The sequence below is a fragment of the Oncorhynchus masou genome, chromosome 13, assembly GCF_036934945.1.
Source record: "Oncorhynchus masou masou isolate Uvic2021 chromosome 13, UVic_Omas_1.1, whole genome shotgun sequence".
Taxonomy (NCBI): Eukaryota; Metazoa; Chordata; class Actinopteri; order Salmoniformes; family Salmonidae; genus Oncorhynchus; species Oncorhynchus masou.
In genome coordinates, this window is record NC_088224.1 from 88,579,593 (window position 1) to 88,647,513 (window position 67,921).

Sequence of the window (67,921 nt, forward strand, 5' to 3'; positions counted from 1 at the left end):
CTTTCCTTTGCCCGGTCTCCCTACGGCTCTGCAAACTGCGGAGGCTCTGTTCACCCACGTATTCTGGCACTACGGGGTGCCTGAGAATATAGTTTCTGATCGGGGTCCCAAATTCACGTCTAGAGTCTGGAGGGCGTTTATGGAATGCCTGGGGGTCTCGGTCAACCTTACCTCAGGTTTCCACCCCGAGAGTAACGGGCAGGTGGAAAGAGTCAACCAGGATGTGGGTAGGATTCTGCGGTCCTATTTCCAGGACCGGCCGGGGGAGTGGGCGGTTTACATTCCCTGGGCGGAGATGACTCAAAACTCCCTCCGCCACTCCTCTACCAACCTCCCTCCGTCACTCCTCCACTAACCTGTCACCGTTTCAGTGTGTGCTGGGTTATCAGCCGGTCCTGGCACCATGGCATCAGAGCCAGATCGAGGCACCTGCGGTGGATGAATGGTTTCGGCACTCGGAGGAGACATGGAACGCTGCCCATGTGCGGCTACAACGAGCCGTCAGGAGGCAAAAGGCGAGTGCCGACCGCCACCGCAGTGAGGCCCCGGTGTATACACCGGGGGATTGGGTCTGGCTCTCGACCCGAAATCTGCCCCTTCTCCTGCCCTGCCGGAAGCTGGGTCCGCGGTTCGTGGGGCCATTTAATGTCCTGAGGAGACTGAACGAGGTTTGTTATAGGTTACGACTCTCCCCTGATTATCGTATTAACCCCTCGTTCCATGTGTCTCTCCTCAGGCCGGTGGGGGCTGGTCCGCTCCAACAGTCTGAGGTGCGGGAGGTTCCTCCGCCGCCTCTGGACATCGAGGGTGTCCCTGCGTATACCGTACGAGCCATCATGGACTCAAGGAGTCGGGCGAGGGGCCTTCAGTACCTCGTGGAGAGGGGTACGGCCCGGAGGAGAGAGATTCTGGGTACCGGTGGAGGTCGGCCCCTCTGCTTGTTCGGGTGGTGTTCATCGGTCGACGTCACTAGCTTTCTAGTCACCACCGATCCGTTTCAGTTTAGTTTTGTTTTGTCTGTATTAATCACACCTGGTTTCAATTCCCATATCATGTTCCTTATTTAACCCTCTGGCATACATTTTTGTTCTGTCCTTGATTGTTGGTGTCTTAGTGGTTGTTGTAGGTGTTCGTGTGTATGTATTTTCCTATGTGATATCTTGCTTGACTTTTGTGAGTAAACTCCTTTGTGTTGCTCAAAGCTGTGCCCTGCGCCTGACTCCACTACATCTCTGCACCCAATCGCTGACATATACTATCAAATAAACCATGAGCCCAGATGTCAGCCTTTATCCCACCCATTGTAATACAAAGGTACCTACTGGATAACTGGGTTTGGACAGGTGTCTATAAAGCCCATGGTGGTGCCTCATCCTAAACTGGTTGCTGATAAAGCTCTTCTAAAAGGATAGTTGATCTTAAATACTGAAAGCCTCAACAACCCCAGCTGGTGAAAAAGAGGGATCTAGTTATGGGTACACATTTATATTCTCAATGAGTCCAGTTTCATGTTTTGCAACAGTTCGACAAGTGCGGTCAATAGTTCGGTACCAAGGTCAATAGTTTGGTACCAAGGTCAATAGTTCGGTACCAAGGTCAATAGTTCAGTAGTAAGGTCAATAGTTTGGTTATAAGGTCACTAGTTCAGTAGTAAGGTCAATAGTTCAGTAGTAAGGTCAATAGTTCAGTAGTAAGGTCAATAGTTTGGTTGTAAGGTCACTAGTTCTGTATTAAAGTCAATAGTTCTGTAGTAAGGTCAATAGTTTGGTAGGTAAGGTCAATAGTTCTGTAGTAAGGTCAATAGTTCGGAAACAAGGTCAATAGTTCAGTAGTAAGGTCAATAGTATGGTTGTAAGCTCACTAGTTCTGTTTTAAGGTCAATAGTTCTGTAGTAAGGTCAATAGTTCGGTACCATGGTCAATAGTTTGGTAATAAGGTCAATGGTTCTGTAGTAAGGTCAATAGTTTGGTCGTAAGGTCAAGAGTTTGGATGTAAGGTCACTAGTTCTATAGTAAGGTGAAGAGTTCTGCAGTAAGGTCAATAGTTTGATAGGTAAGGTCAATAGTTCAGTAGTAAGGTCAATAGTTTAGTTCTAAGGTCACTAGTTTTGTTTTAAGGTCAATAGTTCTGTAGTAAGGTCAGAAGTTTGGTACCAAGGTCAATAGTTCAGTAGTAAGGTCAATCATCTGGTTGTAAGGTCACTAGTTCTGTAGTAAGGTCAATAGTTCGGTACCAAGGTCAATAGTTCAGTAGTAAGGTCAATAGTTTGGTTGTAAGGTCACTAGTTCTGTTGTAAGGTCAATAGTTCTGTAGTAAGGTCAATAGTTCTGTAATAAGGTCAATAGTACTGTAGCAAGATCAATAGTTCTGTAGTAAGGTCAATAGTTCTGTAGTAAGGTCAATAGTTCTGTAGTAAGATCAATCGTTCGGTACCAAGGTCAATTGTTCGGTACCACGGTCAATAGTTTGGTAATAAGGTCAATAGTTCTGTAATAAGGTCAATAGTTTGGATGTAAGGTCACTAGTTCTGTAGTAAGGTCAGTAGTTTGGCAGGTAAGGTCAATAGTTCTGTAATAAGGTCAATAGTTCGGTACCAAGGTCAATAGTTCGGTAGTAAGGTCAATAGTTTGGTTGTAAGGTCACTAGTTCTGTTGTTGTCACGCCCTGGTCTGAGTTTTTTGTGTTTTGTTTATCTATTTGGTCAGGCCAGGGTGTGACATGAATTTTTATATACGGTTTATTTTATCTGCAGGTTTTTTCATAGGTATTGGGTTTGTAGCTTAGTGGGGTGTTCTAGCTTAGTCTACGTCTGTCTGAAGTGGTTCTCAATCAGAGGCAGGTGTTTATCGTCTCTGATTGGGAACCATATTTAGGCAGCCATATTCTTTGAGTGTTTCGTGGGTGATTGTCCTTACTGTCCTTGTGTCCTTATTCCTGTTCTGTGTTAGTTTACACCAGTATTAGGCTGTTTCGGTTTTCGTATTATGTTTATTGTTTTTGTATTTGATTCGTGTTTCCATTCATTTTCATTAAACATGGATCGCAATAGCCACACCGCATTTTGGTCCGACTCTCCTTCACCTATAGAAAACCGTGACAGTTGTAAGGTCAATAGTTCTGTAGTAAAATCAATAGTTCGGTACCAAGGTCAATAGTTCTGTAATAAGGTCAATAGTAACTGTAATAAGATCAAAAGTTCCGTAGTAAGGTCAATAGTTCTGTAGTAAGGTCAATAATTTGGTAGGTAAGATCAATAGTTCCGTAGTAAGGTCAATAGTTCAGTACCAAGGTCAATAGTTTGGTAGGTAAGGTCAATAGTTCTGTAGTAAGGTCAATAGTTCAGTACCAAGGTCAATAGTTTGGTAGGTAAGGTCAATAGTTCCGTAGTAAGGTCAATAGTTCAGTACCAAGGTCAATAGTTTGGTAGGTAAGGTCAATAGTTCTGTAATAAGATCAAAAGTTCTGTAGTAAGGTCAATAGTTCTGTAGTAAGGTCAATAATTTGGTAGGTAAGATCAATAGTTCCGTAGTAAGGTCAATAGTTCAGTACCAAAGTCAATAGTTTGGTAGGTAAGATCAATAGTTCCGTAGTAAGGTCAATAGTTCAGTACCAAGGTCAATAGTTTGGTAGGTAAGGTCAATAGTTCAGTACCAAGGTCAATAGTTTGGTAGGTAAGGTCAATAGTTCTGTAGTAAGGTCAATAGTTCGGTAATAAGGTCAATAGTTCTGTAATAAGGTCAATAGTTTGGTAGTAAGGTCAATAGTTCGGTACCAAGGTCAATAGTTCAGTACCATGGTCAATAGTTCTGTAATAAGGTCAATAGTTTGGTAGTAAGGTCAATAGTTCGGTACCAAGGTCAATAGTTCAGTACCATGGTCAATAGTTTGGTAGTAAGGTCAATAGTTCGGTAGCAAGGTCAATAGTTTGGTAGTAAGGTCAATAGTTTGGATGTAAGGTCACTAGTTCCGTAGTAAGGTCAATAGTTTGATAGGTAAGGTCAATAGTTCTGTAGAAAGGTCAATAGTTCGGTACCAAGGTCAATAGTTCAGTTGTAAGGTCAATAGTTCAGTTGTAAGGTCAATAGTTTGGTTGTAAGGTCACTAGTTCTGTAGTAAGGTCAATAGTTACGTGGTAAGGTCAATAGTTTTGTAGGTAAGGTCAATAGTTCTGTAATAAGGTCAATAGTTATGTAGTAAGGTCAGTAGTTTGGTAGTAAGATCAATAGTTTGGTAATATGGTAAATAGTTCTGTAGTAAGGTCAATAGTTCGGTAAAAAGGTCAATAGTTCTGTAATAAGGTCAATAGTTTGGTAGTAAGGTCAAAAGTTTGGTAGTAAGGTCAATAGTTTGGTTGTAAAGTCACTAGTTCTGTTGTAAGGTCAATAGTTCTGTAGTAAGGTCAATAGTTTGGTAGGTAAGGTCAATAATTATGTTGTAAGGTCAATAGTTTGGTACCAAGGTCAATAGTTCAGTTGTAAGGTCAATTGTTTGGTTGTAAGGTCACTCGTTCTTTAGTAAGGTCAATTGTTCTGTAGTAAATTCAATAGTTCTGTAATAAGTTCAATAGTTCTGTAGTTAGGTCAATAGTTATGTTGTAAGGTCACTCGTTCTGTAGTAAGGTCAATTGTTCTGTAATAAGGTCAATAGTTCTATAATAAGGTCAATAGTTATGGAGTAAGGTCTATAGTTAAACAGCTGATATATTTCTGTACACGTAGCCGCCACAGAGTTTAAGCAGTCAAAGAGCAGCCACGTGCCCTGATACAGTACATAATGTGCCACATGTTGAAAATGTTACATTACACTGTGAACAGCAGGGCACTACCTGCAGTACAGTAGTTATAGACCTACAGGTTAAATCATGCTTGGCGCATGCGTCCTCACTGTGAGGACTTGGGTTGCCTGCACCAGGCGGGCTCTCGTATGCTCTCTTAAGACCCCTACGTCATCCTCTCGATACCTCAGAGACCTGTCACACCTCCTACATCCCAGGTTGAAGGGGGTGTGGGCAGGATGTGGACGGGGACAGGAGCAGGGACTGGAGCACCGACAGACAGGGCCTCTGTTTTAAGGCTCTGAGACAGACACAGGGTTCTGAGACTATAAAGAGAGGAGCTGTGAGGGGCCACAGAGCCACAGAGCCAGCCCTAGCTCTAGACTGCACTACAGAGCCAGCCCTAGCTCTAGACTGCACTACAGAGCCAGACCTAGCTCTAGACTGCACTATGGAGCCAGGAGCCATGCCCCTGCTGGAGCTTGTCCTGTTGGTGCTGCTGTTGGTGATAGGGGAGGGAGAACCTGTGTGCAGGCTGCAGGGCAGGGCAGTGCTGCCAGAGCTGGCCAAGGACGGGGACCTTGTCATCGGAGGCATCTTCACCTTCCAGACGGAGTACGACGGCAGGGTACCCAACTTCCAGAGTTTACCAGACCCACCAAGGTGTAAGAAGTGAGTATCCTCTCTCAGTTTTTTCAAATATGGGACTTTCACTGTTTTCAATGTTATGAGTTATTTTTTAATCTACTGTCCATCTGAGGTTTATCTCTTAGGGTTTTAAACTACTGTCCATCTGAGGTTTATCTCATAGTGTTTTAATCTACTGTCCATCTACAGGTCATATCCTAGGCTTTTAATCTAATGTCCATCTGAGGTTCACCTCGTAGGGGTTTGGGTTGTGTGTAATACTGGTGAGATATATTTTGCCTTCTTTAATGGCAGGTCTTTTATATATATATTTGTTTATCTCTCTTCAGTATGAATTTCAGAGAATTCCAATTTGCACAAACACTTATATTTGCAATTGAAGAAATCAATCGGAATCCGTCAATTCTCCCAAACCATACTCTGGGCTACGATATCTACAATGCCTGTGGATACGACAACATCCTGAAGTCTGGTTTGGCTTTAGCCAGTGGTCAGGAGAAATTTATTGATGAAGGGAACTGCACCAAGACAGACATGGCCCAGGCTCTCATAGGCCACTCTGCCTCGACACCAACAATTGGATTGGCCCGAATCATCGGAAGGTTTCGTATACCAGTAGTAAGATGTTCTATTCACTTTTCTATGCACTCATACAATATAATATATACTTTTATACTGCCACTATACAAAATGTCTTAATTTTGTGGATCAATGTCTTAAGACAACAAAACTTAGCTCATGGTGTCAAAACTACTGTACAGTATGTCATGTTAAGTTTCCAATAAAATGCTGTTATTTCACACACAGATCAGCCACTTTGCCACCTGTGCTTGTCTGAGTAACAGGAAGGATTTCCCCTCCTTCTTCAGAACCATCCCCAGTGACTTCTACCAGAGTAGAGCCCTGGCAAAGCTGGTCAAACACTTTGGCTGGACCTGGGTGGGGGCTATAAGCAGTGATAATGACTATGGGAATAGAGGCATAGCCACCTTTATGATATCTGCACAGGAGGAGGGAGTGTGTATAGAATACTCCGAGGCATTTGAGCAGACAGGTCCCCGCCATGAGCTTCTCAGGATAGTGGAGATTATTAAACAGTCCAGTTCAAAGGTCATCATGGCCTTCATGACCCACAGGGAGATCAAGGTTCTGGCGAGTGAGCTCTACAGGCACAATATCACAGGACTACAGTGGCTCGGCAGTGATGCCTGGATCACAGACCCTTCTCTCACTGCCATCGAGGGTCACAGCGCCCTTGTGGGTGCCATAGGCTTCACAGTGGCCAGGGCTCACATCCCTGGGCTTGGAAAGCATCTGAGGGATGTCCACCCCTCTCACTTCCCCAACAGCATGTTTCTCAGGGATTTCTGGGAGATTGTGTTTGACTGCTCTCTCAATGTGACTACAGCACCTAAGAGGAAGCCATGCAACGGCTCGGAGAGTTTAAGAGGTGTGCAGAACACATTCACAGATGTGTCCAAGCTGACATTCACTAATAACGTGTATAAGTCTGTGTATGCTGTAGCTCACGCCCTCCACAACCTGTTGACATGTGAGGAGAGTCAGGGCCCCTTCTCTAATGGGAGCTGTGCTCAACCTACACGCATCCAGCCATGGCAGGTGAGCAAGAATACACCTCTGAAAAAGTGACCTTTGCCTATTTCAGATCAGTTAAAGTAAAATAAATGATTTCACTGTAGATTTCACTGATTTCACTGATAATAACAGAATGATGATGCAAAGCTACATAGAAAACACATTTTCTTTTCTTGACCATTTCTCCTCTCTAGCTGTTGCACTATCTACAGTCTGTCAATTTCACAACGGGAGAGGACGAGAGAGTATTTTTTGACAGCAATGGAGATTCCCCAGCCAGATATGAACTTGTTAATTTACAAAGTGCCACATCGGGAACCATGGAAGTGGCCACAGTCGGTTTCTATGGCTCGTCTGTGACTGGAGACCACCAGTTCACTATGAACAACGTTAGCATTGTATGGGGAGGAAATAGTGAGACGGTACATTTACATATTGTCTTGTTCTCATATCTCTGGCTGGGAAGTCAGTATGCTATCCTGCATGGTATTCTTTAACACAACAATTACACTTAACCTCAGCCACTCAGCCCCTGTTGGTAGGTACAGTATTGAGACAAGGCAAATCACACACTCTACAGTGCACAAACATTGGTGATTTATAATTAACAGCATAGATATGTCAAATACATGAGTGAACATGAATACTCAAACTCTCCTTGGTCCCCTATGTGAGTCTGTTTGTGTGAGTTCCAGGTACCTGTGTCAGTGTGCAGTGAGAGCTGTCCCCCAGGCACTCGTAAGGCTGTACAGAAAGGAAAACCTGTATGCTGTTATGACTGTGTCCCATGTTCAGGCGGCGAGATCAGCAACACTACAGGTAAATTACACTCGGCCATCAAAAATACAGTTGGTGAGGTGAATACATGCTGGATTGAATACTGGACATCAAGTTCTATTCTAACGTGTGCTGGCCTTCACATATCCCTTAAACCTCTTAACTGAAAATGCGTAGAACCAACACAGCATATACTATGTCAAATGTACTGCATGCTTTCCTGAATCATTAACATTGTGGGGTTTTTTTCTGGGGGGGGTTTCTTTCTCTAAACAGATTCAGCCAAGTGCATGAAGTGCCCGGTCCAATACTGGTCCAATGGGAGAGGGGATAGATGTGTCATAAAAGAGATTGAATTCCTGTCCTACACTGAGCTCATGGGGGTCATTTTACTTCTGTTTTGTTTGATTGGCGTTTGTTTAACTATTATTATAGCAACTATTTTCTTCCAATTTCGAGACACCCCCATTGTCAGGGCCAACAACTCTGAGCTGAGCTTCCTGCTGCTCTTCTCCTTGACTCTGTGTTTTCTGTGTTCTCTTACTTTCATTGGCCGGCCCTCTGAGTGGTCCTGTATGCTGCGCCACACAGCGTTTGGGATCACTTTTGTCCTCTGCATCTCTTGTGTTCTGGGGAAAACAATAGTGGTGTTGATGGCCTTCAGGGCTACACTTCCAGCCAGTAATGTCATGAAATGGTTTGGTCCTCTACAGCAGAGACTCAGTGTTCTGGCTTTCACTCTCATACAGGTCCTGATCTGTGTTCTTTGGTTAACAGTCTCCCCTCCTTTCCCCTACAAGAACATGAAGACCTATAAGGAAAAGGTCATTCTGGAGTGTGATGTGGGTTCAGCTATTGGTTTCTGGGCTGTGTTGGGGTATATAGGACTCCTAGCTCTCTTGTGCTTTGTGCTGGCTTTTCTGGCTCGAAAGCTGCCTGATAATTTCAATGAGGCCAAATTCATCACCTTCAGCATGCTCATATTCTGTGTGGTCTGGATCACCTTTATCCCAGCTTATGTCAGCTCTCCTGGGAAGTTCACAGTAGCTGTGGAGATATTTGCTATTCTGGCCTCTAGTTATGGAATGCTATTTTGTATCTTTCTTCCTAAATGTTTCATTTTATTGCTGAGACCAAAGGAAAACACCAAAAAACATATGATGGGGAAGACCAATGATATACGTTACTAACTTAAATACAAAAACAATTACATGTAAAATGTCAATGTGTTATTTATTGACATGTTGATTTAAAACTGGAAATTGTCACTCAATCTTATTAAATAAAGTTAGTTAAAAACTATTCTGTGTGTTCTCTACATTTGAAGTTTTATTAGGATTCATTCAACTGTACCCATCTGCCTCATATACTGTCAAGTAAATATCCAACTGTGTAATCGCATCTTTGCATATCTAATAGTGTATTTTTTCTTCTTCAGAAAACAAAAATAGTAACAGCTCAGCTCACCGAAGACAATGTACCTTACACCGACAATCATGAAGAGTTGACAAAGAAAACAATCCACCCTCTAGTGGATATAAACTAAAGTACAACCTCTTCTCATGTATGGACATCTACACAGTCTACAGACAAGCCTTGGCTGAATTAGATGTTTCTCTCTGTGTCCAGATCTGATGCATTCGTCTGATGCAGATCTCACATATTCATCAAATGTCAAAGAGACGTATCCAAAGACATTCAGTCAAAAATATAGATTTTAAAAAGCATATATAAAAAAACATATTCTAATTCACAATAAAACATACTACATGTCCTTGAAATAGAATAAAACTAGAATCGTTAGTTGCTACATCCCTTTGGACTTAAAATTCAAAATGATAAAATCATATACAGTACCCATTGATTCTTCGAAAATATGACTTATAAATTAATGATATATACCCATTGATTCTTGGAAAGTCTTGCTTATAAATGAAGGATATATTAAACCCATTGATTCTAGAATATTATAACTTATGAATGCTTCATGAGCATAGTTCAACTGGCGTACCCCATCAGAACCAAACATATAAGCTTGTTTTACTTCAATGTTTGTAAACAACGCAAACTAACACTGTATAGCCTCAAAACATGGTTATAACTATACTTTTCATATCTTGGATGGTCAGTACTTGCATCCATAGCTCTGTCCATGAATTTGAGAGTGTTTATATTTCTCAAGGCCCCTCCCTCAGCTTTTTTGTTTTTGACCAAGACAGAGCTGGGGATTCTGCTTTGTCATTGTTTAAATTAAGGATTCGAGCTTTAAGTATTCAGACTTCTGTATAAGGACCATTGGTGTCAAGAGCATTTTAATGTAAAGCCTCTCACTGGCACAGCTGTGAGCTTTCTGTAACAAACAACTGATGTGTCATCCTCATTATGATGAGTTGCCTCCACATTGCAGCAACAGCCTCTACAGTATACTGATTCCCAGCTGTATCCCCTCGGCTCATGGAAGGTGCCAGTGTGATGTCACACTCTGGAGGATGTGTCACTGAGCCAGGCAGTAGGCCTTGCTATCTCCCACCACAGGCCTAAAGTGTTATTTAAGTTTAGGCCTCAAGGCCTGGCGCCTAGGCCCTCCCCCTCCAGGATCACAGAGGACAACCAAACTGGACCTGAGACCTCCAACACCAGATATCTCCAGACAGAACACTGATAACAAAGAGGAAGCAAGCTAGGCCAGTTATACGATGTCATATACTCAAGTTGTGCACATGTCATAACATGGTAGATAGAATCAAAGCCTATTTTTGCAGCTGATGCGCTCGGCTTTGTGAATGATATCTATCTGTAATTGTAAACCAGTGTAGCCCATTTCAAATAGATGTTGCAATAAATTAAAGGTCAGGTAATACCAAATGACTTGTAAAGAGATACACAGTAATTGTAACTGTGTGGCCTAAGATAACAGCCTTTTCCATTTCAGTGTACAGGAAGTGTCATTATACACTACCGTTCAACAGTTTGGGGTCAATTAGAAATGTCCTTGTTTTTTGAAAGAAAAGCATATTTTTTTGTCCATTAAAATAACATCAAATTGATCAGAAAATCAGTGTAGACATTGTTAATGTTGTAAATGACTATTGTAGCTGGAAATGGCAGATTTTCTGATGCAATATCTACATAGGCGTACAGAGGCCCATTATCAGCAACCATCACTCCTGTGTTCCAATGGCACGTTGTGTTAGCTAATCCAAGTTTATCATTTTCAAAGGCTAACTAATCATTAGAAAACCCTTTTGCAATTATGTTAACACAGCTGAAAACTGTTGTGCTGAATAAAGAATCAATAAAACTGTCCTTCTTTAGACTAGTTGAGTATCTGGAGCATCAGCATTTGTGGGTTCAAATACAAGCTCAAAATAGCAGGAAATAAATAACTTTCTTCTGAAACTCGTCAGTCTATTCTTGTTCTGAGAAATTAAACCTATTGCATAAGAGAAATTGCCAAGGAACTGAAAGTCACATACAACACTAGGTACTATTCCCTTCACAGAACAGCGCAAACTGGCCCTAACCAGAATATAAAGAGGAGTGGGAGGCGCCGGTGCACAATTGAGCAAAATGACAAGTACATTAGAGTGTCTAGTTTGAGAAACAGATGCCTCACAAGTCCTCAACTGGCAGCTTCATTAAATAGTACCCACAAAACACCAGTCTGAACATCAACTGTGAAGAGGCGACTCCGGGATTCTGGCCCCAGCCTGGAGGTGTGTTTTGGGTCATAGTCCGGTTGGAAAAAAATTAGTCCCAAAAGCCGCAAACCAGATGGGATGGTGCATTGCTGCAGAATGTTAAAGTGACGTGTGCTTTGAATCCTAAATGTATCACAGACAGTGTCACTAGCAAAGCACCCCACACCATCACACCACCTCCTCCATGCTTCACGGCGGGAACCGTTCACCCACTCTGCGTTTCACAAAGGTATGAGTCCAAATCTCACATTTGGACTCATCAGACCAAAGAACAGATTTCCACAGGTCTCATGCCATTGCTCATGTTTCTTGGCCCAAACAAGTATATTTTTCTTGTTGGTGTCCTTTAGTAGTGGTTTATTTCCAGCAATTCGACCATGAAGGTCTGATTCACACAGTCTCTTCTGAACAGTTGATGTTGAGATGTGTCTGTTACTTGAACTCTGTGAAGCATATATATGGCCTGCAATCTGAGGTGCAATTAAACCTAATGAACTCATCCTCTGCAGCAGAGGTAATTCTAGGTCTTCCTTTCATGTGGTGGTACTCATGAGAGCCAGTTTCATCATAGCTCATGATGGTTTTTGCTACTGCATTTGACATTTTATGGATTGACTGACCTTCATCTCTTAAAGTAATGATGGACTGTCGTTTTGCTTTGTTTATTTGAGCTGTTCTTGACATAATATGGACTTGGTCTTTTACCAAACAGGACTATCTTCTGTATACCACCACTACCTTGTCAAAACATAACTGATTGGCTCAAACGCATTAATTACACAAATTAACTTTTAACAAGGCACACCTGTTAATTGAAATGCATTCCAGGTGACTAGCTCATGAAGCTGGTTGAGAGAATTCCGACAGTGTGCAAAGCTGTCATTAGGGCAAAGGGTGGTTACTTTGAAGAATATCAAATATCAAATTTACTCTGATTTGTTTAGTACTTTTTTGGTTACTACATGATTCCATACAAGTATGTGTTATTTAATGGTTTTGATGTTTTCACTATTATTCTACAATGTAGAAAATAGTAAAAATAAAGACAAATCCTGGAATGTGTCACGACTTCCTCCAAAGTTGGTCCCTCACCTTGTTCGGGTGGCGTTCGGTGGTCGAAGTCATCGACCTTCTAGCCATCACTGATCCTCTTTTCATTTTCCTTTGGTATTGTTTTGTCTTGTATCACACCTGGTTCCAATCCCATTCATTACATGGTGTGTTCCCCCTCATTGTCCTTGTCGGTGTCACGCCCTGGCCATAGAGAGGCTTTTTATTCTCTATTTTGGTTAGGCCAGGGTGTGACTAGGGTGGGCATTCTATGTTCTTTTTTCTATGTTTTTGTATTGCATTGTTGTTGGCCGGGTATGATTCTCAATCAGGGACAGCTGTCTGTCGTTGTCTCTGATTGGGAACCATACTTAGGTAGCCTGTTCCCACCTGTGTTTTGTGGGTAATTATTTTTCCGTGTGTGTTTGTGTGCACCTCGGTTGCATCACAGTCTTTGCTGTTTACCTGTTTGTTTTTTGGTTGTTTCAGGTTTCACTTTCATTAAAAGATGTGGAACTACATGCACGCTGCACCTTGGTCAACTTATTACAGGGAGTTTGAGGATAGCGAGCGTGACAGTCGGTGATTGTTTGTTTGTAAACTTTGTGCTAGATATGTTCTGGTGCGCGATGGGTTTTGTACCCACTTGTATTATTTTGTATATTTTGGTTTTCTGAGTTTTTGAGCACTTATTAAACTGCTCCGTTTTATACCAATTTCGATCTCCTGCGCCTGATTTCTCTGCCACCTGCACGCACCCTTACAGAATGAGTAGGTGTGTCCAATCTTTTAATTGGTACTGTAATGAGTAGGTGTGTCCAATCTTTTAATTGGTACTGTAATGAGTAGGTGTGTTCAATCTTTTAATTGGTACTGTAATGAGTAGGTGTTTCCAATCTTTTATTTGGTAATGTAATGAGTAGGTGTGTCCAATCTTTTAATTGGTACTGTAATGAGTAGGTGTGTCCAATCTTTTAATTGGTACTGTAATGAGTAGGTGTGTCCAATCTTTTAATTGGTACTGTAATGAGTAGGTGTGTTCAATCATTTAATTGGTACTGTAATGTAAATCATTTAATTGGTACTGTAATGGTGTGTTCCAATCTTTTAATTGGTACTGTAATGAGTAGGTGTGTTCAATCTTTTAATTGGTACTGTAATGAGTAGGTGTGTTCAATCTTTTAATTGGTACTGTAATGAGTAGGTGTGTCCAATCATTTAATTGGTACTGTAATGAGTAGGTGTGTCCAATCTTTTAATTGGTACTGTAATGAGTAGGTGTGTCCAATCTTTTAATTGGTACTGTAATGAGTAGGTGTGTCCAATCTTTTAATTGGTACTGTAATGAGTAGGTGTGTCCAATCTTTTAATTGGTACTGTAATGAGTAGGTGTGTTCAATCATTTAATTGGTACTGTAATGAGTAGGTGTTTCCAATCTTTTAATTGGTACTGTAATGAGTAGGTGTGTTCAATCTTTTAATTGGTACTGTAATGAGTAGGTGTGTCCAATCAAATTGGTACTTTTAAATTGGTACTGTAATGAGTAGGTGTGTTCAATCATTTAATTGGTACTGTAATGAGTAGGTGTGTTCAATCTTTTAATTGGTACTGTAATGAGTAGGTGTGTTCAATTCCATTTATTTTTGGCACTGTACCTTTTTACAGATCCGATCATCTACTTTCAGCACAAACAATTTCTCTCTTTAGGAACATTATATTTAGGAATCATTGATGCAATTCTTGAGTTTATTTTTTGTCTGTATAACACACATTGTTATTATATTATAAACTGGGTGGTTTGAGCCCTGAATTCTGATTGGCTGAAAGCTGCGGTATATCAGACCGTATACCACGGGTATGACAAAACATGTATTCTTACTGCTCTAATTAGGTTGGTAACCAGTTTATAACAGCAATAAGGTACCTCAGGGGTTTGTGGTATATGGCCAATATAACAGGGCTAAGGGCTGTGTCCTGGCACTCCATGATGCGTTGTGCCTAAGAACAGCCTTAGCCTTTGGTATATTGGCCATATACCACACCACCTCGTGTCTTATTGCTTAAACATATTATATAGTAGGATTTGGTCGATAGAAGTGTTACTCTTGTTTGTTTAGTCAGCACTGCGTTTGTAATTGTTTTCATTCTCTCAGTGAGAAACTGAGATCAAATGATTCTACTCTAAAGTACATATCATGGGACATCTAAAAAGGCAATTAAACAGCCTGATGAGAAACTCCAGAGGATGACAGAGAAATGTACTAGTTTCTACTGAAGTCACTGCAGATATCTCTCTCTCACTGCATTGATGACTAAATGTATACATGTAAATTGACTGCACTCAGCTTGCATTCTTATTAGCAGGATACCTCTGTATTAAATGTATTTTAAATCCATTCCACACCACAACATATGGATGCGTTTCTTAGGGTAAAACTGTCTTCAACATGGTGCCTTTCAAATTGTTCAAAAGATTTTGACGTGGGGTGTATGTGCAGCCATGTGAAGATATGTTATGCTATGTATTTCTCCAGCACAATTCAAGAGGACTGGATAGTGATATTCACTGTGGAGGAGATCAACAGAAACCCTGATATTCTACCAGGTGTGACTGCAAGCCGTTCTGGAGGCTTTGAATGGAGGGGAGCAGGGAGAGCTGACAGGACTGAAGAGAGAGCTGACAGGAATACAGAGAGAGCTGACAGGAATACAGAGAGAGCTGACAGGACCGCAGAGAGTTGACAGGAATACAGAGAGAGCTGACAGGAATACAGAGAGAGCTGACAGGACTACAGAAGAGAGCTGACAGGGCTACTCAGCAGTACACAGCAGTACACATTGTGACCCTGGAGCCATTCTCCTCAGAGCAGAGTCCAGTCACAATACCCAGATCCTAGCCCTGCTGCTGCCACTGACATGCTGGAGCAGGGTGGATATTGTCTGTGGGACATACAAACTGGAAGGTACAGCTGAGAGTCAGTCTCTTACAGGAGGTGATTTGGTCTCCCAGGCCTGGCTGAGTTTCTTCTGAGTTTGATGGCCTCAGATGGAGCACGGAGTACCTTGTCTGTGACTGGAGCCTGGCTGCTCAGGAGCGACTGTGCTCCCCTTTACTGAAGGACCAATCCAATGTCCATGGGGCCATGTGTGTATTGACAACGGCATCTGACATGCTCTTGCGGAAGGAACGCAGAGACTTTCATACTAAATATGCCCGTCGAAAAGTTACAGGATTTATACCAAACCAGGTACTTGCTCACTGGTAATGTTGTGATTACTGTACTATTTCCTATTCAATGCAATGAGAGCCAAGTGAAAAGGACAGGTTATAGTGATTTCTCCACATATTTTTTCTTCACTTCATAAACAAACATCTTAGTTGTTTAATAGTAGAAAGTATGTAGAGCTTTTGAGTCTAAGTGCATTGTGTGTCCACATTGTGGTAACTTGCCACACCCTGATATCTTTCACCTGTCCCCTCCAGGAGACGACCATCTTCCCCATTATCCCCTGTGTATTTATACCGTGTTCTCTGTTTGTCTGTTGCCTGTGCCAGTTCGTTTCGTTTTTAAATCCTACCAGCGATTGTTTTCCCTGCTCCAGCCTGTTTTCCTGCTCCTGTTTTCTAGTCCTCCCTGGTTTTTCTGCCTGCCCCGAACCCTGAGACTGCCTGCTGGTTTGTACCTTATCCCACCATTCTGGATTATTGACCCCTGCCGTTCCTGACCCTGAGAGTGCATGCCGTTCTGGACCCTTCACACCCTCTCTGGATTATTGACCCCTGCCGTACCTGACCCTGAGACTGCCTGCCGTTCTGGACCCTTCACACCCTCTCTGGATTATTGACCCCTGCCGTACCTGACCCTGAGACTGCCTGCCGTTCTGGACCCTTCACACCCTCTCTGGATTATTGACCCCTGCCGTACCTGACCCTGAGACTGCCTGCCGTTCTGGACCCTTCACACCTCTCTGGATTATTGACCCCTGCCGTACCTGACCCTGAGACTGCCTGCCGTTCTGGACCCTTCACACCCTCTCTGGATTATTGACCCCTGCCGTACCTGACCCTGACACTGCCTGCCTTCATACCCTCTCTGGATAATTGACCCCTGACCTGTTGTTTGCCTGCCCCTGTGGTTGTTATAAACTCTTGTTACTTCTACAATGTCTGCATTTGGGTCTTACCTAAAGGTGTTAGTAACTATTGTAGTATTCCACTGACAGCTCTCAAAGACTGTGTGCATGAAGATATCTCCATGGGGGAGATGGAGGGATGAATACAAACAAATAGCACGTACTTTTAGCATAACAGTGACGACTGACCGAGAACATGGTAAAAAGAAAATGGTTCGGGGAAAAAACACTAGTTGTGAATGATGTAATGTTGACTTCATCTTGATCCGCTATTATAATGGTTATACTTGTGTAACAAATCATGAACTGAAATTGTTTATAAATAATCTGTTGGAATACCTAACTTTTTTTATTTTTCTTTCATGCTAAAAAAATACAAAATAAAATTCTGAATTCTGAAACAATTTAAGTCAGTGTAAACCTGAATACCATAAACCATATTAAAGATAACCAATGAACTATTCAGGCTACAATGTGGCTGTTTTTTTAGTTTTCCTTATTGACCATGTAAAATCCTCACATTGTTCTATATCCTGTGTTTCTTTGGCAGATGCTAGGGAATATATCCCACATATCCTGCACAGCAAGATTGATGAGAGAGACATCAGTGTGTCTCTTATGGCTGGGTGGAAGAAAGTCTACTGCTAACAGCTCTGTTTTTGGGATCTAGACCAGCGTCCACATCTTACAGAGACATGCCTGTCTACAGAGCCAACAGCAAGCTGAGCTTCCTGCTGCTCTTCTCCTTGACTCTTCTCCTTGACTCTGTGTTTTCTACTAGTAGGCTAGTTCTGTTGTGATAATAACGTTAGTTGTGTTTGTGGTAGAGTACATTCCATCATAGCCATCTACCAAGCCGGTAACTATAATGATAAACTATAGGCTACACTGGAACTATAAAACCTTGGTGAGCATCCACACTAGAGAAAAATTGATCGTTCCACAGTCCTACACCTGTCAAGCAACTGATCAATGCATCCTACTGAACCCTGCCTATTTAATAAGGTGCCAACACAAGACTGACCTTTCATAAGGTCTCTAACGCACTGCTTCCGTGTGACCATTCATTGCTTTCAGGGTGTGTTCATTGTCATAGTGACAACTGCAAATGATACTTCAATGTACATGTGGAAAATCATGAAAAATTATATAGTGAATCGTATTTAGATGCAGCAATCGAACGCTATTTTGCCTGAACATATTTTACAGCACGTATTTCACTGCCTTGTTGCTCAAGTGGTTTGCAAGTGATTTTCATTTTTCTAATGGTCGTCAATTCCGTTCGGCCTTTTTTTTCACTGTGCTCTCTCTGTATGTCCTGTGGAACTATTTGCAACAATGCAACAATGTCATAACCTGCCAAAAGTGAGCACACTTTTGCATTTTCTCTCCTCAACATTCCCCAACATGCATTCTCTATGCTACTTTAGGCCTGTTTAACATTCAGCAATTATCAAGAGCAAGCCTGCTTCTTTCCTCCCAAAAGCCGATTAAGCGTAATATAAAAAAAAAACACACAAATAAATGTCAGATGGAAACATTTTAACAAATGCCAGTGATGCACTCAGCTATGGTTATTAAAATACCAAGTATGTATGCCTTGATTATCTTTGTTTTTTATTATTAGCATTGCTTTTATGTTTATCACATTTCTATGGAAGGTGTTTTATCACAAATCTATGGAAGGTGTTTTATCACATTTCTATGGAAGATGTTTTATCACAAATCTATGGAAGTTGTTTTATCACATTTCTATGGAAGGTGTTTTATCACATTTCTATGGAAGGTGTTGTATCACAAATCTGTGGAAGGTGTTTTATCTAAGGTAATCACATTTCTGGAAGGTGTTTTATCATTTCTATGCTGTTTTATCACAAATCTATGGAAGGTGTTTTATCACAAATCTATGGAAGGTATTTTATCACATTTTTATGAAAGGCGTTTTATGACAAATCTATGGAAGGTGTTTTATCACATTTCTATGGAAGGTGTTGTATCACAAATCTGTGGAAGGTGTTTTATCACATTTCTATGGAAGGTGTTTTATCACATTTCTATGGAAGGTGTTTTATCACATTTCTATGGAAGGTGTTTAATCACATTTCTATGGAAGGTGTTTTATCACATTTCTATGGAAGGTGTTTTATCACAAATCTATGGAAGGTGTTTTATCACAAATCTATGGAAGGTATTTTATCACATTTTTATGAAAGGCGTTTTATGACAAATCTATGGAAGGTATTTTATCACGTTTTTATGGAAGGTGTTTTATGACAAATCTATGGAAGATATTTTATCACATTTCTATGGAAGGTGTTTTATCACAAATCTATGGAAGGTATTTTATCACATATCTATGGAAGGTGTTTTATCACAAATCTATGGAAGGCGTTGTATCACAAATCGATGGAAGGCGTTGTATCACAGATCTATGGAAGGTGTTTTATCACAGATCTATGGAAGGCGTTTTCTATGGAAGGCGTTGTATCACAAATCTATGGAAGGTGTTTTATCACAAATCTATGGAAGGCGTTGTATCACAAATCTATGGAAGGCGTTGTATCACATATCTATGGAAGGTGTTTTATCACAAATCTATGGAAGGTGTTTTGTCACATGACCATTAATGACTAATAATCAGCCTTCTATGTACTACTAGTTTTATTCCAGTATATACTAGTTTTACTAAGATGTGTGCAGATAAGTTAAATGCTAACTAATAATCCAACGTAAAATATTTTATTTCAGAATAAAGAGCACATTTCTACATTTTATTGAAAAATATTTAACATATTAAACATGGTCAATATTGCACATTAACTCAGTGGTGAATGTATTATTAACTGGTACGACTTGTTATTAATAAAATATATTGATTCCACATACTGATCAGGAATCATCACATGGAAATCTATTATCCTTTGAGCATCATGTGTTTCCTGCTGTTTTTCTCTGGTCTGAGCACTACAATGTAGCACTTAGGGGCAAATATGCAGACCAGGAGGCCAAAGGCTGAGGCTAGAATGGCAAAGACATGGACGGCCACTGTGTACTTTCCTGCTGTGCTCACATACACAGGGATAAAGGTTATCCATACAGCAAAGAAGATCAGCATGCTGAAGGTGATGAACTTGGCCTCGTTGAAGTTGTCCGGCAGTTTCCGGGCCAGAAAGGCCAGGATGAAGCACATGCAGGCCAAGAGGCCGATGTATCCCAGAACACACCAGAAGGCGACTTCTGACCCCATGGCACAGTCGACGATGATGACAGAGCTGATGTGGCCAGTGTTGAGGTTGGTGTAGGGAGGTCTGGTCAGCAGCCAGGTGAGACAGATCAGTCCCTGTCGGCCAGAGGGAACCATATTGGTGTTAATATTGATCAAGTGATTCAATTGTCTGATTCATTTTAATGTCTTTCACTGAGGCTGCATTTATTCAGGCATCCCAAATATAGGCTTTTGCACAGTTATTGGCAAAAGATCAGATCTAATTGGTCACAAGTCTGGCTGACTGTGTTAAAGCAGCCTTAGAGGTAGAGGTCAATGAAAAGAAAAGCAACAAGATCAGAATAGTACCTGGACGGCAGTGCACAACACAACACTGGCTCTTTGCTGGGCAGGGCCAAACCACCTCATGTCATCACTTCCTGGCAGGGTGGCCCTGAAGGCCATGAGGACCACCATGGTCTTGGCTAGGAGGCAGGAGATGCAGAGGGCAAAGCTCACCCCGAACGCTGGGTACCGGATCCGGCACAGCCAATCTGAGGGCTCCCCGATGAACAACAGTCCAATCAGGAAGCAGATGGAAAGGAAGAGGAGGAGAAGGAAGCTCAGCTCCATGTTGTTGCCGCGGACGATGGGAGTGTGTCGGTTGGCAACAAACACCGCCAAGACAGAGAGTGAGGCACAGGCCCCAAGAATGGATACCACACACAGGACGACACCCATGGACTCCTGATAGGACAGGAACTCTATGGTCTTTGGAACACAGTGGTCTCTGGCCTCGTTTGGCCACGTGACGTCAGAGCAGTGTATGCAGTTTAAAGAATCTGACAGAGAGGAAAAAGAAAACAGAGATTGCAATAGCAACACTGTTTTTTTAGTTCTGACCAATGACTGGTGAGAAAGGCTTGGAAATAAGGGAAAACACACCAGTTTGATTGCTGACCTCCCCCTCAGCACAGGGGATGCAGTCGAAGCAGCAGACAGGCTCCCCCTTCTTCCTGGCTACACGGGTGCCTGGGGGACAGCTCTCACTGCACACTGATCGAACTGCCTGGGGGGCAGAGGGGCACCACTCAGATATACTGATACATCTCGCGTGTAATAAGCGGTGTACAGGGAAAGTGTTTCAGAACGCTTTTCAAACTAGCCAAATGTAGTTTATAAAATGCCAACTTGATATTCTCCAATGACGTTAAGAAGACAACAAAGAACAGACTGAGAAGAAAACGTAGAACCAAGCACCTAGACTGTGATATAGGGCGCACCTGCTTTCCCACAGGCCACTGAATCACTGACTCATTTATGACCAGGTCTCGGCCATCGGCCAATGAGGCGTCATAGAACCCCACTTTAACTAATCGCAGGGAGCCATCCTGCCCCCTCTGCCAGTTCATGAGGTCATAGGAAGCAATGGGGTCACCGTTGTGGTCAAAGCTGACCTCCTCCCCGAGTGTGGAAAACTTCACCTGCTTCATGTAATGTAGTAGCTGGGGAAAGAGGAGTGGAGAGGGTGACACAAGAAACTATACACTCTACTCCCCCTACTGGTGTGTGTGTGTGTCTGCATGCGTGCAAATGAGAAACAGGCAATGATATCTATTCAGCAATAATGAGCAGAGTATCTTCAGCCATAGACTCACCTGCCATGGTTTAACATGCTTTGGGTCCCCACAGGTGCCATTGATAAAAGGCCCCTGCCCAGCCACACAGTTGGTCATATCCTGCAGGGCATGGGCGATGAGATACACAGCCTTATACACATTATAGGATACTCTGAGCTGGCTCACATCGGCAAAGGGTGTGTACACATCCCCCAGAACCTCTCTTCCACTACAGGGCTCTCTGTCCAGGTAACTGACAGAGTGAGTGTGTGTGTTTAAGGAATCGTTCACTCTACAGTTGAATGTCTCTTCCCAGAACTCTGCCAGGAAAGCCGACTGACGTCCGTGGGATGGGCCTAGTCTGGTCAGGAAGTCTTTGAGCCCGGGAATAACATCAGCCTTCCGTATTCCAAATCCCAGCGTTCCTGTCAGGAGATCTCCAAACTCTCTCCACAGGGACTTGGAGGTGGCCCAGGCCTCGCTGGCGATCAGTTGCAGCCCTGTGACATTCCGATGGAGACACTCCCTGAGGATACTCCGAAGCTCCGACTCGCCGGAGAAATTCAGGAGGACTCGGGAGGACGACCCCTGGGTAACAATTACAAGAATAACAACATGTATAATCATGTCCTTTGAAGACATCATACGTTTATTTCTTTGCTAACCTGGATAGTGTCCACTAGCTGTCCCACAGCATGCTGGGTAAGGACCACTGGGTAGAAGTGGACGTAGGCAGCACACATCCCAAAGTGAACGGACTCCTGTAGAAACAACTGGATGGCAAAACGTGCATAGTCAGACTCCACCCCGATGACGCCCACCCAGGTCCAGTGGAAGTAGCGTACCAGGCGAGCCAGGGCTCTTATCTGAAAGGCATCACTGGGCATGGTGCGCATGAACGTAGGGAACTGCTTCTGGTCACTCAGGCAGCTGCAGGATGCAAAGTAGCTCACCTGAAAGAAGAGGGAACAGCAGGTTAAAAGTGCACTCTGTAAAATGTACTAAAGCATTACATATAGCTGTTACTGTTGGGCGGCAGGGTAGCCTAGTGGTTAGAGTGTTAGACTTGTAACCGAAAGGATGCAAGTTCGAATCCCCGAGCTGACAACTTACAAATCTGTCGTTCTGCCCCTGAACAGGCAGTTAACCCACTGTTCCTAGGCCGTCATTGAAAATAAGAATTTGTTCTTAACTGACTTGCCTAGTAAAATAAAAAATATATACAATATATGTGAACTTAATTTCATGATTTAAAAAAAAAAAAACATTTGAAGATATGAATTGACATGTCTCCTGCCAAAGTCAAAATGCATTACAGATGAAGGGTCTTCATTTGTCCAGTATTGTCACAGCAAAATAATCCTGCAGCAACAGAATATGAACATTCAGCCCATTGTGTAGCTTGATTGGTGGTCAGGCTATTAGATGGCCCAAATTAGCCTACATGAAAGTGCCACACTGTTAATATTGCGTGGTTTTCCAGCGCATTTATGTAAATCACCAAACTCATCTGCATTTGTTGCAGTGCAGGAAAATTCTCAGCAACAAAAGAGTGATCAAATTAAGATCCCTTACCTGTATATTATGATCTACAAGCCAGTCCAAAGCAGAGAGAACAACAGGGTAAATGTGCACTCTGTAAGTTGTACTCAAGCATTGCATATAGCCCTTAATTTTCATTTAGCAGTCAAGGAATGCAATTCCATAATAAAATGTATAGAATTTTGAAAGTAGCTTTTAAGTCATGAAATAGTATGTCTCCTGCCAGTAACAGTATTCACATAACAATCAGGCATGTCATTGTAAAAGCTTCAAGACATCTATATTTTAGGGTAATTCCATTTTGGCTATTGTTATGAGCCATACTTTTACCAAGGATCTATCTCAATCAAAAGCAATTTATCAACTATAAGAAGATTGTTACACAATGATAAAAGTGCAATATACGTAACACTAGTCTCACCAGGGGTATTTGAAAGGAGCCCAGAGTTCTGAGCACAGCCATAGACACCCCAGAGGCGGCATCTCCTATGATAACAGGGGATACAGCCCTGCGTACAGCGGCGCAGTCCGAACCTGGACCCTGACCTGCTCCCCTGTAGTCTGCCCCCCATTCTGGCTGCCCGTTGACCAGCAGCAGGGAGCCTCTCAGGGACACAGGCACATGGTCACAGCTGTCGCGGATATGGAACCCCAGTGTCAGGTGTGGGAGCAGGTCCCTTCGTTGGTTGATCTCTTTCACTGCGAACATCATGGTCTCCATCCAACGCAGGGCCCTGGCACTGAAACTACAGGGAAGAGGATAACAAGTGGCTGAGAAGCAAAGCACGTAAGAGAGAAAGAGACAAACAGACAGAAAACATTCTTCATTTCCCACCACTTACTACTCATATGTAGTCTGTTGCGGTTCCCATTGAAATGATGTCACAGAGGACACAGGACTATAGTGGAGCGGGAACAAGCCCCCAAGAACCACGTCTCCCTCTTGATAGAAGCTGCTCGTCTCTTCTTCCCCCAGGAAAGTGCACCCGTCCTGGGGTGCGGCAGAGCAAACCCAGCTGGCCCACAGGAGAAGCCCCAGCAGCAGGAGTCTGGCAGAGAGGTGCGCCATGGCAGGCAGAGAATGGATGTACGATGTGAGATCAGTTAGGGCTTCCAGTCCTTGTCTAACCCCCAATTCTCACCTGTGTGGCTGTGGGTACGAGGTTTGGTCCCTATATAGGCCCAGGTTGTCATGACATCACTGCAGACAAGGTCCTACTTTTCCCTTTTTTTATCGCAGTGCCTTCTCTAATGAGTAGATCTTAGTTGGAACAATAGCGAAGCACTTACCCCGCCTCTGTTTTGGTAAAAAAGGATGTGTCTGTAAAAATGTCTCAAATTAACAGACAGAGAGATGAACGCAAGGACTGACCATCCATGATGTTACAATTCAATTAAGATTATAGTTTCAACCATGTTGTGTAACCAAACAGTGTTTGTTTACATTTACACTGTTGACAAACATTGGACGAGAATGATTTTACATTTTGGGTTCTGATGTGGTATGACAGTTAAAATAAGCTTTTATAAATTATATTCTTATCGAATCAATGGGGATATATCATTCGTTTAAGTCCAAAAATGGATGTAGCAACAAATGAGTCGAGCTTTAATGGGATCATTCACACAATAATCAAAGTGGATGTCAGACATTTTCGTAGCAGATTTCTCGCTCAACAGTAGGTGGCAGTGTATGCATTGCATGAGAACAAAGCTGCGCCGTATTGTCTGTGTGTGATGTCACCACAATTTATACCGGGGGAGGGTAGTAATATATTGATCTTTTACTGTAGTGGGCTAAATCAGGGTCACAGATGTTTATTGGTAGTCTTAAACAAATCTACTTTGAAACAAAAGTCTACACCTCACACACATGATTATAGGCTTACAGAAAAGAAGACACCTGTACCAGGTCAGATATAGAGTTGAAATGTATCACATTTTGAGTTTACGTCCCAATATTACACGTTATATACATCACAGAAGACTGCAGTATAACAAGATCAATTGACATAGAAACACCACATGATTATTTCAAAATGTATAATGTTGTTTAATTATGAAATGATGAGAAATATTAGTAACATTCCACCCATGAGGCCACTAGAGGGAGATTTGGTCATTTGACTGCAGAAAAGTGCTTCAATACCTCTGTATAGGCCTCCTAATAAAATATCATGAAACAAATTACAATCACTTAAAACACAGTGTGAAGTGTATTGTATTGCGTGGGTTTCTTATTACCTATCATACATATTGTCTGCCATAATGGCCCAGTCTGTCTCTCCAAGCCACTGTGAGTGTTTGGGAGGGAGGGGTGAGGATCACGTGAAATCCATGGAGATACCAAATTAAATCAGATGAAATGATGACGAGACCAAGGAGTATAAAACAGAACAACATGAATAGTCTCTGTGGGAGGATATCAGCTTGTCTATGAGCAGGAGGATCTCTCTGCATCTATCGGACCAGTCTGAGGATGTCTCTTCTTCTGTGGTGGTCCCTATACTACCCTGTCTCTATTTCCCCTCTGACAGAAGCCACCTCTACCCAGCCAGCCTGCTCCCCGCAGGGGGCCCTTGAGCTACCTGGGTTCTCAGCCCAGGGTGACTTCCTGATGGGGGGGATCTTTCCCCTTCACTACCGGGTGGAGCTGCCTGGCACGGACTATACCCACCAGCCCCTGGCAGCACTGTGTCAAGGGTGAGCTGAGTTACTGGGGGCCTGGATGTGTGGCTCAAGTCCTACAGTTCTCTCTCTCTCTCTCTCTTAGCTCACATAGAGAGAGGGAGAGAGAGAGACTGGGGGCCCGGATGTGTGGCTCAAGTCCTACTGTAAACAAGAGTTTGAGGAGAATAGGTTCTGATTGCCAGGTCCCATTGAGGACCTTTGACCTCTACTCCTCTCCTTTTCTGTGTTTTCCTCCTAATCCCTTAACACCGTGTCCTGTGGTGGGATTGTTGCCACGTTCATTGAGCTCACATTTCTCGGTCTAGTTGTGTTGTTCAGACCAGACTGACCATCAGTGGAAGTGGAACACATTCTCATTCTCTCTCTCTCTCTCTCTCTCTCTCTCTCTCTCTCTCTCTCTCTCTCTCTCTCTCTCTCTCTCTCTCTCTCTCAGGTTTGACCCGAGGGCTTTCCGCTGGGCTCAGACCATGAGGCTGGCGGTGGAGGAGATCAACCAGAGTGAGCAGCTGTTGCCCAACCACACGCTGGGCTACAAGATCTTTGACTCGTGTGCCACACCAGTCACGGCTCTGAGAGCAGTCTTGGCGGTGCTGAACGGACATGGTGAAGAACAGGGCCCTATGTGTTCTGGTGCCAGCCCGTTAATAGCCATGGTAGGGGAGTCTGGCTCCTCACAGTCCATTGTTTTGTCCAGAACTCTGCAGCCCTTCAGAATCCCCATGGTGAGTGATGATGTGTTTTTTTTTGCAGGGTTCAGATCAAGGTTGTAGTGCTGCCAGAGCTCACCGGAACCTTGCTCTGCCACTTCTCACAGTGGGGCCTGTTTACTACAGTTAAATCCAAGCTGATTCAATATCTGCGAATTCACATAATCTTCTATTAGTACTCTACAGAACTGAATAGAGTAAAGTGACTGTTAGATCAAAAACACCACTTCATTTCTTATGAGATTTTAAGATGATAAGTGGTCACATTTCTTTTCTCATCCGGCCTAAACTCAACATTGTGCCACAGCGTTTGAAATATAGTCCAGGTACAGTAAGCCTATGCTGTCTGTCACCACCATCTGCTCTCATTCGCTCACAAAACCATAGTTAGGCCCTACATCACTCAATAAGATCTGAATGCATATTCCCACGACACTGGTTAAGATCAAATGATTGGATGGTTCACCGGTAAAACCAGAATAATTATCATTCACCATTGACAGATGGTCTATTTTAAAATTAGGTACGTCTAATTGGGTGTTTGACGGAATTTAAAACAGAACTGTTTATTGAGACAATATGTGTGGGTGTGGCCAGACATTACATTTGGAGGATGCCTTTTATGCGAATTCTAAAAAGTTATGTCAGTCAGTACAGACTTTGATTGAGAAATGATGACATTATTGTTTTAGAGGTAGGCTCCGGTACCTCAGAAAGTGGCACTACACCACTGGTGCAGATGAAAAGCTATTTCTTGTTTTTAAGTTAAGATCCACTGTTGAACTAGGGGGAATTAGAATACAATTCAGATTCTGTGGATCAGTATTCAAATTCAAAGATGTTGAATTATTTTAGTGTAAATAGCTTATCTGCTATTCAAAGTGGAGGTTTGTCTGTGACTCTGAAAACACATTTAAAAGCGCTTATCAACAACTTGTGGCTAGAATTACATAGTTCGTTAACTATTTAATTAAGTATGGTGTCTTTTGTTTATGACTATTGTAAATACGATTAGCGCTCTCATAAATAACACATGATTTGTATATATATGAATGTATTTTATGTTTTGTAATAATGGTATTACATGCACACCTTGAAATGAACATTTGCTTAAAATAGTTGTTCTATGTCCTTTCAGATCAGCTATTTCTCCACCTGCTCGTGCCTGAGTGACAGGAAAGAATACCCAACGTTCTTCAGAGTGGTTCCAAATGACGACTACCAGGTGAAGGCCATCGCCAGTCTGCTTCAGCGTTTCGGCTGGAAGTGGATCGGTGTGATCCGCGAGGACCACGACTACGGCCACTTCGCCCTGCAGGGCCTGAAGAGGGAGATCCAGAACACAGATGTCTGTCTGGCCTATGATGAGATGATCCCTAAAGACTACAGCAGAGAGAGGGTCCTGCAGATCCTGGAGGTGATGAGGCACTCCACAGCGCGGGTGGTGATAGTCTTCTCTGGGGAGGGAGAGTTATACCCTTTCCTCAAGGAGTTTGTCAAGCAGAACATCACTGGTACCCAGTGGGTGGCCAGTGAGGCCTGGGTCACTGCCAATGTGCTGGCAGAGACGTATCCATTCCTGGATGGGACTATTGGCTTCGCCATCCGCTCAGGGAGAGTCCCAGGGCTCCGGGACTACCTGCAGACGGTGAACCCCCGCAGGTACCCCTCTAACCCCCTGGTGCAGCAACTGTGGGAGGCTCTGTACGGCTGCTCTCCCTCTCTGTCCCCCTCCAGCACCCTGATGCCCCCCTGCTCAGGGCAGGAGACTCTTCTGGAGCAGCACTCAGCCTACATGAACACCTCCAGCCCCAGAGTGGCCTATAATGTGTACAAGGCTGTGTATGCCATCGCTCACTCACTGCACAACCTCCTCCACTGCCAGGCTGGGGCAGGACCCTTCCACAACCACTCCTGTGCTCACAGCACCAACGTTCACCCCTGGCAGGTGTGTCAATTACTTACTAAAGTGGGGGGGAAGCATATCATTATGTAAATAACTGAACAGATGAATGTTGAAAAGATTTTAGTGCATCAACAAATGTAATTAGATGTAGTTAAAGAATTAGACAATTGTTTTCCTCTTATCATAGCTCCAGCAATATCTCCAGGATGTGTCCTTCAACGTATCTGGAGAAAATATGAACTTTGACCAGAAAGGGGACGCCATCCCGTCCTATGACCTCATCAACTGGCAGAGGGGGCCAAACGGAGGTCCCCGCTTTGTCACAGTAGGGCTGTATGATGGCTCAAAGGACTCTGGGAAGGAGCTGGCAATCCAGGAAGAGAAGATAGTGTGGGCGAGGCATCAGAGCAAGGCAAGCTGCTCACATTGTGTATTTAACCACATCAGATGCCAACTGTTGACGTTGTGTAGAGAGTCCTGGATGTAAGTTCCTCTTCATGGTGAATGTAAACATATTATTATAGTTATTTTTAAACAGGATTATTTGTCCTGAAATATTTTTGTTTCTCCAAAGCTTGTATTGCAGGTAACCCAGTTGATCCATTCCAATGCTTGATGTCACTTTCTTATTCTCTAACCATCCTACTAAAACTGTCAGTGAGATTTCTCCAATTATCTCATATTGAGTGACCTCTAGTGGCTGGAATAATATGAGTATTAAGGTAGCATTAAATAGTCTGAAGGTATTGATCTTTGATTTGTTCAGCTGGTGGTCTCCGTGTGCAGTGCCAGCTGTGCTCCAGGATCCAGGAAGGCTGTCCGTCGTGGGGAACCTCTGTGCTGCTTTGACTGTGTACCATGTGACAGCGGCAAGATTAGTAATCAGACAGGTGAGGACTCTGATTTACCCTAATCAATATAATGACTTACCTGTAGATTAGTAATCAGACAGGTGATGACTCTGATTTCTGTTAATCAATAGAACAACTTCCTTTTGTTAGATTTGATATAGTCTCTCTAGATGCAGTTGAGTGCACTATGTACATCCTGTCCGTGTGTTGTGTTAGAAAGGGCCAGCAGCACGTCCTCCTCCAGTCGTCTTATTCCTGTAACCTCCTTTAACCCTAAAAGTTACTTTTTGTTTAATAGTACCAACGGGTAATGGCCCAATTTACCTCAAATTGGTAATGATTTCAAAGAGACACTGTCTGTCAAGCAGTAACACTTTATTTTATTAACCATTTAGTAACACAAGAAAATGGTTTAAATTCCCCCAAATAAGCATATTTTTTACATTTTTTTTACCACATTTTTTGTATTTTTCATGTTTTTTGATTTGATTTGATTTATTTTGACCCCATTAGCCGATGCCATTGGCGACAATTAGCCTTACTCGGGGTTCGACATATAACAACAAATACATTACAGACAAAAGACGTTACAATTTACAAACATTTACATTGTTATGAAGATTTGTTATTCATTCAAAGTGTTCTGTAATATTCAGAGGCTGAGAAATTGGCAATGGAGCTAATCTGTCATACTGGTGCGACTTAAGATGGCCACCGATATGGGAGATATAGGCGACTTAAGATGGCCACCGATATGGGCAATATAGGTGATAAAGATGGACACCGATATGGGCAATATAGACGATAAAGATGGACACCGATATGGGCAATATAGACGATAAAGATGGACACCGATATGGGCAATATAGACGATAAAGATGGACACCGATATGGGCAATATAGACGATAAAGATGGACACCGATATGGGCAATATAGACGATAAAGATGGACACCGATATGGGCAATATAGACGATAAAGATGGACACCGATATGGGCAATATAGGCGATAAAGCACCGGTGGCATCAGACTGTTAGCTCGAACTTTGGAACGCTATGGGCTATCAACTCAGATCCAATTGCATCTGAAAAATGGGACTCTGGACTTGGTATAGATACACTGACTGGACACTAAACATGTATTTATAGTGCCTCACTAGGGGCCAAATCTGGGGTGGCTCCATATGTATATATTTAAGGATACATTCATCTACCTCTCTGTGCCAAATTTGGTCACAAAGTTTAACTATTGAGTTCACATTTTCAGCTGAGCCACTATGCACATCTAGTATACAAAGACATTTCAGAAGGATAAAAAATAACAGAGTTTGAAATTATGACAATTTACCCTTGATGGTACTGGGTTAACCTATGTACACCAGTCCCATTTCTGCCACCAACTGTCACTTTCCTGTAGAATATCACAAGACTCCATCACATACCCAAAATTCCTAAGCTCGTTCTCTTTGTTTTTCTGTGTAGATTCTATAGACTGCCATGAATGTCCCAAGGACTACTGGTCAAACACTGATGGAACAATGTGCATCCCCAAAGTGGTGGAGTTCCTTTCCCATGATGCAATGGGGATAGCCCTGACGGTGATCGCTGTAGTGGGCGCCTGTCTGACCGTGTCCATCCTGGCAGTCTTCCTCCATCACAGGACCACTCCCATCGTCCGCGTCAACAACTCTGAGCTGAGTTTCTTTATCCTTCTCTCCCTGACTCTGTGCTTCCTGTGTGCGCTGATGTTCATCGGGGAGCCCACCTCCTGGTCCTGCATGCTGCGCCACACCGCCTTCAGCATCACCTTCTCCCTCTGCATCTCCTGCATCCTGGGCAAGACTCTGGTGGTCCTGGCAGCTTTCACTGCCGCCAGGCCTGGGAACAACATTATGAAGTGGCTGGGGCCCAAACAGCAGAGGGTCATCATATTCTCCTGCACCCTGGTTCAGGTGCTGATCTGTGCTGCCTGGCTCATGGCTGCACCTCCCTACCCCTCCAAAAATATCCAGGACCAACGCTCTAAGATCATTCTGGAGTGCAGTGTGGGCTCCCAACTGGCCTTCTGGTGCGTTCTGGGATACATCGGCCTCTTGGCCTGTCTGTGCTTCATCCTGGCTTTTCTGGCCAGGAAACTCCCAGACAACTTCAACGAGGCCAAGTTCATCACCTTCAGCATGCTGATCTTCTGTGCCGTGTGGATCTCCTTCATCCCTGCCTACGTCAGCTCTCCTGGGAAGTACACAGTAGCTGTAGAGATCTTTGCCATCCTGGCCTCCAGCTTTGGGCTGCTGTTCTGTCTGTTTGCTCCAAAATGTTACATCATCCTCCTGAAGCCAGAGAAGAACACTAAACAACACATCATGGGGAAGAAATAAAATGCATAGATTAATGAAGACATATTTATTTATCGTAGGTTTCAGTTTACTTTTGACCTACTGTAAACCCAGAAATGAAATAGAAGTTATAGTGTCTTTGGGACATGTGGCAAGCTAGAAATTATACTTGTTTAGTTGAATTACTGTACCATTTTCCTGATCAAAGATATAGCTCCTCCAAGTTAGGCCATTTTATGGTTACTGTATCTGGAGCGGGGGGGGGGTACGACCCACGGGGCACTTCAATCCGGCCTGTGAGACATAAAAACAAATTGTACACTTATATTCCTCTCCAATTTCGTGGAATGCAATTGTTAGTTATAGTCTTGTCCCATCGCTGCAACTCCCGTACGGACTCGGAAGAGTCGAAGGTCTTAAGCCGTGCGTCCTCAGAAACACAACCCAGCCAAGCCGCACTGCTTCTTGACACATTGCCCACTTAACCCGGAAGCCAGCCATACCAATGTGTCAGAGGAAACACTGTACACTTGGCAACCATGTATGCGCACGCCCTGCCACAGGAGTTGCTAGAGCGTGATTGGCCAAGGAAATATTGGCCTGCCAAACCCTCACCTAACCTGGGCAACGCTGGGCCAGCTGTGCGCCGCCTCATAGGTCTCCCAGTCATGGCCAGCTGTGACACAGCCTGGGATCGAACCCGGGTCTGTAGTGATTCCTCAAGCACTGCGAAGTAATGCCTTTGACTGCAGCACCACTCAGGAGGCCTCTGCAAATTGATTTAAACAAACAATTGGTACCCAAAGACACACGTCACTCCATTGAATTTCAAAATCCCGATGTGACACTCTTGCCAAAAAGTTTGCCTACCCCTGATCTAGAGGGAGGTTTAGTTATGCTATAGTCATGCTACATTTTTGTTTTAACAATTATTGTTTCATTATTATTAGACAGTAGTTTTAAAGATATTTTCTTTTTTATTGTTTTAACAAAGCAATTTTACTGTGTTATCTTCCTTTTTTCATATTATTCTGGTTACTAAGCATTGCTTTTTGTCAATTGTTTGTCCTTTGAAAATAAAATGGTGCATCTCAAAGAGATGTCATCCTGAAAACTGTCAAAAAAATAAAGAATTAAACGTTACAGCATTTGAATTGTGCTACCAGAGGTTTTACACACTATAATGCTAATGCTATGTGGTACAGTGGCTTGTGTAAGCATTCATCCCCCTTGGCATTTTTCCTGTTTTGTTGCCTTACAACTTGGAATTAAAATGGATTGTGGCGGGGTTTGTTTAATTTGATTTACACAACATGCCTACCCCTTTGAAGATGCAAAGTATGTTTTTTATTGTGAAACAAACAAGAAATATTACAACAAAACACAACACTTGTGTATGCATAACTATTCACCCCCCCCCCAAAAAAAAAAGTCAATACTTTGTAGAGCCACCTTCTGCAGCAATTACAGCTGCAAGTCTCTTGGGGTATGTCTCTATAAAAACTTGGCACATCTAGGCACTGGGATTTTTGCCCGTTCTTCAAGGCAAACTCATCCAGACCCTTCAAGTTGGATGGGTTCCACTGGTGTACAGCAATCTTTAGGTCATACCACAGATTCTCAATTGGATTGGGTTCTGGGCTTTGACTAGGCCATTCCAAGACATTTCAATGTTTCCCCTTAAACCACACAAGTGTTGCTTTAGCAGTATGCTTAGGGTTATTGTCCTGCTGGAAGGTGAACCTCCGTCCCAGTCTCAAATCTCTGGAAGACTGAAACAGGAATTTTGCTGTATTTAGCGCCATCCATCATTCCTTCAATTCTGACCAGTTTCCCAGTCCCTAACGATAACAAACATCCCCACAGCATGATGATGCCACCACCATGCTTCACTGTGGGGATGGTGTTGTCGTGGTGATGGGAGGGGCTGGGTTTGCGCAAGACATAGCGACTTCCTTGATGGCCAAAAATCTCAATTTTAGTCTCATCTGACCAGAGTACCTTCTTCCATATGTTTGCGGAGTCTCCCACATGCCTTTTGGCGGACACCAAAGGTGTTTCCTTATTTTTCTCTGTAATTAATGATCGGTCCCTTTTTTTCAATTTTCACCTAAGCCCAGTGGCGTGTACGGCTTAAAGTGGTCCTATGGACAGATACTCCAATCTCCACTGAAGGGCATTGCAGCTCCTTCAGCGTTATCTTCGGTCTCTTTGTTGTCTCTGATTAATGCCCTCCTTGCCTGGTCCGTAGGTTTTGGTGGGCGGACCTCAGTTGGCAGGTTTGTTGTGGTGCCATATTCTTTCCATTTTTTATAATGGATTTAATGGTGCTCCGTGGGATGTTCAAAGTTTCTGATCTTTTTTTTATAACCCAACCCTGATCTATACTTCTCCACAACGTTGTACCTGACCTGTTTGGAGAGCTCCTTGGTCTTCATAGTGCCACTTGTTTGGTGGTGCCCCTTGCTTAGTAGTGTTGCAGACTCTGGGGCCTTTCAGAACAGGTGTATATATACCGAGATCATGTGACAGATCATGTGACACTTAGATTGCACATAGGTGGACTTTTATTGAACTAATTATGTGACTTATAAAGATAATTGATTGCACCAGATCTTATTTAGGGGCTTCAAAGCAAAGGGGGTGAAAACATATGTACCCACTTTTCAGTTTTTAATTTAATTTAAATTAATATCACTTCACCAATTTTGACTAATTTGTGTATGTCCATTACATGAAATCTAAAAAAATATCCATTTAAATTACAGGTTGTAATGCCACCAAATAGGATAAATGCCAAGGGGATGAATACTTTTGCAAGGCTCTGTTGCTTGGTAAACAAACTGTAATCATACCCTCATCCCCAGCCTAGACACCCTTTTATAGTACAGTATAAACTTGTATTGATGTGATGATGTCATATGCCTTCTAAACAGATGTCCAATCCAGGGCTTGTCTTGTCAGTGATGAGATGCAGAGAGACGGCAGGTCATATATATAACTGCTCTCCTGCCCTCTCTCTGACTGTTAGAGGGGGTAGGTGTGAGTGAGGATGTCTCTGCTGTTCTTGTGGTCTCTATCTTCCTCCCTCATACTCAGCCCATCCTCCACCCTAGCCACAGACTCAGAGTGTGTTCTGCTGAGTGGATTTGATCCTGGGTTTGTGGCTGATGGTGACTTTGTCATTGGGGGTATTTTTCCACTGCACTACAACCAGGAGATGCCAGACGTCAACTACACCTACCAACCAACAGCCGTCAGGTGCAATGGGTGAGTTTTCAGTGTTAATTAACCAGTAATACTCTATTTGATCTGTAACCTCTTTCCTTCGTGTAGTTTCCAGTTCTATTTGACTACTTTTATCTTCACTTTCTCCTCTGTTTTTTCCTCCCCTCCCCTCCTCATCTCTCTCACTCTCTCTCCTCATCCTTCCTCCCCTCCTCCCCATCTCTCTCCTCATCCTTCCTTCCTCCTCTCTCGCTCTCTCTCCTTATCCTTCCTCTCCTCCTCATCTTTCTCTCCTCATTCTTCCTCCCCCTCCTCATCTCTCTCTCTCTCTCTCTCTCTCTCTCTCTCTATCTCTCACTTTCTCTGTGTATTCAGGTTTGACCCGAGGGCTTTCCGCTGGGCTCAGACCATGAGGCTGGCGGTGGAGGAGATCAACCAGAGTGAGCAGCTGCTGCCCAACCACACGCTGGGCTACAAGATCTTTGACTCGTGTGCCTATCCTCTGACAGGGCAGAGGGCTGCTCTGGCAATGTTGAATGGACTGGGCCAGGCTCACACTAACATGTGTTCTGGTGCCTCTCCTCTGCTGGCTGTTATCGGAGAATCCGGTTCTGCTCAGTCTATTGTCGTATCCAGAATCCTGCAGCCCTTTAAAATACCCATGGTAGGGCTCCACTATTTACCTTTCAATTATTTCACTGATTGATCAACTGCACTCATGATACTTTCTGTACAACCTTTCTGGTTCTCTGTGTTTAAATATGTATATGAAGAGGTCATTTCCAAAAACGCTATATAAACTGATTTGTGTTTCTGTTAAACAGAAGTGATTGCTTATGGGTACATTCATGTGTGTGTGTGTACTGTTCTCAGATTTTTTTATTGAAAGATTTTAGAAAATGTGTTTATTCGAAAAACACTATATAGCCATTGTTTAGCTGCAATGGAATGTACATATCCTGTCTATTTGACTGTGATATGTGATTGTCTCACTGAGCTAGATAAATGCACTTACTGTAAGTCTGGATAAGAGCATCTGTTATATGACTAAATTGTAAAATGTAAATGTTTTACTTACAGATCTCATATTACTGTATTTAATTATTATGATTATGATTATATATATATTACTTATGTAAAACCTAGAAGTCCTACTTATTTCTCTGAACATGAGGCAGATGTATATCATTTAGCAAAAAAACATGATTATTTGTCTCGCTGAAATGAAACCATCAATTGATAGATTTTAAACAAATAAATGTATAATTAAACAACCCCGTGCCATGATTAGATAGTAAAAAAAGAATCTCTTTAACCATTTCAGCAATAAAAGCTCATTAGCAATAAAAGCTAATTTACCAACATTTCTGAAAATGTATACATAGCGTTTTGGAAAGAAACTTTTCAAATGAGTGTTCTTGTGTCTGAGTTGTAGAAAGAATGAGTGTTTTACTAACAACGTCTTTCCTCAGATCAGCTACTTCTCGTCGTGCGCGTGCCTCGGTGACAGGAGGAAGTACCCCACCTTCTTCAGAGTAATCCCCAACGATGACTACCAGGTGAAGTCCTGCAATTAAATAAAAAAAGGATTAGGCAATGATCTCATGAATCTCAGGATTCTTCAGGAAGTATTTCTGAAGTGGATCTCCTTGTAGTCAACTTAAATGGAGTGAAGCAGAGTATGTTCACTTCCTGGTCTGTTACAACATAGTTTCTGTCTAATCTTCCCTTTCTTCTATCCCAGGTGAAGGCTATGGCTCAGCTGCTGGTACGGTATGACTGGCGCTGGGTGGGGGTGGTGCGTGGGGACCATGAATATGGGCACTTTGCTCTACAAGGGCTGCTGAGGGAGCTAAAGGGGACGGGGGTGTGTGTGGCCTACCAGGAGATGATCCCTCTGCTCTACAATCAGCAGAGGGCCCTGGAGATCATAGAGGTATGAAGAGAGGGAGAGAGACTGTTTTGTCCCTGACGTCTTGCATATTTAAAAAAAAAAACTAGTACTATACAAAATTAAAGGTTATATCTCTCCCTGTCTTCTCTCTCTCCCCACCCTGTCTCCTCCTCTCTCCTTCCTCTCTCCTCTTCTGCCTCCATCTCTCCCTGTCTTCTCTCTCTCCCCACCCTGTCTCCTCCTCTCTCCTTCCTCTCTCCTCTTCTGCCTCCATCTCTCCCTGTCTTCTCTGTCTCCCCACTCTGTCTCCTCCTCTCTCCTTCCTTTCTCCTCTCCCCACCCTGTCTCCTTCTCTCTCCTTCCGCTCCTTCTCCCTGCCTCCACCCTCTCCTCCCTCTCTTCCTCTCTCCTCTTCTGCCTCCATCTCTCCCTGTCTTCTCTGTCTCCCCACCCTGTCTCTTCCTCTCTCCTTCCTCTCTCCTCTTCTGCCTCCATCTTTCCCACCTTTACCCTCCATTATTTTCTCATCTCTCCCCTCTCGCTCTCTTCTCTCTAGGTCATGCGTAGCTCCACAGCGCGGGTAGTGGTGGTGTTCTCTGCCGAGGGGGAAATGACCCCCTTCCTGAAGGACTACATGGCACAGAACATCACAGGGATCCAGTGGGTGGCCAGCGAGGCCTGGGTCACTGCCTCTCTCTTCACCACCAGCGAGTACTTCCCCTACCTGGGGGGCACCATCGGCTTTGGGATCAGGCAGGGACAAATCCCAGGGCTCCGGGACTACCTGCAGATGGTGAACCCCCGCAGGTACCCCTCTAACCCCCTGGTGCAGCAGCTGTGGGAGGCTCTGTACGGCTGCTCTCCCTCTCTGTCCCCCTCCAGCACCCTGATGCCCCCCTGCTCAGGGCAGGAGACTCTTCTGGAGCAGCACTCAGCCTACATGAACACCTCCAGCCCCAGAGTGGCCTATAATGTGTACAAGGCTGTGTATGCCATCGCTCACTCACTGCACAACCTCCTCCACTGCCAGGCTGGGGAAGGACCCTTCCACAACCACTCCTGCGCTCACAGCACCAACGTTCACCCCTGGCAGGTATAGGTATTGTAACTATCTGGACCGTTTATAAAAGTAATTCAACAGATCATCTGCTGTACCTGTTCAATATCTGTCATCTCTGCACATCCATATGCTAATTGACAGCTATAGGGCTTCATACCACTCTGCAAAAAATATCACATATATTATTTTTTCCTGATTTTGCAATGTTTCTTCAAAGCTGCAGCACTATCTACAAGAACTTGCCTTTTACATTTCTGGGGAGGAGGTGAACTTTGACCTGAAAGGGGATTCCATCCCGTACTATGACATCATCAACTGGCAGAGGGGCTCGGGTGGGAACATGGAGTTCATCAACGTCGGTCTGTTCGACGGAGCAAAGGCCTCTGGGAAGGAGTTGGTGATCCAGGAGGAGAAGATCGTGTGGGCGGGGCATCAGAGCAAGGCAAGCTGCTCACACTGTGTATTTAACCACATCAGATGCCAACTGTTGACGTTCTGTAGGGTGAGGTGGAGGTAAGTAGGTGGAATGGGATAGGTTGGGATGAAATACTGTGATTCCAATGTAAGATGCATGTTGGTCTTGCAGTGTCTCCCTGTCACATAGTGTCAAGTTAAAAATAATAGTCATGAAGACAATACATTTTATGCTAAATGTATACAACTGGTTCACAGTGAACCAGCTTAATCAGTGTTCTCTCTGTGGTGTTCAGCTGGTGGTCTCCATGTGCAGTGCCAACTGTGCTCCAGGATTCAGGAAGGCTGTCCGTCGTGGGGAACCTCTGTGCTGCTTTGACTGTGTACCATGTGACAGCGGCAAGATTAGTAATCAGACAGGTGAGGACTCTGATTTACCCTAATCAATATAATGACTTACCTGTAGATTAGTAATCAGACAGGTGAGGATTCTGATTTATGTTAATCAATATAATGACTTTCCTGTAGATTATTAATCAGACAGGTGAGGACTCTGATTTACCCTAATCTATATATGACTTACCTGTAGAGTAGTAATCAGACAGGTGAGGATTTATATACCCTAATCAATATAATGACTTACCTGTAGATTAGTAATCAGACAGGTGAGGACTCTGATTTATGTTAATCAATATAATGACTTACCTGTAGATTAGTAATCAGACAGGTGAGGACTCTGATTTATGTTCATCAATATAATGACTTACCTGAAGACTAGTAATCAGACAGGTGAGGACTCTGATTTATGTTAATCAATAGAACAACTTCCTTTTAGTAGATTTTATATAGTCTCTCTAGATCCAGTTGAGTGCATTATTTTTTTTAAATTTAATTTAACCTTTTTATACTCCCCATCCCGGATCCGGGATCGTGAATAAAGCCTCAGGCTCATTAGCATAACGCAACGTTAACGATTTCTGAAAATCGCAAATAAAATGAAAATAATGCGCCTGCTCTCAAGCTTAGCCTTTTCTTAACAACACTGTCATCTCAGATTTTCAAAATATGCTTTTGAACCATAGCAAATCACTAATTTGTGTAAGAGTATGCTAAGCTAGCTTAGCATTTTGAGTAGCATTTAGCACGCAACATTTTCACAAAAACAGATGTTTTCAGATGTTTTCAATGAGGAGACTCTCAGTTACATAGCAAATGTTCAGTTTTTCCTGAAAGCGTCTTTGTGTAGGAGAAATCGCTCCGTTTTGTACATCACATTTGGCTACTGAAACGAACCGAAAATTCAGTCACCAAAACGTCAAACTTTTTCCGAATTAACTCCATAAAATCGACCGAAACATGGCAAACGTTGTTTGGAATCAATCCTCAAGGTGTTTTTTCACATATCTCTTCATTGATATGCAGTTCGTGGAAGCCTGCTTTCCCCTCAGAATCGCATGGAAAAATACCAGCAGCTGAAAAAGACGCACCAATTTCGACGGAGGACACCGGGCGGACACCTGGAAAATGTAGTCTCTTATGGTCAATCTTCCAATGATATGCCTACAAATACGTCACAATGCTGCAGACACCTTGGGGAAACGACAGAAAGGGCAGGCTCATTCCTCTCGCATTCACAGCCATATAAGGAGACAATGGAAAACGGAGCCTCAAAAATCCTGCTGGTTTCCTGGATGCCGTTTCATCTTGGTTTTGCCTGTAGCTCCCGTTCTAGGGCACCCACAGAGAATATCTTTGCAGTTCTGGAAACGTCAGAGTGTTTTCTTTCCAAAGCTATCAATTATATGCATAGTCGAGCATCTTGTTGTGACAAAATATTGCGCTTAAAACGGGCACGTCTTTTTATCCAAAAATGAAATAGCGCCCCCATAGCATCAAGAGGTTTTAACTTGGCAAGTCTGTCTTGATCAGGGGCCGAATGACAGATTTGTACCTTGTCAGCTTGGGGATTCTATCTAGCAACTATGCACATCCTGTCTGTGTGTTGTGTTGATGCTGGCAGAAAGGGCCTGATGTTGTCCAGCAGCACGTCCTCCTCCAGTCGTCTTATTCCTGTAGCCTAAAAGTTATTTTTTGTTTAATAGTGCCAACAGGTAATGGCCCAATTTACCCCAAATTGGTAATGATTTCAAAGAGACACTGTCTGTCAAGCAGTAACACTTTTTATTTGGTTATCCGTTAGTAACACAAGAAAATTGTTTAAATTCTCCAAAATAAGCATATATGTAAAACATTCCACACATTAATCGTCAAATAAAAAAATAAAAAACAATGTTTGTTTTTATCAAATTTTTGGATCAATTTCATCCATAGCCACTAGTGTGTGTTGATAAATGTGATACATTTCATCCACTTGATATGAACTTGATTTGTTATTCAATCCAACTGTTCTGAAATACTCAGAGGCTGAGAAAATGGCGGTTGAGCTAACCTGATACCGGTACGACCTAAAATGGCCGATAATGGCACTAACGTTTGACTTTTAAATGCCATGGGCCTATCAACTCAGTTCCAATTGCATATGAAATATTGACTCTGGACTTTGTATAGAGATATTGACTGGAAGCTAAATAAGAAGTTACATTTGAGTTATTCTTAGTCCTAGTGGCTGCCACACCCCCACACCCCCCGCCCGGGGCCAAATCTGGATTGGTTCCATATCTGCAGTGGAATTGGAAAGTATTCAGGTCCCTTCCCTTGTTTCACATTTTGTTATGTTACAGCCTTATACTAAAATGGATTAAATATAAAATGTTTCCACATCAATGTACACACAATACCGCATAATGACAAATTAAAACAGAAATACCTTACTTACATAAGTATTCAGACCCTGTGCTATGAGACTCAAAATTTAGCTCAGGTGCATCATGTATCCATTCATCATCCTTGAGATGTTTATGCAACTTGACTGGAGTCCCCCTGTGGTAAATTCAAATGATTGGACATGATTTCGAAAGGCACACACCTGTCTGTATATGGTCCCACAGTTGACAGTGCACTTCAGAGCAAAATACTAGCCATGAGTTTGAAGGAATTGCCCGTGGAGCCCCGAGATAGGATCGTGTCGAGGTACAGATCTGTGGAAGGGTACCAAAATATTTCTGGTCCGCAAGAACACAGTGGTCTCCATCATTCTTAAATGGAATAAGTTCGAAACCAGCAACAATCTTCCTAGTAATGGCCTCTCGGCCAAACTGAGCAATTGGGGAAGAAGGGCCTTGGTCAGGGTGGTGAACAAGAACCTGATGGTCTCTCTGACAGAGCTCCAGAGTTCCTCTGTGGAGATTGGAGAACCTTCCAGAAGGACAACCATCTCTCCAGCAATCCACCAATCAGACCTTTATGTGGCCAGACTGAAGCCACTCCTCATTAAAAGGATCTTCTCAGGACCACAGACTGGGATGATGGTTCACTTTCCAACAGGACAACGACCCTAAGCACACAGCCAAAGCAACGCAGGAGTGGCTTCGGCGCAAGTCACTGAATGTCCTTGACTTGCCCAGCCAGAGCCCGGACTTGAACCCCATCGAACATCTCTTGAGAGACCTGAAAATAGCTGTGCAGCTACACTCCCCATCCAACCTGATGGGCTTGTGATGATCTGCAGAGAAGAATTGGAGAAACTCCCCCAAAACAGGTGTGCCAAGGTTGTAGCGCCATACCCCAAAAAACTTGAATCTGTAATCCCTGCCAAAGGTGCTTCAACAAAGTACTGAGTAAAGGGAATAGTGAATACTTTACTGCATTTTTTTATTAATACACAAAACTGTCAAATCTGTTTTTGCTTTCTCATTATAGGGTATTGTCTATAGATTAATGAGTGGAAAAAAACAACAATTTAATACATTTTAGAAAAAGGCTGTAATGTAACAAAATGTGAAAAAAAGTCAAGGGATCTGAATCCATTCCCAAATACACTGCATATCTTTTTAGGGTACATACATCTACTTCTCTGTGCCTAATGCTCTGTCACAAAGTTGAAAATTTAGTCAACATTTTCAGCTTAGCCACTGTGTACCAATAGTATACAAAATATATTTTTCATTTCCCTGTATTAACATTTCTCTGTATAAAAAAAATAGTTTTGAATTTATGACAATTTACTCTTGTTGGTGTTTTAAGACTTATGATCTGTACACCAGTCCCACATCTGCTTCCAAATGTCACTTACCTGTAGGATATCACAAGACTTCACATCACATACCCAAAATTCCTAAGCTCTGTCTCTTTGTTTTTCTGTGTAGATTCTATAGACTGCACAGAATGTCCCGAGGACTACTGGTCAAACGCTGATGGAACAATGTGCATCCCCAAAGTGGTGGAGTTCCTTTCCCATGATGCAATGGGGATAGCCCTGACGGTGATCGCTGTAGTGGGCGCCTGTCTGACCGTGTCCATCCTGGCAGTCTTCCTCCATCACAGGACCACTCCCATCGTCCGCGTCAACAACTCTGAGCTGAGTTTCTTTATCCTTCTCTCCCTGACTCTGTGCTTCCTGTGTGCGCTGATGTTCATCGGGGAGCCCACCTCCTGGTCCTGCATGCTGCGCCACACCGCCTTCAGCATCACCTTCTCCCTCTGCATCTCCTGCATCCTGGGCAAGACTCTGGTGGTCCTGGCAGCTTTCACTGCCGCCAGGCCTGGGAACAACATTATGAAGTGGCTGGGGCCCAAACAGCAGAGGGTCATCATATTCTCCTGCACCCTGGTTCAGGTGCTGATCTGTGCTGCCTGGCTCATGGCTGCACCTCCCTACCCCTCCAAAAATATCCAGGACCAACGCTCTAAGATCATTCTGGAGTGCAGTGTGGGCTCCCAACTGGCCTTCTGGTGCGTTCTGGGATACATCGGCCTCTTGGCCTGTCTGTGCTTCATCCTAGCTTTTCTGGCCCGGAAACTGCCAGGCAACTTTAATGAGGCCAAGTTCATCACCTTCAGCATGCTGATCTTCTGTGCGGTGTGGATTTCCTTCATCCCTGCCTACGTCAGCTCTCCAGGGAAGTACACAGTAGCTGTAGAGATCTTTGCCATCCTGGCCTCCAGCTTTGGGCTGCTGTTCTGTCTGTTTGCTCCAAAATGTTACATCATCCTCCTGAAGCCAGAGAAGAACACTAAACAACATCTCATGGGGAATAAAAAGTAGTGAATGAGTAATACAAAATGTATTTTTCCTTATGTGCTCATGTTACTTAAAATGTACAGTTTATCCCATATGGGCTACAATCTGAACTGAGTATACAAAACATTAACAACACCTGATCTTTCCATGACATAGACAAACCATCTGAATCCAGGTAAAAGCTAAGATCCGGTATTGATGTCACTTGATACATCTACTTCAATCAGTGTAGATGAAGGAGAGGAGACGGGTTAAAGAATGATTTTTAAGCCTTGAGACATGGATTGTGTTTGAAAGATTAGTGGAATCTGTGTGGGTAGCAGGACAGGTAGGATGACTGACATTGAAGGTGAACAGGTGGTAACGTGTCAGGTCACCGAGGGATGGATGAGACTGGGGCAGGAATTCCTTGAACCATAACGTGGTATATTTACTAGTCTGTGCTTCATAACAAAGGAAACAGAATAACATGTATCCAATCAAATTCATAACATGACTCCAATCAAATTCATAAATCACAAAGATCCAATTATAACAATCATTCATTCTTAACATAATTGGGTAATTAATTTCAATAGAAATCAACAGAAATCATCCTTGAGTCATTTAAGCTCATAACTATTCATCATAATCATGAGAAGACTAATACAAATAATTCAATCAGTGATCGGTTATTAAAACTATAATCCCCATCAGTTTGATATCAGAATTGATCAGTTCCAGCAAACAATGACGTTTCATATTTCACCCTTTCAAGTTTGTCTTCACGTGCACATGTAATTTCATTACCTATTAACCATATATTGATGGCATAATTGGCCTGTGATGATCTGCAGGGCCCTAATCATTGACCATTTACATTACACAATAGGCTTGCAGCGTGAGCTCCAAGCCGCGCTCTCCGCGGTAATAACTATAAACAATAATTGATAGCCCGCTCTTCCAATGGCAACAGATAGTTCAGATGAAAAGGTAACAGATTCGGTAGTAAAAGATTCGGTGGATTTACGTGGATTCATGGACGCACATAAGTTCTGGATTAAACATAGTTAAGGAAGAGAAAGCAGCGAGATCGGGCAATGGCGATTTCCTCCTTTCAATGATTTGAGACCTGTCTGACATTTCCACCTGACCTAATTAAAGTGCCCCTGGCCCAGCTGAGTAAGTGGCCGTGAATTAAATGATTCTTCCACCAACTCCATGGGCCTTTTCTACAGCATATGTGTGTCATTCAGAGGGTGAAAAGATTTAAGTGCCTTTGAATGGGGTATGGTAGTAGGTGCTAGGTTTGTGTCAAGAACTGCAAAGCTGCTGTGTTTTTCACACTCAACTGTTTCCCGTGTGTATCAAGAATGGTCCACCACCCAAAGGGCATCCAACCAACTTGACACCTCTGTGGGAAGCATTGGAGTCAACATGGGCCAGCATCCCTGTGGAATGCTTTCGACACCTTGTAGAGTCCATGCCCCGACGAAATGAGGCTGTTCTGAAGGGAATATGGGAGGGGGGGCAACTCAATATCAGGAATTTGTTCCTAGTGTTTAGTAAACTATATTGAAAATGTTGTTTAACAATGTGTATCTTCCACCTCTGCAACCTTTGAGTAGAAACTTGTTGCTTGCAAATAAGGAGTTACAAAAATAAAATGTATATTTATTCATCTGGATTTATTGTTGTTACTCTAATTAATTGATGCACTTGGGATACAAAAATATCAAAACCTCATCAAAAATATAAAAATTAGGGCACAGAGTATTCACATTCTATTAATGGATATTTATTTATTTTTACTTTGGGGGAAATACTGTATAGAGCCAGCAGGCCAAGAGGGCTAGACTGTAAGAGAAGTACTGTTTAGAGCCAGCAGGCCAAGAGGACTAGACTGCAAGGGCCAAGAGGACTATTAGGCCTGGTGTTACCACATTAACCCTTTCTTAGTGTTCCTCTCTGGTCTCAGCCTGGTGTTACCATGTCATCCCTTTCTAGTGTTCCTCTCTGGTCTCACTAAGATTATGTAACATTTAGGGGCAAAGATGCACAGCAGCAGACTAGAGGACTAAAGGATAAAACTAGAGGATAAGATGGTGAATATCTCCACAGCTACAGTGTGCTTCCCAGGAGAGCTGACGTAGGCAGGGACAAAGGAGACTCACACTGCACAGTTAGAACCCATATAGTGCCAGTTAGAACCCATCTACACATGTCCTCAGGGTAGTACAAGGTTTGTCATTTCCTCTCACAACTTGCAGACTTGTTTACATGCTGCTGTGCATTTTGTTGCCAACCTTACTGTGCTACCTGACAACTTTACGGTTGTAACTTTTTTTACCATTTATATTTTTAGTTTTTCCCTCACTCAACTTTTTTAAATTAAACTTTGTCACTCCGGACGTTTTATGTGGACGTGGTTCGTCAGGACCTCCAACAGCCGAAGCTAAGTAGTAACATTAACATGATGCCTTCTAATTGCATTCGCTGTACTCATAATACAGGAGGAATACCTATGTGAGAATGCTGTTCATCGACTCCAGCTCGGCATTTAACACCATAGTACCCTCCAAGCTCGTCATCAAGCTCGAGAACCTGGGTCTCGACCCCGCCCTGTGCAACTGGGTACTGGACTTCCTGACGGGCCGCCCCAAGGTGGTGAGGGTAGGCAACAACATCTCCACCCCGCTGATCCTCAACACTGGGGCCCCACAAGGGTGCGTTCTGAGCCCTCTCCTGTACTCCCTGTTCACCCACGACTGCGTGGCCACGCACGCCTCCAACTCAATCATCAAGTTTGCGGACGACACAACAGTGGTAGGTCTGATTACCAACAACGACGAGACGGCCTACAGGGAGGAGGTGAGGGCCCTCGGAGTGTGGTGTCAGGAAAATAACCTCACACTCAACGTCAACAAAACTAAGGAGACGATTGTGGACTTCAGGAAACAGCAGAGGGTTCACCCCCCTATCCACATCGATGGAACAGTAGTGGAGAGGGTAGTACGTTTTAAGTTCCTCGGCATACACATCACAGACAAACTGAATTGGTCCACACAGACAGCATCGTGAAGAAGGCGCAGCAGCGCCTCTTCAACCTCAGGAGGCTGAAAAACTCGGCTTGTCACCAAAAACACTCACAAACTTCTACAGATGCACAATCGAGAGCATCCTGGCGGGCTGTATCACCGCCTGGTACGGCAACTGCTCTGCCCACAACCGTAAGGCTCTCCAGAGGGTAGTGAGGTCTGCACAACGCATCACCGGGGGCAAACTACCTGACCTCCAGGACACCTACACCACCCGATGTTACAGGAAGGCCATAAAGATCATCAAGGACAACAACCACCCGAGCCACTGCCTGTTCACCCCGCTATCATCTGGAAGGCGAGGTCAGTACAGGAGCATCAAAGCTGGGACCGAGAGACTGAAAAACAGCTTCTATCTCAAGGCCATCAGACTGTTAAATAGTCATCACTAACATTGAGTGGCTGCTGGCAACACACTGACTCAACTCCAGCCACTTTAATAATGGGAATTGATGGGAAATTATGTAAAATATATCACTAGCCACTTTAAACAATGCTACCTAATATAATGTTTACATACCCTACATTATTCATCTCATATGTATACGTATATACTATACTCTATATCATTAACATCTGCTAACCATGTGTATGTGACAAATAACATTTGATTTGATTTGATTTGAGAATGATCGCCTCACGGTGAGGATAGCTGTGCTGCAAGCCCAGCTTCAGACGCAATCGTTAGGCAAGTGTAATTTCAGTGTTGGAAATGATGAAACAGCGTCTGTGCCACCCGTAAGTACAGATAGTAACGTTAGTATAAATCCCCTCGCAAGGTCCCCGCAGCCGGACAACTTTCTCAAATCTTCTGGAGGGAAATGCTGTAGGTGTTGCTCATTCAGCCGACAGAAATGTTCAACCCGTTTCCCCATTAAGCAGCGAATTCTAGTCTGAGGCCCAGCCTTCTCTGGTCTCTACACCTCCCGTTACGGGGTCTGAGACTCCGAAGCTTCCCACCATTAGCTCGGACAAATTGAAAACCCTAGTCATTGGCGACTCCATTACCCGCAGTATTAGACTTAAAATGAATCATCCAGTGATCATACACTGTTTACCAGGGGGCAGGGCTACCAACGTTGAGGCTAATCTGAAGATGGTGCTGACTAAGGCTAAAACTGGTGAGTGTAGAGAGTATAGAGATATTGTTATTCACGTCGGCACCAACGATGTTTGGATGAAACAGTCAGAGGTCACCAAGCGCAACATAGCTTCCGCGTGTAAATCAGCTAGAAAGATGTGTCGCATCGAGTAATTGTCTCTGGCCCCCTCCCAGTTAGGGGGAGTGATGAGCTCTACAGCAGAGTCTCACAACTCAATCGCTGGTTGAAAACTGTTTTCTGCCCCTCCCAAAAGATAGAATTTGTAGATAATTGGGAATTTATAGATTCTGGGATGCACCCACAAACAGGACCAAGCCTGGCCTGTTGAGGAGTGACAGACTCCATCCAAGCTGGAGGGGTGCTCTCATCTTATCTACGAACATAGACAGGGCTCTAACTCCCCTAGCTCCACAATGAAATAGGGTGCAGTTAGCCAGCCTGCCAGCTTAGTGGAGTCTGCCACTAGCATCGTCAGTGTAGTCAGCTCAGCTATCCCCACTGAGACCGTGTCTATGCCTCGACCTAGGTTGGGCAAAACTAAACATGGCTGTGTTCGCCTTAGCAATCTCACTGGAATAAAGACCTCCTCCATTAATGCAATTATTGAAAGAGATTGTGATACCTCACATCTCAAAATAGGGCTACTTAACTTCTTCGATATAGGGGGCGCTCTTTTAATTTTTGGATTAAAAAAACGTTCCCGTTTTAAACAAGATATTTTGTCACAAAAAGATGCTCGACTATGCATATAATTGACGGCTTTGGAAAGAAAACACTCAGACGTTTCCAAAACTGCAAAGATATTATCTGTGAGTGCCACAGAACTAATGCTGCAGGCGACACCAAGATGAAATTTCATACAGGAAATGCCCCAGATTTTGAATGCGCTGTGTTCCAATGTCTCCTTATATGGCTGTGAATGCGCCAGGAATGAGCCTACACTTTCTGTCATTTCCCCAAGGTGTCTGCAGCATTGTGACGTATTTGTAAGCATATCATTGGAAGATTGACCATAAGAGACTACATTTACCAGGTGTCCGCTTGGTGTCCGCCGTCGAAATTATTGCGCAATCTCCAGCTGCGTCCACTTTTCATTTGGTTCAGAGGAGAAAGGCAACTGCCACGAATGATTTCTCATCAAATAGATATGTGAAAAACACCTTGAGGATTGATTCTAAACAACGTTTGCCATGTTTCTGTCGATATTATGGAGTTAATTTGGAAAAAAGTTTGGCGTTGTAATGACTGAATTTTTGTTTTTTTTTCTTAGCCAAACGTGATGAACAAAACAGAGCGATTTCTCCTACACAAATAATCTTTTTGGAAAAACTGAACATTTTCTATCTAACTGAGAGTCTCCTCATTGAAAACATCCGAAGTTCTTCAAAGGTAAATTATTTTATTTGAATGCTTTTCTTGTTTTTGTGAAAATTTTGCCTGCTGAATGCTAGGCTTAATGCTATGCTAGCTAGCAATACTCTTACACAAATGCTTGTGTAGCTATGGTTGAAAAGCATATTTTGAAAATCTGAGATGACAGTGTTGTTAACAAAAGGCTAAGCTTGTGAGCCAATATATTTATTTAATTTAATTTGCAATTTTCATGAATAGTTAACGTTGCGTTATGCTAATTAGCTTGAGGCTATGATTACGCTTCCGGATACGGGATTCCCCGACGCTAGAGGTTAAGTCTTATTTGCGGAAAGTTTAATTCAGATAAGGAAAACAGAATAATAAATGTTGCTGAAATGGAAACATCACCCTATTTGACACCACCACTTCTACTACAACCCACCTGTGATTGCCCTCCTGTCCACACGATAGCGCTGTCTTCTATCTGCAGCTGTTGGCTGAGGGAGGGCAGAGCATCATAGCTTCCTACCTTCTGGAACTTTATATATCCACTGCTGACCTTCTGCCAGTTAATAACATCATAGAAAGGAAGGGGCTTCCCGTTGTCATCAAACTGATTGGTGAGATTTAGCCTCTTCAGGTGGTGTAAGAGCTGATGGAAAACTGATTGCTGAGATTCAGCCTCCTCCATTCGTGTTACAACTGATGGGAAAAGAGAGGGAGGTATGCAGTACCAACACTTAACGTAGAAGGACGATTAAATATGACTAGAAATAGATTAATAATCGTATTTACACACGCACACACACAACCCCAAGCACACATCGTTCCTATCAGTGTAAAAATACGTGCTGGTGTTACACTTCTCCTGAGCAATGGTATACTGCAGGTAGCCTAGTGGTTAGAGTGTTGGGCCAGTAACCGAAATGCTGCTGGATTGAATCCCTGAGCTGACAAGGTAAAAATCTGTCGTTCTGCCCCTGAACAAGGCAATTAAACGCACTGTTCCCCGGTAGGTCGTTGCCGGAGACTCCGGACCGTGGATCGTCGCCGGAGGCTCCAGACCTTGGATCGTTGCAGGAGGAACCGGACCGTGGATTGTCGCCGGGGACTCCGGACTGGGAACCCTCGCAGGAGGCTTCAGACTGGGAACCCTCGCAGGAGGCTCCGGACTGGGAACCTCCGCATGTACAAGAAATGTACAAGTGGAGGAGGCTAGGCACCCACGCATGTTCTTCTCCACCCCCTCCTCTATGTTCTCCTCAGTCCTCCTCCCAGTGACCATGGATAGCACCCCTCTCAGGCTGCTGTGGACGTGGTCACAGCTGTCCAGGATTCTGTAACCCAGCCTCACACCTGGTAGTAAAGGTGAGTTACGGTTCATCTCATCCACCGCAAACACCTTGGTAATCATCCAACGGAAGACTCTGTGGTCAAAACTACAGAGGGAGGTGGAGAGATAGGTAAAGAACAGCAGGAAAATTGTAAGGCAATATATTCATTCCGTGCTCTAGGAGAGAAAATAACATTCAGTCGCAATAATTGTTGCTAAATCATGATTTCAAGCATTACCATACGCTCACTCACCCATTGCACTGTGTGTGCTGAGGCCTTGTCTTATAGCTGTGCTCTGGCTCCAGGGCCAGGTAGTGGACAGATCAGACCACCTATCACTACATCCCCCTCAGACTGAAACACAGGCAGCTCACCATCACCCAGACTCCCACACCCTAGCCCCAACCCTAGCCTGAGCCCCAACCCTAGTCCCAGCCCCAACCCTCAGCCCCAACCCAGCCCCATGCCCCAGACCCCACCCAGCCCCAGCCCCATTCCTAGCCCCAACCCCCAATCCATCCCCAACCCAGCCCCAGCCCCAACCCTAGCCCTAGCCCCAGCTCCAGCCCAAACCCTAGCCCCAGCTTCAGCCCAAACCCTAGCCCCAGCCTCAACCCTCGCCCCAGACCTAGCTGCAGCCCCAGTCCACTGTTGCTCCATGCAAATAGGAGATGGAACTGAGAATTTATTTATTTTTATTTCACCATTAACCTGGTAGGCCAGTTGAGAACAAGTTCTCATTTACAACCGCGATCTGGCCAAGATAAAGCAAACCAGTGCGAAAAAACAACAACACAGATTTACAAATGGGATAGACAAACTTACAGTCAAAAACACAATAGAAAAATCGATGCACCGTGTGTGCAAATATAGTAAGGTTTGGGAGGTAAGGCAAAAAATAGTCCAGAGTGGCAAAATCATTTAAATTTAGCATTAACACTGAAGTGATGGATGTGCAGATGATGATGTGCCAGTGTGGATACTGGGGTGCAAAATAGCAACATAAAAAGAACAATATGGGGATGAGTTGAGTGTGATATTTACAGATGGGTTGTGTACACGTACAGTGATCGGTAAGCTGCTCTGACAGCTGATACTTAAAGTTAGTGTGGGAGATATAAGTACCCAGCTTCAGTGATTTTTGCAATTCAATCCAGTCATTGGCAGCAGAGAACTGGAAGGAAAGGTGGCCAAAGGGGGTATTGGCTTTGGGATGACCAGTGAAATATACCTGCTGGAGCGCGTGCTACGGGTGGGTGCTGCTATAGAGACCAGTGAGCTGAGGTAAGGCGGGGCTTTACCTAGCAAAGACTTACAGATGGCCTGGAGCCAGTGGGTTTGGCGATGAATATGTAACAAGGGCCAGCCAACAAGTGCATACAGGTGGCAGTGGTGGGTGGTATATGGGGCTCTGGTGATGAAACGGATGGCACTGAGATAGAATGCATCCAGTTTGCTGAGTAGAGTGTTGGAGGCTATTTTGTAAATTAAATCGCCGAAGTCAAGGATCGGTAGGATAGTCAGTTTTATGAGGGTACTGTATGTTTGGCAACATGAGTGAAGGATGCTTTGTTGCGAAATAGGAAGCCGATTCTAGATTTTATTTTGGATTGGAGATGCTTAATGTGAGTCTAGAAGAAGAGTTTACACTCTAACCAGACACCTAGGTATTTGTAGTTGTCCATATATTCTAAGTCAGAACCTTCCAGAGTAGTGATGCTTGGAGGGCGGGCAGGTGCGGACAGCAAACTGTAGCAGGGGGGGGGATCCCAATGACTGTTTCCGCATTGTGGACAAAGCCAAGGACTAGTGTGTGTGACCTGCAAGTGGCCAAAGGAGGTATAGACTTAGAGCGGGTGAGAAGGTGAGAATTATTTGTGGTTTATGCTAGAGAGGAGGCTTGTGTGATGTACCTCAGACAGTTAGTTGAGCTTCATCACACCGGCTACACTGTATAAATCTGTCACGTTCGTCATAAGGAGGAGACCAAGGCGCAGCGTGATAAGCGTACATTCTATTTTCTTAAACGAATGCAACACTGAACAAAACTATACAAAATAACAAAACGAACTTTGACGCAATATGACTAGTGCGAAACAGGCAACTAAACATAGAATAATAACCCACAAAACCAACATGGAAAATGGCAACCTAAATAGGATCCCCAATCAGAGACAACGATAAACAGCTGCCTCTGATTGGGAACCAATTCCGGCCACCATAGACCTACATATACCTAGACATACTAAAACCTAATAGATATACAAAAACCCTAGACAGGATAAAAGCACCTAGACAATACAACAACTAAACCAACCACCCTTGCCACACCCTGACCTAACCAAAAATAATAAAGAAAACAAAGATAACGAAGGTCAGGGCGTGACAAAATCAGATGATTGACAGCAGGACAGGCCAATCACTAGGACCCACACAGAAGTAGAGCAGTGCCTGATGATTTTCATGACTCTAAATGCTGAACTGTAGGAAATTACCGAGTTAAATAATATCAAATTGTTTGAATATGAAGACCACTAACAATGTAAGGGGTGAGAAGATAAACTATTAATAGAATTTAATGCTCTGTTGCGCTTCCTACGTTCTGTACATCTGCATTGTGCAATGATATGACAGTAAACTCTTTGCAGTGAGAGAGAGTTACAGAGAATTTGTGACATGATGTGCAGACAGACCGTTGCAGACAGACAGTGTTGCCAACGTATAGGGTGTTCAGCAGAACTGCTTCCAGTACAGATCAGAGAAAAGGAAATTGAACACATGGAGGTGTGTGTGTGTGTGTGTGTGTGTGTGTGTGTGTGTGTGTGTGTGTGTGTGTGTGTGTGTGTGTGTGTGTGTGTGTGTGTGCGTGTGTGCGTGTGTGCGTGTGTGCGTGTGTGTGTGTGTGTGTGTGTGTGTGTGTGTGTGTGTGTGTGTGTCCACAGAGGAGCTCAATAAAAATGTGTGGGGCTCAGTGGCCAGGTGTGTGACCTGCAATTGACATGTAGGATGTAGAGGGAGAGGGAGAGGGAGAGGGAGAGGGAGAGAGAGGGAGAGGGAGAGGGAGAGGGAGAGGGAGAGGGAGAGGGAGAGGGAGAGGGAGAGGGAGAGGGAGAGGGAGAGGGAGAGGGAGAGGGAGAAAAACAGTTCACCTACAGGACACATGGTGGAATAACTTGGAGGTGTGTAATAGTTTGTTCAGTTAAATTCAAAGGGTTTTAATGGCATGCGAATCATATGTTCACTTTGCCAAAGCAAGTGAAATAGATAATAAACAAAAGTGAAATAAAAAATCTGACATTCATATCACAAAAGTTCCAAAGGAAAAGAGACATTTCAAATGTCATATTATGTCTCTATACAGTGTTGTAACGATGTGCTAACAATCAAAGTACAAAAGCGAAAATAAATAAACATGAATATGTATTTGAAATGGTATTTGTTCTTCAATGGTTTCCCCTTTGGGTGGCAACAGTTCACATATCGTCTTTCTCTGACACTCCCACGTCTCATCTCCTACCTGCAACTTTGCCCCCCTCCCCCCGAACTCCCCTCCTTTACCAGCCAACCCCTGCCTCCCCTACCCCTGCAATCTCTCCAACCTGCCTCCCCTCCCAACGCCCACCCCCCCCCAACTCTACACTATAAAAGAGAGGGAGAGAGAGTAAGCAAGAGAGAGAGGGGGAGAGACAGAGTACAGCTATGAGGGTCAGGCAATATATTAACCTTTACCTATCTATAGTCATGATACTGAACTCGTCATCTCTGAGCCTTCTATTGAACGACTCCTCTGCCTCATCCACTTCCTCGTCCTGTCGTCTGCGGGAGCATTTCAGTCTGAATGGGATGTACCAGAAGGGTGATGTGATTCTGGGAGGTCTGTTTGAGGTCCACTACTTCACTGTGTTCCCTGAGCTGTCTTTCACATCAGAACCCCAGCAGCTCTACTGTGAGGGGTGAGTATTCATCTACTGGACTGGACTGGACTGGATGTGTGTCTGCACCTCTCCTAAAAAGGACAGATAGACATCCCTACTATAAGAAGCCTCACTATGATCAGTGTTAACCAACCCTGGTGCCGGAGACGTACCGGGTTCTTGTTACATTGGTGAATAGTACATTGCGGTTTCAAAATATATGTGAATAAATTGTGTGTATTCCATTGTTTTCTAAGCAAATTTCCCTTTATAAAGACTAACCTATTTTATTATCTATCCTTGACAAAAGTAACTTGTTTTTCCTCTCAACCCCTTAAGACAGCACTCTCTCACACACACCCCTTAATAAGAGGTGCACAGATTTCAACACCTCTAGAGCGATTTAAAACATTTACAAATTGATTGAATGTTTGTTTTCTCTGTCAGTTTTGACAGTTTTGGTTTCCAGCAGGCCCAGACTATGGCGTTTGCAGTAGATGAAATCAACAGAGACCCTGACCTTCTGCCCAACATCAAGCTCGGATACCAGCTCTACGACAACTGCCTGAAGCTGGGAGTATCGTTCCGTGCTGCCATGTCATTGGCCAGTGGGACAGAGGAAGAGTTCCTATTGGATGAGACTTGTTCTGGGTCACCCCCGGTGCTAGGGATTGTGGGAGACCCAGGGTCCACACACTCAATCGCCATCTCCAGTGTCCTAGGGCTGTTCCGGGTTCCCATGGTAAATCAGAAAGAATAGAAAGATGATAATACTATTGGAAATGTCCTTCTTTTATTCCAAAAGCACACTTTGAGTGAGAAACAGCATGTTTAGGTCTTAAATATGTCGTAGGCGTGAAACCTTTAGATTATATTTATTCATTGAAGAATAACAAATGAATCATTGTATATTTCTCTCCCTCAGGTGAGTCATTACGCCACGTGTTCCTGTCTGAGCGACCGGGGAAAATACCCATCCTTCTTCAGAACCATCCCCAGTGATGCCTTCCAGGTCTGTCTCTAGAAGGCTACAATGACATAATTACACAGTGAACCGTCAGCGCCCATGTAAACTCAATATACACTTCATACTGTGTAATGGCATTACAATTAAAAAAACGTTAAATCATTTTTTTTAAAGATTAAATTTCAGGTGACAAAAAAATGTATGTAGTTTATGTTGATCTCTCTATTCTCTCCAGTCTCTGTAAAAACACCAGTCATGTCTAATCTCTGTTGATGTGATCTCAGGTGCGAGCCATGATCCAGATCCTACGTCGGTTGGGTTGGACCTGGGTGGGACTTCTGTTCAGTGACGATGACTACGGATTTCATGCTGCCCGGTCCTTCCACTCAAGCCTGGCCGAGTCAGGGGGCTGTGTGGCCTATTCCCAGGTCCTGCCCAAAGACAACCGCCCCACAGAGCTGCAGAGGATTGTGGGAGAGATCAAGAGCTCCTCTGCTCGTGTGGTGGTGGTGTTCTCCAACGAGGCCTACCTGCTCCCTCTGGTGGATGAGGTTCAGAGATGATTTTATCTTGACAGTTGATTTACAATGACTCTTACAATACATTCACATTTTAGTATCAGAGACTCTAATCCAGAGAAATGTACACATCATAATAATAATATCAGTAATACCATTTAGCAGATGCTTTTATCCAAAGACATCACAGTCAGTGATGTGTGCATATATTTTACATATCGGTGTCCCTGGACAGTTAGTGCATCCATCCTAAGATATCTAGGGGGGGACAACCACACATCACAGTATTAGTAAGTATGTTTTATCATCAAACGCATTCTACAGACATTATTACAGCCATAACAGCTGAAGGATGTTACTCTCACAAACAACAGTGTATAAAAGTGTTACAGCATATTACCATTATGTTGTTCTTGATGCCAAGATTATTAAGTATAAAACATGTTTTACAAGGTGGTGTTGCAGAATGTGAAGGGCCTCCAGTGGATCGCCAGTGAAGCCTGGACCTCCTCCTCTGTGTTTCACACCCCCCGTCTCATGCCCTACCTGGGGGGTACCCTGGGTATTGCCATCCGTCGTGGAGAGATTCCCGGCCTCAGGGACTTCCTGCTTAGCATCCGCCCCAACGACCAACCTGACAATAACCCTGGAAACAACATGGTGAAGTAGTTGTCTTTTAACTCCAACAATGTATTTAATTACTTCATACATTATGTTTAAAACATTTAAAGGGCTACTTTGCCCATAAATTCTACAATATAGAAAAAACAAGTGTTCATCTATAACATTTCCTTTCTCTGTTCTGATAAGGTGAGACAGTTCTGGGAGGCTGTGTTTGGGTGCAGGTTGGAGCCCCCAGCAGGTTGGGTGGAGGCTGGGGGTGATGTATGTACAGGTCAGGAGGACCTGAGGGATGTGGAGACCAACTATGGGGATGTGTCTGAGCTCAGGCCGGAGTATAACGTGTATAAGGCAGTGTACGCCCTGGCCCATGCCCTACATGACCTTCTGCAGTGTGTGCCAGGGAGAGGACCTTTCAGTGGGAACCGCTGTGCCAGCCTAGAGAGACTGGAGCACTGGCAGGTGGGATACATTCACACACACGCACACGTACACACACACACACACAGATGCAGACGTACATTTTGCCAACTGTTTACTTCTGTTTCCTGTTTTATTAGTCAAGGTTATCTGACTTCATGCTGTCTTTTGTCTACATAATCTCCTCCTCTTTCCTCTCTTCCCTCTGTTCTCTCCATCCCTCCATCCCCCTCCTCTGACCAGCTGGTCTATTACCTGGCGAGGGTTAACTTCACCACAGGGTTTGGCGATCGCGTTTCTTTCGATGACAACGGGGACGCCTTGGCCATCTATGATATCATGAACTGGGCGTGGCTCCAGGACGGGAGCGTGCAGGTGGAGAATGTGGGTGTGATCGACGAATCAGCCCCAGCAGGACAAGAGCTCACACTGGACGAGGACAGAATTTTCTGGAACTTTGAGTCAAAAAAGGTTTTATATAAATGATACAGTTATATAGCATATTTCACTACTGCAACAGAAACAGTGTAAAGATTTACCAGTGGAGGGCAAAGGATCATTAAATATGGGTGTGTAAATATGGGTGTGTAAATATGGGTGTGTAAATATGGGTGTGTAAATATGGGTGTGTAAATATGTGTGTGTAAATATGGGCGTATAAAAGTCTTACATTCTCCCTCCTAGGATGTCAGTGTCAATAAGAATTTGTTCTTTAACTGACTCGCCTATTTAAATAAAGGATAAATGACCCCTCGTCCTTCGTCCTTATAGCCTCCACGATCAGTGTGCAGTGAGAGCTGTCCCCCAGGCACCCGTGTAGCCAGGAAGAAGGGGGAGCCTGTCTGCTGCTTCGACTGCATCTCCTGTGCTGAGGGAGAGGTCAGCAACACCACAGGTCAGTGAAATTAATATCATTTAAAGAATTTGAGGGTGGTTTGGGGCTGTAGAAAAGGTTTTCCACATATTCTTTGTCTGTTTTTCTGTCAGACTCGGCCGAGTGCTCGAGATGTCCAGAGGACTTCTGGTCCAGCCCGGAGCGTGACCTCTGCATCCCTAAGGGGGTTGAGTTCCTCTCCTACCAGGAATCCCTGGGCATCTCCTTGATGACCGCCTCGTTGCTAGGAGCCCTCATCTGTGCAGTGGTCCTCGGAATCTTCACCCGCTACCGGAACACACCTGTTGTCAAGGCCAACAACTCTGAGCTCAGCTTCCTGCTTCTGCTTTCACTCAAACTCTGCTTCCTGTGCTCGCTGCTGTTCATTGGCCGGCCCCGGCTGTGGACGTGTCAGCTGAGGCATGCAGCATTTGGTATCAGCTTTGTTCTCTGTGTCTCCTGTATACTGGTGAAGACAATGGTGGTGCTGGCTGTGTTCAGGACCTCTAAGCCCGGGGGCAATGCCAGCCTGAAGTGGTTTGGTGCTGGGCAGCAGAGAGGAACAGTCCTGGTTCTCACCTCATTCCAGGCTGCTATCTGCACAGCCTGGCTGGTTTCAGCCTCTCCAACTCCACACAAAAACACACGCTACCATATTGATAAGATTGTATATGAGTGTGTGGTGGGGTCGGTAGCAGGGTTCGGAGCGTTGTTAGGCTACATTGGCCTCCTGGCGTTCCTTAGCTTCCTCTTGGCTTTCCTGGCCAGGAATCTTCCAGACAACTTCAACGAGGCCAAGTTCATCACCTTCAGCATGCTGATCTTCTGTGCTGTGTGGATCTCTTTCGTCCCTGCCTACATCAGCTCTCCTGGGAAGTATGCAGACGCTGTGGAGATATTCGCCATCTTAGCATCCAGCTTTGGCCTCCTGGTGTCTCTGTTCGGCCCAAAGTGTTACATCATCCTGCTGAGGCCAGAGAGGAACACCAAGAAGGCTCTGATGGGCCGGGCCTCAACCAAGACATAGGGAGTCTTCATTCAATTTCTTTGATTCTTCATGTCCTCTCTCCTCACCTTCTTCTCAAAACCCATTAGATGAGAAGGTTTGGAGGGGTGGGATATCTAACCTTCTCATTCATTGGGTTTTGAAAAGGAGACAGAGGAGAGAGGACACGAGGAATCACAGGAATTACATTGAGATTCTCCCATAGGCTCAATAACATAACAACAGTTTACAGTGGATTCCTCTCCTTGTCTTCTTCATGTCCTCTGCGCTGATCTGAAATATGAACACTAGGTGGAGGTACTATGCCTGCTAGGGATTTGCTTCACACTGTCATGCAAAGAAAGGAAAGGAGACATGTATAGTAACCAGAGTTTGATAGTCTCAAATAGTTTGAAGTAGCTCCTTTTAGTTTCCACTTCTGTTTGAACTTTGGTGGCTATAAATCAAATCAAATAGATTTTATTGTTTTGTTAGCACTCTAGTGATGTGTAGTAGCATGTTATTGATTATAATTTAACGTTCTGTAAGATGTTGTGTAAATATTAATCACATAATAAATTATTTATTTCCTTGGGCTGTTTAGTAGGTTTTTGATTTATTTATTTTGTCTATGTGTGTGGCTTTAATCTTCTAAGGTATAGGTTATCCCCGATGAGTGGGTTTCTGCATCGAAAGGCTTTCGATTGAATCATCACATCGTGTGGAACAGCATAACATACCTGTTGCTTCTAAAGGATCTGCTGCCACACTCATTCACCCATTAATTAATTATTAATTTATGCAAATGTTCATTTAATAAAACATTCAGACTTGAAAGGAGTTGCTTGTATGTGTTTTTATTGAACCGTTGAAATTTACAAAGATATTTTTATTAAAATGTCAGGAAACTGTCATATGGAAAAAGAGGATTACCTCATAAAATGTGAAAGGAATGAACAACATGTTTCTTTAACGGTATCTTATTTAATTGATTTGTTTTCAGAACTGAATTTCAGGGAAGCTCCCCCTAGTAGGTGTGTCCAAACTTTTGACTCAAATTCAAATCTTAGATTCAGCTATTAAGGACTACCAGAACCCACTGGATTCTCCAATTGTACTGAACTACAGGACAAAATACAATCCCTAACACCCAAAAAAAACTTTGGGGTTGGTGTTATCCTAAATTAAATTATAAAATATACAAACCACAAATTTCAATTGGCTATACTTAAACTCCTTAACATCATCCTCTGCTCTAGATTATTCCCCAATATTTGGAACCAAGGACTGATCACCCTAATCCAAGAAAGTGGAAACAAATTTGACCCCAATAACTACCTTGGGATATGCGTCAACAGCAGCCTTTGTAAAATCCTCTGCATTATCATAAACAGCAGACTCGTACATTTCCTACATAAGGGACACCGATGGCATTACCCGTATGGTTGATGAGGATCTCCATTTTGCAAATGTAAGGTCCATTACTAGACATCCGTGAGTGTTATTAAAATAGGCCGATGAACTCAGGTTGTGCCCCAGTGCCGGATCTTCCAGGAAATCATCAAATCTAGTCTCTCGCACAATTTGGTTTCCATTATTTTTATTTATTTTTGGTCATTTTTCCACTGTTCCGGAAGATTCCACCAGATGGCTACTGGCTGCTTAATGAAAATGGACAAACATAAGGGAAGCAGATGTCATTACCCGTATGGTTAATAATGAGAATCTACATTTTGCAAAAGGTCGATTAGTAGACATCCGCGAGTGTTATTAAAATTGGCCAATGGACTCAGGTCGTGCCCCAGGGCTGGGTCTTCCGGGAAGGCAAAACCCCCCTGAAATGGATAAAAATGAATGGGAAAATTTTGGCAGTGTACGAAACATATACATGATGGCAAATACCACTCAATTGGACGCCAATTCATTCAAACCATATTGCAAATGGCATATGGCAAATGACAAGTGTCATACAGCAAAAATCTAAAGGAGGGTGAGCGTGCTCCACCGTTACTAATGCCCCCTGTTAATACTGTCCCCTGTTGAGTGTAGGTGGCAGTATTTTGATGTTTGGATGAAAAACTTACCCAAATGAAACTACCTATTTCTCAGGCGAAGAATATAGAATATGTATATAATTGTCAGATTGCAGGCGAAAACCTGAGGAAAATCCAACCCGGAAGTGCTGTTTTACCTGAAAGCTCTCTGTTCCATTGCCTGCCTTCGATCTATTTAAAGGGATATCAACCAGATTCCTTTCCTATGCCTTCCCCATGGCGTGAACAGTCTTTAGACATAGTTTCAGGCTTTTATTTTGAAAACTGAGCGAGAAAGATCACACCGCGTCATTGTATGGCTGTGTGCCAGAAGCATTTTGGATGCACAAAACTCGCAAAACTCTCTCTCCTGTTGAAGAAGCTACAGTCCCTGTTACGGATACAAGTATCCTGTGTGTGTGTGTTTCTTTTCTCCTTCTCCCCTCACAGGTGAAAATCATCACTCCCCAATCAGTCACCAATCATCAATCAGAAGACACACCTCCTCCTGTTTCCAACCCAATCACCGTTCCTTTCCCTTTTTAAAAACCCTGTCAGTTGTTTGCTGTGGAGCTCAATCTCTCTGTAATGCCATGTCTGTAGGTCTCTCTGTTTCACTCTCTCTTTGTGTATTGACCTCTCTTGTTTGAGCACCTCCATAGTACTTTGTCATCAACTGTGAGTATTGTTTTTGGTTATGGTGTTTGTTTGTTTGCTGGAGGGAAAAGGGGGAACCAAGACAAGTCGCCCATGGGCATACACTACCCGTAGGTAAACTTTGTTAAATACCCTAGTTAGAACTGGGCGGACAGTCCCGTTGAAATATTATTTATTATTTATTGTAAAAACAACCTGAGGATTGATTATAAAAAACGTTTGACATGTTTCTACGAACTTTACAAATACTATTTGGAATTTTCGTCTTCCTGGTCGTGACCGCTCGAGCCTGTGGATTTCTGAATATAATGCGCCAACCAAATGAAGGTATTTTGGATATAAAAACAATCTTTATGGAACAAAAGGAACATTTATCATGTAACTGGGAGTCTCATGAGTGCAAAAATCTGAAGATCATCAAAGGTAAGCGATTCATTTTATTGCTTTTCTGACTTGTGGGGCCCATTTACTGCTGCTTTTTTCCCGAAAACTTTTTTTGAAATCTGACTCGCCAGGTGGATTAACAACAAGCTAAACTGTGTTTTGCTATATTGCACTTGTGATTTCATGAAAATAAATGTTTTTAGTAATTCAATTTGAATTTGGCGCTCTGCAATTCAGCGGATGTTGACAAATTTTCCCGATAACGGGATGTGTGCATCAAGAAGTAAATTTTCATATTGCAAATGGACATCAAGTCCAAAAAAATTCAAAATTGTATCACCCTCTAAAAAAGTGCTTTCTTGACCGTTTGGGATTCATTAAATTTTTTTTGATCAATTATACATATATAAGAAAAGTATGAACATACCTTTGTCATATTTCATTGTTGTATTTTGTTTACATGTCCATAAGGCACATGTTTTGACCATTTGCAATATGATATCATAGGAAGTCAAAAGTCAAAGTCAAAAGTCAGTGAACCATGGCCAAATGCCATAAGAAATGTCCAAATGCAATATGAAAGTATTGAAAGTGCCAAATCGGGATGTTATGTCTGTTTGCCATGTATGTTCATAGGATGTCGGTTTCCAAACCCAAAAGGTTGTGAACCATTTCCAAAAGGCAATTATACTTCTCAAATGATATATAGCACTATTTTAATCACCCTGTCATATCAGATTTTCAAAATATGCTTTACAGCCAAAGCTAAACAAGCATTTGTTTAAGTTTATCAATAGCCTAGCATAGCATTATGCCTTGCTAGCAGCAGGCAACCTTGTCACAAATCAGAAAAGCAATCAAATTAAATTGTTTACCTTTGATGAACTTCGGATGTTTTCACTCACGAGACTCCCAGATAGCCAAAGTTCGAAATAGCGAAATAGCGAAATAGCTTCGTTTGTTCTTCACGTTTGGCTGAGAAATCGACGGGAAATTGCAGTCACGAAAACGGCGAAAATTATTCCAAATTAGCTCCATAATATCGACAAACTTGGCAAACGTTGTTTAGAATCAATCCCCAAGGTGGTTTTCTAATATCTATTCGATAATATATCCGTTGAGACAATTCGTTTTTCAGTAGGACTGATTGGAGTAATGGCTACCTCTGTATTTTATGCGAGAATCTCTCTCGGAGCCACCATGTGACCACTTACGCAATGTACGACTATTCTTCAACAGAAATGCGTAAAACTACGTCACAATGCCGTGGACACCTTGGGGAATACGTAGAAAGCGTAAGCTCGTTGATGGCACATTCACAGCGGAATAGGGACTCATTGGTATCGCAGCGCTTTCAAAACCTGGGACACTTCCGGATTGGATTTTTCTCAGGCTTTTGCCTGCAACATCAGTTCTGTTATACTCACAGACAATCTTTACAGTTTTGGAAACGTTAGTGTTTTCTATCCAAAGCTGTTAATTATATGCATATTCTAGCATCTTGTCCTGACAAAATATCCCGTTTAAAACGGGAACGTTTTTTTTCCAAAAATGAAAATACTGCCCCTAGAGTCGCAACATGTTAAACCATAATAAAAGCATAAACCACGTTGTTGTGTTCTAGCTGTGGGTCCAGTTCTTACATTATGTGTAGGCTTTGTGAGGTGACCCTGAATCCCGAGTTTTGACTCGATAGGTCATTCGGAGCCTGAGCAGCAACCTTAATTGGTGCTGAAAATCTACCTTTTCCAACATGTTGCTACGGGGTCCTTGAATGAGCTATCGGACAGAAACATTAGGGTCCGTCTCTATGGGCCGAAGGGGTTTCAATCCACCTAGTCTTTTATAAATGTCGTCATTTTCACGATGGTCAAAATTAATTGAAATCATTGCAAATGTATGAGGCTGTTTCTCGGCCTGAGAACCTTGAGCCACATAACTCACTGTTCATGATCGACGAAAGCTCTAGAACAAGTATATAAAGTTTCAGATCTCTACGTCTGATGGTTCTTTGATAGTTCGAACGCATGTAACAATTGCAGGCTGTGTATCTTTAAGCCTCACACAGTGTTACTCCCCATTGATTGTGTGTGTGATTTCAGAAAATCACAGAAAATTACAGAAATCTTGTAGAGCCCCGAAACCGGCCTTATCGGATTCATCTGATTCATCACCAATTGTACATTATATGATTTTTTGTAAATTACGATAGATAAACGGCTGGTTCTTTTTTCCTGACACCGTAGGGTCATGTACTTTGATGTGAAAGGGTCAAATTAGCACTCGATTTTCGTTTTTGAGCTTTAATCCCAGAAAAAAAGTCTTCAATCAAAAATCTTTGAGGCCTCAACGCCATCTTGTTTCTGGGCTAACAGCCCATTTGGCCAAACCTACGCCCACCAAGTTTCGTCTTTGAAGTCTTTTCCGTTTAGGAGAAATGTCATGATTTGTGATGTTTTGTCCATTTGCAATAAGAAGCCATTCGCCATCTGGTGGAATTTACCGGGACAGTGGAAGAATTTCCACAATCTGAAAATTTTATAAGACGGAAACCAAATGTTCAAGAGACTTTATTTATTTTATGACTTCCCGGAAGATGTGGCCCAGGGTACGTTCCGAGACCGTCTCCGTATTTTAAAAACATTAGCGGACTTCTAGTAAGGGGCCGTACATTTGCAATATGGAGATACTCATCAATCATACAGCAAATGCCATTTGCATCCCTTATGTAGGGAAGTCATTAAATAAAGTCTCTCGGATATTTGCTTTCCTTTTTATAAATTCCACCAGATGGTGACTGGCTGCTTATTGCAAATGGACAAAACATCACCAAACGGACATGGCCAATTCTCCTAAATGGTAAAGACTTCGAAGACGAAACTCGGTGAGCACAGGTTTGGCCAAATAGGTTTTTAGCCCAAAAACAAGATGGCATCGAGGCCTCAATGATTTTTGAGTTAAAACCTGTTAAGGCTCGGGACAATACTGCCCCCTTTGGATGAATTGCGTGCCCATAGTAAACTGCTAATATATGCAAATAATAATTATTATTGAATAGAAAACACTCTAAAGCTTCTAAAACCGTTTGAATTATGTCTGTATGTATAGCAGAACTCACAGGGCAGCCCAAACTAGTTCTCCCAAACTAGTTTTCTCATTCAGAAAGTTGGGCCAACTTTGACGTCATCGCCCCCACCCTTCCCAACCAGCTATGTATCTGGGAACAGTTTCTATGTCTTCCGTGAGATGTCTTCTATCAGTAGAGCATTTAATTGTGCAAATCCCGCGAGCTTTGACCCTTTGGCAGGCTAAATACTGGGTGTCGCGAGAAAATAGATGCGCGTTCTGGCGCGAATTGTACACAGTCATTCCTTCATTCCAGATTGTCTGAGAGTTGTCTGAAAATTGCTTTTGTCCGGTGGAATCGCCAATTGTTTTGTACGTTAACAACATCCTAAAGCTTGATTCTGCACTTAGTTTGACCAGTTTAGTCGACATATAGTATGTAATTTTGAAGTTTTGATGGGCAACCGTTCGGGACCAGAAGTAATTTATGATGCATTTCAGCTGGAACTACTCTCATATGCTAATACAAAGACACACAACTTGAAACCAAACAATATTTGGGGTAAGTATGACTCCTTCCACTACATTCTGATCAAAGACCATCAAAGGTAAGGGAATATTTATGTTCTAATTTTGTGTTTCTGTTGACTCCAACATAGCGGAGAAATATTGCTTATGTCTGAGCGCCGTCTCAGATTATTGAATAGTAAACGATTTCTGTAACAATAAAAATAAATGTGACAAGGCGATTGCATTAATAAGAAGCAGTGTATCTTTCTAACTGTATGTAGAACATGTATATTTAGTCAAAGTTTATGATGTGTATTGCTGTTATCTGGCGTTATCTGGAGGAGTTATCTATAATTTCTCCGGACATTTTTTAGCATTTTCTGAACATGGCGTCAATGTAAACGGAGATTTATGGATATAAATTGCATATTATTGAAAAAAAACATAAATGTACTGTGTAACATGTCCTATTACTGTCATCTGATGAAGATTTTCAAAAGGTTAGTGAATTATTTTTCTTTTAATCCTGCGTTTGTGATTGCATCTTTTGTTCGACAAAATGGCCACATATCGTCTGTGTCTTTGTGGTGGTTTGACATACATATGTGCTATGTTTTCGCCGTAAAACATTTTAGAAATCTGACTCACTGGGTAGATGAACAAGGTGTTTATCTTTCATTTGAGCTATTGGACTTGTTAATGTGTGGAGGTTAAATATTTCTAAGAATATTTTTGCATTCTGTGCGCCACTTTTTGAGTTCAGGGGGTGAGGGGGAGGTGCCCTTGGGGAACGTGTAGCGTGAACACGTTAAGGTCCATTTTCTGGGATTAAAGGTAAAAAACTGTAATAGAGCACTAATTTCACTGTTTCACATTAAATTCTTACAGCAGAAATTCCTTTACCAGGATCAAATCTGACAACATCCGGTGAAATCGGAGCTTGCCAAAATCAAGATACAAAATCGTAATATTAAACATCTATGATAATATAAGTCTCTTACATCGTTTAAATGCTTTTCTTCTCGTTAATCCAGCCGCTTTGTCAGATTTCAAAAAGCATACCTTAAGGGAAGATTTTGACATTTGCCATATGGTTAGTGAGAAAGACCACATTAAAAATGTACTGTCCCTTACTAGACATCCGAAAACGTTTGTAAAATTTACAGACGGCGTCAGGCCGTGCGGCAGGGCCGGATCTTCCAGGAAGCCATCAAACGAACTCTCTCGGACATTCGGTTTCCGTTTTATAAAATAATCAAATGTTGGTCATTTTTCCGCTGTCCCGGTAATGCCCACAAGAGGGCGAACAGAATCATATTGCAAATATACAAAACATCACGTATCACGACGTGGCCGATGTCAAATTGGTGATGTTCAAAAATAGATTGTTTTTTTTAAACAGTTACATATGCAGTTGCAGCGAGTTCATACGAACCTTTTTAAAGTGTGCTTCGGAGCTCTGCGAGATTTCTGGGATTTTCTGCAATTTTCTGAAATAACACACACTCACTAAACCCTCCGTAAATAACTCAGTTCTTAACAAAAAGACTTAAAACTCAAAATTCTATAATTGCCTACCCCAAGGAGGATGTGTTCACTTTCAGCTTCCTGTGTAAACCGGAAGTGCCTTAAAATGGTGTCATAGGTGCTGTTTCGAAGGGTTAAAAAGGTCAGATCTTTTCAAAACTTCATATGTGTGATTAGGCAACCCCCATGAGTCATTTCACCCATAAAATTTCAAATAAAAACTAAATCAAACACACACACAGCTTGGAAGGAGAGACATATTGGGGTGCGTAGAGACAGACAGTGCCAGCAATAGTTACCTTTGATCGAGCTAAAAAAGAACCGTCAGACCTACAGTTCTGAAACTATAGAAACCTGTTATAGACCTCAGGTTGATAGTGCGTGGTGAGTTACTTGGCTCTAGAATGTTCTCGAACCGAGAAACAGCCTCGTACATTTGCAATGACTTCAATTCATTTTGACCATTATGAAAATGACAACATTTAGAAAGGTTTCAGACGCAAGACTAGGTGCATTGAAACCGGCTCGGCCCAATGTTTCTGTCCGATAGCTCATTCAAGGACCCCGTAGCAAGGCATGGAAAAAAGTGGATTTTCAGCACCAGTTAAGGTCTTGCTCGGGCACTGAAGGACCTATCGAGCCCAAACTCGGGATTCGGACCCGCAGCTAGAACATAACTATGTGTTTTACGTTTTTATTATGTTTTAAACTGAAGGAGCTGTGAATTATGGGCCTGCTCTGAAATATGTGAAAGTTGGCTTCTAAATGAGTTGGAGAAAGTGGGTTTGGTGTCAATTGGTATCAGTTTGGTGTTAGAATGACATCTAATTGACTGATGGACACTGACTTGCTAGTTGACTTTTGTGCATTTGCAATATGTTTAAACGGAGAGGGACCATCACCAAAATGGCATTCTTAAATCAACACTAAAAATGGCATCACCATAGTCTCCAGACTGTGCCGAGTTCAACGAGATGCCCCACTTGACCGTAGCTCGCTCTGAGTTCAGCGACCTTGAAAAAAAGAAGGCCCAAAATGATGCCTGGCCCTAAATGTCATTTTCTTTTGGGTGACAGTGAGAGAACAGTTAGGGTGAGAAGCACAATTCAACCTCAGGTACGTTCCTGAGGTCCTCCCGATCTGTGCAAGCCTAACCTTGACCGGGTGGCATTAACCCTTAACAGTAAAACAGGGTTTTTTGATCTCACAGATTACAATGACATCTCTCCCCATAGGAATACATTGCCTGCTCCCCTAAATTCAACCTAGAGCCTATGTGGGTTAATAATGCCTTATGAACCTGC

General features: G+C 43.1%; 5 protein-coding genes across 5 annotated transcripts; 4 read left to right on the forward strand and 1 right to left on the reverse strand.

The window, feature by feature from the left end:
- The first annotated feature begins 5,240 nt into the window (after window positions 1-5,240).
- Window positions 5,241-8,985, forward strand: LOC135551570 (extracellular calcium-sensing receptor-like). The gene is made up of 6 exons (XM_064982776.1): window positions 5,241-5,446; window positions 5,752-6,040; window positions 6,230-7,042; window positions 7,213-7,440; window positions 7,714-7,837; window positions 8,072-8,985. Exons 1-6 carry the CDS (start codon window positions 5,241-5,243, stop codon window positions 8,983-8,985), a joined length of 2,574 nt encoding a protein of 857 aa, XP_064838848.1.
- Window positions 8,986-19,595: 10,610 nt separating this feature from the next.
- On the reverse strand, window positions 19,596-24,116 carry LOC135553182 (extracellular calcium-sensing receptor-like). The gene is made up of 8 exons (XM_064985351.1): window positions 23,893-24,116; window positions 23,469-23,793; window positions 22,171-22,458; window positions 21,545-22,093; window positions 21,170-21,391; window positions 20,832-20,955; window positions 20,256-20,728; window positions 19,596-20,021 (listed from the first exon to the last, which is right to left on the reverse strand). Exons 1-8 carry the CDS (start codon window positions 24,114-24,116, stop codon window positions 19,596-19,598), a joined length of 2,631 nt encoding a protein of 876 aa, XP_064841423.1.
- A 1,410-nt stretch (window positions 24,117-25,526) lies between these two features.
- Window positions 25,527-31,579, forward strand: LOC135553186 (extracellular calcium-sensing receptor-like). Its single transcript, XM_064985354.1, has 7 exons — window positions 25,527-25,750; window positions 26,172-26,460; window positions 27,584-28,107; window positions 28,183-28,393; window positions 28,539-28,739; window positions 29,118-29,241; window positions 30,684-31,579. The coding sequence occupies exons 1-7, from the start codon at window positions 25,527-25,529 to the stop codon at window positions 31,577-31,579; spliced, it is 2,469 nt and encodes an 822-aa protein (XP_064841426.1).
- A 3,010-nt stretch (window positions 31,580-34,589) lies between these two features.
- On the forward strand, window positions 34,590-43,297 carry LOC135553185 (extracellular calcium-sensing receptor-like). The gene is made up of 9 exons (XM_064985353.1): window positions 34,590-34,807; window positions 35,141-35,429; window positions 36,238-36,324; window positions 36,510-36,701; window positions 37,216-37,466; window positions 37,542-37,752; window positions 37,937-38,137; window positions 38,430-38,553; window positions 42,399-43,297. Exons 1-9 carry the CDS (start codon window positions 34,590-34,592, stop codon window positions 43,295-43,297), a joined length of 2,472 nt encoding a protein of 823 aa, XP_064841425.1.
- A 10,585-nt stretch (window positions 43,298-53,882) lies between these two features.
- LOC135553184 (extracellular calcium-sensing receptor-like) lies at window positions 53,883-58,482 on the forward strand. The gene is made up of 9 exons (XM_064985352.1): window positions 53,883-54,094; window positions 54,503-54,797; window positions 54,981-55,067; window positions 55,307-55,573; window positions 55,994-56,200; window positions 56,351-56,623; window positions 56,825-57,052; window positions 57,353-57,476; window positions 57,569-58,482. Exons 1-9 carry the CDS (start codon window positions 53,883-53,885, stop codon window positions 58,480-58,482), a joined length of 2,607 nt encoding a protein of 868 aa, XP_064841424.1.
- The last annotated feature ends 9,439 nt before the right edge of the window (window positions 58,483-67,921 follow it).

What these genes read in the sequence shown, in the direction of transcription:
- LOC135551570 (XM_064982776.1), top strand. Translation starts at nt 5,241, where the DNA reads ATGCCCCTGCTGGAGCTTGTCCTGTTGGTGCTGCTGTTGGTGATAGGG. An exon ending in GACCCACCAAGGTGTAAGAA is followed by an intron (nt 5,447 to 5,751) that starts GTGAGTATCCTC and finishes ATCTCTCTTCAG; the next exon opens with TATGAATTTCAGAGAATTCC. An exon ending in GGGGAGGAAATAGTGAGACG is followed by an intron (nt 7,441 to 7,713) that starts GTACATTTACAT and finishes TGTGAGTTCCAG; the next exon opens with GTACCTGTGTCAGTGTGCAG.
- LOC135553182 (XM_064985351.1), bottom strand. Translation starts at nt 24,116, where the DNA reads ATGGCGCACCTCTCTGCCAGACTCCTGCTGCTGGGGCTTCTCCTGTGG. An exon ending in CCGCAACAGACTACATATGA is followed by an intron (nt 23,794 to 23,892) that starts GTAGTAAGTGGT and finishes TCTTCCCTGTAG; the next exon opens with TTTCAGTGCCAGGGCCCTGC. An exon ending in AGCTAGTGGACACTATCCAG is followed by an intron (nt 22,094 to 22,170) that starts GTTAGCAAAGAA and finishes ATTGTTACCCAG; the next exon opens with GGGTCGTCCTCCCGAGTCCT.
- LOC135553186 (XM_064985354.1), top strand. Translation starts at nt 25,527, where the DNA reads ATGTCTCTTCTTCTGTGGTGGTCCCTATACTACCCTGTCTCTATTTCC. An exon ending in AGCCCTTCAGAATCCCCATG is followed by an intron (nt 26,461 to 27,583) that starts GTGAGTGATGAT and finishes ATGTCCTTTCAG; the next exon opens with ATCAGCTATTTCTCCACCTG. An exon ending in CAATCCAGGAAGAGAAGATA is followed by an intron (nt 28,740 to 29,117) that starts GTGTGGGCGAGG and finishes TGATTTGTTCAG; the next exon opens with CTGGTGGTCTCCGTGTGCAG.
- LOC135553185 (XM_064985353.1), top strand. Translation starts at nt 34,590, where the DNA reads ATGTCTCTGCTGTTCTTGTGGTCTCTATCTTCCTCCCTCATACTCAGC. An exon ending in GGGCCCTGGAGATCATAGAG is followed by an intron (nt 36,702 to 37,215) that starts GTATGAAGAGAG and finishes TCTTCTCTCTAG; the next exon opens with GTCATGCGTAGCTCCACAGC. An exon ending in TGATCCAGGAGGAGAAGATC is followed by an intron (nt 38,138 to 38,429) that starts GTGTGGGCGGGG and finishes TGTGGTGTTCAG; the next exon opens with CTGGTGGTCTCCATGTGCAG.
- LOC135553184 (XM_064985352.1), top strand. Translation starts at nt 53,883, where the DNA reads ATGATACTGAACTCGTCATCTCTGAGCCTTCTATTGAACGACTCCTCT. An exon ending in TGCTCCCTCTGGTGGATGAG is followed by an intron (nt 55,574 to 55,993) that starts GTTCAGAGATGA and finishes ATGTTTTACAAG; the next exon opens with GTGGTGTTGCAGAATGTGAA. An exon ending in AGAGACTGGAGCACTGGCAG is followed by an intron (nt 56,624 to 56,824) that starts GTGGGATACATT and finishes TCCTCTGACCAG; the next exon opens with CTGGTCTATTACCTGGCGAG.